At 43.4% G+C, this 70,311-nt stretch overlaps 5 protein-coding genes, 1 long non-coding RNA gene and 1 other non-coding gene across 7 annotated transcripts; 2 read left to right on the forward strand and 5 right to left on the reverse strand.

The window, feature by feature from the left end:
- Positions 1 to 342: 342 nt before the first annotated feature.
- On the reverse strand, positions 343 to 5,134 carry LOC139389644 (zinc finger protein 37 homolog). The gene is made up of 2 exons (XM_071136513.1): positions 4,876 to 5,134; positions 343 to 2,287 (listed from the first exon to the last, which is right to left on the reverse strand). Exons 1-2 carry the CDS (start codon positions 5,069 to 5,071, stop codon positions 1,269 to 1,271), a joined length of 1,215 nt encoding a protein of 404 aa, XP_070992614.1. The 5' UTR covers positions 5,072 to 5,134; the 3' UTR covers positions 343 to 1,268.
- Positions 5,135 to 5,758: 624 nt separating this feature from the next.
- Positions 5,759 to 7,780, reverse strand: LOC139405772 (zinc finger protein 239-like). Its single transcript, XM_071148194.1, has 2 exons — positions 7,554 to 7,780; positions 5,759 to 7,370 (listed from the first exon to the last, which is right to left on the reverse strand). Exons 1-2 carry the CDS (start codon positions 7,747 to 7,749, stop codon positions 6,226 to 6,228), a joined length of 1,341 nt encoding a protein of 446 aa, XP_071004295.1. The 5' UTR covers positions 7,750 to 7,780; the 3' UTR covers positions 5,759 to 6,225.
- A 2,455-nt stretch (positions 7,781 to 10,235) lies between these two features.
- Positions 10,236 to 11,903, reverse strand: LOC139384942 (zinc finger protein 501-like). The gene is made up of 2 exons (XM_071129868.1): positions 11,670 to 11,903; positions 10,236 to 11,464 (listed from the first exon to the last, which is right to left on the reverse strand). Exons 1-2 carry the CDS (start codon positions 11,839 to 11,841, stop codon positions 10,236 to 10,238), a joined length of 1,401 nt encoding a protein of 466 aa, XP_070985969.1. The 5' UTR covers positions 11,842 to 11,903.
- A 5,371-nt stretch (positions 11,904 to 17,274) lies between these two features.
- LOC139389652 (DNA-binding death effector domain-containing protein 2-like) lies at positions 17,275 to 30,960 on the forward strand. Its single transcript, XM_071136524.1, has 6 exons — positions 17,275 to 17,814; positions 18,503 to 19,041; positions 19,206 to 19,334; positions 19,469 to 19,615; positions 28,176 to 28,563; positions 29,003 to 30,960. Exons 2-6 carry the CDS (start codon positions 18,555 to 18,557, stop codon positions 29,007 to 29,009), a joined length of 1,158 nt encoding a protein of 385 aa, XP_070992625.1. The 5' UTR covers positions 17,275 to 17,814; positions 18,503 to 18,554; the 3' UTR covers positions 29,010 to 30,960.
- Positions 20,801 to 25,675, forward strand: LOC139389659 (uncharacterized). The gene is made up of 2 exons (XR_011629417.1): positions 20,801 to 23,065; positions 24,366 to 25,675. It is a non-coding gene; the product is annotated as an uncharacterized lncRNA (long non-coding RNA).
- Positions 30,961 to 32,550: 1,590 nt separating the features above from the next.
- On the reverse strand, positions 32,551 to 36,195 carry LOC139384943 (proteoglycan 4-like). Its single transcript, XM_071129884.1, has 6 exons — positions 36,119 to 36,195; positions 33,966 to 34,112; positions 33,822 to 33,863; positions 33,556 to 33,738; positions 33,314 to 33,421; positions 32,551 to 33,166 (listed from the first exon to the last, which is right to left on the reverse strand). Exons 1-6 carry the CDS (start codon positions 36,175 to 36,177, stop codon positions 32,551 to 32,553), a joined length of 1,155 nt encoding a protein of 384 aa, XP_070985985.1. The 5' UTR covers positions 36,178 to 36,195.
- Positions 36,196 to 50,922: 14,727 nt separating this feature from the next.
- Positions 50,923 to 50,998, reverse strand: trnav-uac (transfer RNA valine (anticodon UAC)). The gene has a single exon. It is a non-coding gene; the product is annotated as a tRNA-Val (tRNA).
- Between the last annotated feature and the right edge of the window lie 19,313 nt (positions 50,999 to 70,311).

A 70,311-nucleotide genomic window follows, 5' to 3' on the forward strand; every position in this document is an offset into this window, starting at 1 on the left:
TCACAATCCCACTTTTGCGCAGCTGAGGCTGGCAATTTAATTAGTAATTAAAGGGGAAGCATCCTATTGGAAGGAGAAGCACTGAGACGGTTCAGACAAATTCAGGGCCGTCACAGCCTGAGCTAAGGAGTGTGATTATGTCAATGAGATTTCTGTATTTCATTATCAATACATTTCTAAAAATATGTTTTCACTTTGTCATTATGGGGTATTGTGTGTAGATGGGTGTGAAAAAATGAATCAATTTTGAGTACAGGCAGTAACACAACAAAATGTGTAATAAGTCCAGGGGTATGAATACTTTCTGAAGGCACTGTATTTTATAGAAATAAAGCCAGTAGATTGAGAGAATGACATGTTTTAATGCACCTCTTGTACTGTCTGAAACACTCTCCTTACACAGGGGACAACTGCCATGTTGTCAGGAGGATTTTCATCAGGTTGTTATTATGGTTTCTCCCTCTTGTGAATGTTCTCAGACCTTCTAGGGGACTTCATCCATTTGAAGCATTTAGCAGCAATCAAATCAAATCAAATGTATTTTTGTGACATGCTTTGTAAGCAACAGGTGTAGACTAACAGTGAAACATAATTGCATTGTCTTACCCAGAGTGACTTACAGTCAGTGGATTCAAAACAGGTAAAACAACCACATATTAACAGTCACTGCATGTAAAAACTTTCCTCAATAAAGCGGCTGAGTGAAACATGTATCACAAACAAGGTCTACAGTCAGTATTTTCTACACTAAAGTATTCTGTGCATTGTCATTATGCCTTCCCAAACTTCCAGTCTATGCAAAGCCTTTGCCAGCCTTCTCTTCCATGTGAAATCTCATGCCAGGTTGACCGTGTCACGATCGTCGTCAGGGGAAATGACCGGACCAAGGTGAGCATACATTTATTTTTATTAAGAATGTCTCCAACAAAAACGACCATAAAGCTGACTTGGGCTATACAGGCCACTAACAAAGACAACTACCCACAACTAATGTGGCAAAAGAGGCTGCCTAAGTATGATTCCCAATCAGAGACAATAATAGACAGCTGTCCCTGATTGAGAACCATACCCGGCCAAAACATAGAAACAGAAAACATAGAAATAAAGAAAATAGAATGCCCACCCTAGTCACACCCTTGCCTAACCAAAATAGAGAATAAAAGCCTAGCACCCAGGGTGTGACAGACTGGGTCACGCCCTAGACTGGGTGCTAGTGCTGAAATACATGTCACAAAGATGGCAATGATATGGTTTTCCCAAGTGGATCTTCATGTGTAGTTTCCGGTGATAATTCTGCTTGAATCCTTGGCCACAATACTGCCCTTATATGGTTCCACTCCTGTATGAGTCCTGATGTGCACTGTAAGATCAGGGTTTCTGCTGAAACATTTGCCACAAACAGGGCAGCGATGTGGTTTCTCCCCAGAGTGGCTCTTCATATGCACAGCCAGGTTTCCACTCTGACTGAATCCTTTGCCACAATGATGACAGCGAAACGGCTTCTCCCCTGTATGACTCCTCAAATGCCTTTTCAGGAAAGCATCCCAAGCAAAATATTTACCGCAAACATGACAACACTTTGCTCCAATGTGAGTTTGTAGGTGATCCATCATACTTTCTGTGGACTGACAGAATTTTCCACACACACCACAAAGATGTTCTTTATCCTGTGTGTGCGCTTGCACATGATTTAATAAAGACGCCATGGAGTCAAATTGCTTTCCACATACCTTACAACTAGGAGCAGCATCCCAGCTTACACTGGGTCTCGAGTGTGATTTTAGATGGTTCAATTTCCTGTCCTTAACACTATGAGAACTTTGTCCTTTTACTGTCTTTGTTCTCTTTGATTTGAGAGGCTTTAACATTAGACCTGACAGAGGTCCTCCACACTCCATCCTGTCAATATGTCCTCTGTTTTCACTCTGAGCTGCAGAACACTCCGTATCTACTGCAGAGAAGGGCTGGGGCTCTCTGATTGGTTCTGATACACCATAGTCTTCTACATAAGGTTCTGTTTTGATCTGTTCAGTTGATGTGCTGGGTAGAGAGTATCTCTCTCCATGTGAGGACTGAGTTGGGTCCTGATAATAGCTACTTGATACACAGCCGTAAGAATTGATAAACTCATTGAAATGATTATCTTCCTCCTGACTGGTCCTTGGTTCATCCTGTTCATCTTTCATCCGTGTGGGTTCTGGGTCCTTCTGCCCCAGACTGGGGATCCACTCCTGCTGCTCAGGGGAAACCACCTCATCAGACACAGTGACAGGGAGCTGCTGGAGGTCTGGAGAGAGGGATGAAATAGAAAACTCAATAGCTAACTTGACATACGCAGCTAACAACAAATGTTCCCACAACTTTATTTTGAATATTTACTTAAGTGTCTCATTCAGTCATTAACTAACGTTTTCATAGGAATGTTTTCGGGATGTACAAGGCATGTTTCCAAGAGACCATTCCCATAATGTCAAATAGAAAGTCATATAAATGTCATAGACATGTTTCATGGGAATGTTGCAAGAACATTCATGTCTCCAGTTTTTGCTGGTTAGGAGAATATTCCATCAACATCCCACCAAACATACACAGACCATGGTTGCCATGTTCTCAGAACATGAAATATGAATGCTCGAGACATGTTTAATAGGAACGTTGCAAAAACATTTGTGTCCACAAAATACAATTTTCACACATCACGTCTTGTTACTGTTGCCCAGCCAATTAAGGCCCTGATTGGTGAACCACTGATTGATTGACAACTCTTTGGCTGTTGGCAAGGTTAGGGATACTCACACACACACAATGCTTTTAACATACTGTGTTTTCAACTTCCACATTTGGCATACATGATTATATTGTGCATGTTCAATTAATCAGTAATTATTATTCAACATGTCCACACCTGGGATTTGAACTCTCAACCCCTCCAATCTTCCTGCTACACCATCATGTCTGTGTAAAGTAGGCTGTCAGTTAATCTGATTAGTCTCTTATCTTTGATTTTTTATTTACTTATTCCAGCAATTTAAGGGCTTTCTCTATAGTTGTTGAATATTGATGGGTCATATTATCCTGTTTTAATGATACTTCTGAATCACTATGATCAATAAAATATTTTCTTGGGTGTAATTTTAACAGAGATTTACTTCAAAAACTGGTGTGTTGTAACTGTTGCCAAATAATGACTAACATATTGCTAAGAATGTGAGAGTAGGTTGCCTCTTCCTGCGGGTCTCAAACCAAGGCCACTAGCACCAATGAGGAACAACCTAACGACTGTCCCAATGAGGGTTATTTCTAGGACAGGGCTCTCCAACCCTGTTCCTGGAGAGCTACCCTCCTGTAGGTTCACTCCAACCCCAGTTGTCACCAGCCTGATTCAGTGTATCCACCAGCCAATTAGGATAAGTCGGTGTGCTAGATTAGGGTTACAGGATGGTAGCTCTCCAGGAAGAGTTGGACAGCCCTGCTCTAGGGTATGTGCTCATTGGGAAAGGGAGATAGTCAGTTATACAACTGAATGCCTTCAACTGAAATGTGTCTTCCGCGTTTAACCCAATCCCTCTGAGCAGAGAGGTGCGGGGAGCTGCCTTAATCGACATCCACGTCTTCGGCGCCCGAGGAACAGTGGGTTAACTGCCTTGCTCAGGGGCAGAGCCACAGATTTTTACCTTGTCAGCTGGAGATTCGATCCAGCAACCTTTTGGTTACTGGCCCAACACAAACCAATAGTTAGGCCCTGTCAAGAAGAAACCCCAACCCTCCTCCCTAGACACTTGTGTAGACCTGAAACAACATGATATGTGTAAGCAATAGGGTGAATTAACTTTTAAGTAACTCTCAGTTCTGTTAAAAGTACTCAAGAAAAACATATTGATCCTAGTGATTGAGGAGTATCATTAAAACAGGTTAATATGCCCCACCAACATTACATAACAATATAGAAAGCCATTCAATTGTTGAAATAAGTCAATCAAATCAATGAGAGAATAGTCCAATTAACTGATAACTGACACAGGCATGGTGGTGTAGCAGGAAGATCTGATTGCCGTGAACCAAGAGGTTGTGAATTAAAATTCCAGGTGAGGAAATGTTGCATAATAATTGCTGTATAAATCAACATGCACAATGTAATGATGTACGTCAAATGTGGTAGTTGAAAACAGTGTTTTAAAAGCACTGTGGGTGTGTGAGTAACCCTAACTTTGCCAACAGACAAAGAGCTGTGAATGGATTACGAATCAGGGCCTTGATGGGTTTGGCAACAGAAACGTGATGTGCAATGATTTTTGGGGGAAGAATGTTTCTTTCTGAACAAATCAGGCGACTGCTGACAACTGATACACAGAAATGTTATTGCAATGTTCCCATGAAACGTGTCTAGAACACGAATATCTTACATTCCGAGAACTTGGCAACCATGTCCTGTGTAGAATTTGTGGGACTTTGTTAGAATATCCCCCTATCCCTCAGAAAACTGGACACATAAATGTTTTTGCAACGTCCCATATAGCGCGTCTAGAGCATGAATGTTATATATTCTGATAACATTGTAGCCACGTTCTTGATAAGATCTGTGACATTAAAAAGGTAATGTTCTAACTTTAACATCAAAACATGCTAACGGGTTCTCAAAATGGTTTTGCTAACATAGATATAATGTTTCCATAACTAACGGAAAACTGGACAAACAAACGTGGGACGATTACGGGTAACATCAAAATATATATAATTCCTCACCCTATAATTGTTAGCCGGGTTTAAGATTGAGTAATCTTTTTACAGACATTTGAACTATCTACACTCTCAACATTTTATTACATTGATAGCTTATCGTGTCTCATATTAAATTAATGTTGAAAATAAACACACCTTCTTGTCTATGTAACTTGTTATCTGGTTTAGTAAGGATATCAAGCGTGATCAGTAGACGCCTGTTCTCCTCCTTTGTGCGAGAAACCTCTTCCTGGTACTCTGCTATCGTTTCTTCAACGACACCAAATATCTCATCAGCTGCCGCTATCAATCTCTGGTTTAGAAATACTCTCAATAACTCTATTTTAGACATTTGTACAGAATGAACGTTTGCTAGATAGCTACTAAGTCGAAAAAATAAAGAGCGCTGATGCGAAGCCAGAGGGTTTCACTCTCCCCTAACTCTGTCCGAAACTAGGCCAACGCGTTTATATGGGCTTATTTTTGACCCAAGGTTGTCGCCTACCTTCCCACTGTAAGGGCGGAGACATGAGCATCTCTTCATTATGTAGTCTTTGTGCGTGCACGACATAATACATTTTGCTCTATCGCCACCTGCTGGAGCGGAAAGCGCAGGTCGTGAAGCTCCTGCAGTTTGCACCAGAGTTGATTCTAATTTTAAGAAGGACACTGATTACTGGGCAAAATGAATTATTCTCTTGTCATTGATCAGATTGATTAAGTATTTCCCAATCTATTCTCCAGTGTCTGTATATTGTTATTCTAGCCCAGCACATAGACCTACATGTAGTAGACTGCAGGGCTACTGGTGCAAATCTGAAGTTTAGATCAATCATTGCCTCCCTAGATCACTAAAGTGCACCAAAAATATAATACACTATACTGCTATCACTAATCCAACATTCTCATGTCTGCAATTAATTAAAGGAAGAGGAGAGGAGTGATGTATTTCAGAGGAATAAAGAACTTGGAGAACTACATGTTTAATGCACTTCTTATATTGTCTGAAAGACTCTCTCTACACAGGGGACAACTGCCATGTTGTCAGGAGGATTTTCATCAGGTTGTTATTATGGTTTCTCCCTCTTGTGAATGTTCTCAGACCTTCTAGGGGACTTCATCCATTTGAATAACACAAGTATATGGCTTCTCTCCTGTGTTTAATTGGACTGTTGAGTACTGTTCTTGTATTTACATTTTGGTCATTTAGTTGACACTCTTGCCCAGAGCAACTTACAGTCAGTACATTCAAAACAGGTAAAACAACCACATATTAACAGTCACTGCATGTAAAAACTTTCCTCAATAAAGCGGCTGAGTGAAACATGTATCACAAACAAGGTCTACAGTCAGTATTTTCTACACTAAAGTATTCTGTGCATTGTCATTATATGTCCTCCCAAACTTCCATACTATGCAAAGCCTCTGCCAGTCACTGCAGTGAAGTCTTCTCTTCCATGTGAAATCTCATGCCAGGTTGACTGGGTGCTAGTGCTGAAATACATGTCACAAAGATGGCAATGATATGGTTTTTCCCATGTGGATCTTCATGTGTAGTTTCAGGTTATAATTCTGCTTGAATTCTTGGCCACAATACTGGCACTTATATGGTTTCACCCCTGTATGAGTCCTGATGTGGACTTTCAGATCAGGGTTTCTGCTGAAACATTTGCCACAAACAGGGCAGCAATGTGGTTTCTCCCCAGAGTGGCTCTTCATATGCACCGCCAGGTTTCCACTCTGACTGAATCCTTTGCCACAATCCTGGCATTGATGTGGTTTCTCCCCTGTGTGGCTCCTCATATGTAAGTTTAGGTGTCCACGCTGAGTAAATCCTTTGCCACAATCTTGACAGTGAAACGGCTTCTCCCCTGTATGACTCCTTAAATGCCTTTTCAGGAAAGTATCCCAAGCAAAATATTTACCACAAATATGACAACACTTTGCTCCAATGTGAGTTTGTAGGTGATCCATCATACTTTCTGTGGACTGACAGAATTTTCCACACACACCACAAAGTTGTTCTTTATCCTGTGTGTGCGCTTGCACATGATTTAATAAAGACGCCATGGAGTCAAATTGCTTTCCACATACCTTACAACTAGGAGCAGCATCCCAGCTTACACTGGGTCTCGAGTGTGATTTTAGATGGTTCAATTTCCTGTCCTTAACACTATGAGAACTTTGTCCTTTTACTGTCTTTGTTCTCTTTGATTTGAGAGGCTTTAACATTAGACCTGACAGAGGTCCTCCACACTCCATCCTGTCAATATGTCCTCTGTTTTCACTCTGAGCTGCAGAACACTCCGTATCTACTGCAGAGAAGGGCTGGGGCTCTCTGATTGGTTCTGATACACCATAGTCTTCTACATAAGGTTCTGTTTTGATCTGTTCAGTTGATGTGCTGGGTAGAGAGTATCTCTCTCCATGTGAGGACTGAGTTGGGTCCTGATAATAGCCACTTGATACACAGCCGTAAGAATTGATAAACTCATTGAAATTATTCTCATCCTCCTGACTGGTCCTCGGTTCATCCTGTTCATCTTTCATCCGTGTGGGTTCTGGGTCCTTCTGCCCCAGGCTGGGGCTCCACTCCTGCTGCTCAGGGGAAACCACCTCATCAGACACGGTGACAGGGAGCTGCTGGAGGTCTGGAGAGAAGGATGAAATAGAAAACTCATGAGCTGACTTGACGTAGTTAGCGAGGCTTACAATAATAATCGTATTACAGACACTGGTTTTGTAACTAGCTAGCTACACTCTCAAAAAGTAAATGCACATTGATAGCTTAAAATGTCTCATATTAAATGAATGTTGAAAAAACAAACACACACCTGCTCGTCTATGTAACTTGATCTGTGGCTTAGAACGAATATCCAGCATGCTCCGTAGACGCCTGTTCTCCTCCTTTGTGTGCGAAACCTCTTCCTGGTACTCTGCTATCGTTTCTTCAACGACACCAAATATCTCCTCAGCTGCCGCTATCAATTTCTGGTTGAGAAACACTCTCAAGTACTCTATTTTAGACATGTTTTTATAGGGAACGTTGTCTAACTAGCTAAGTTAGCCAGCTAGCTACCAACGTAAACTAAGTCAAGACAAAGAGCGCTGTCAGTCTCTGCGTGTACGGCATAATACGTGTTGCACTGTCGCCCCCTGCTGGAGCGGAAGACGCGGGTCGTGGCGTTCCTGCAGGTGGCGCCAGAGTCTGCTGCTTTTGAGAAGAAGACTGATTACTGGGCAAAATTCATTCATATCTCGTCCTTCATACTACTAATTACTGATCAGATTGAATAAGTATTTCCCAATCGATTCTCCAGTGTCTGTATATTTTTATATATCGTCCTTCATACTACTAATTACTGATCAGATTGAATAAGTATTTCCCAATCGATTCTCCAGTGTCTGTATATTTTTATATATTTCCTAGAAATAAAGAATGACAGTAGATTTAGGGAATGATATGTTTTAATGCACTTCTTGTATTGTCTGAAAGATTCTCCCTACTGTCACGTTGTCATGAGTTTTTTTTCCGGGTTGTCATTATGTTTTCTCCCTCTTGTGAATGTTCTTCTCGTATCTCCTAGGGGAGTTCATCCATTTTAAGCATTTAGCAGCAAGGTCCTAAACGATATCTTAACCGCCATCGATAAGAAACATTACTATGCAGCCGTATTCATTGATCTGGCCAAGGCTTTCAACTCTGTCAATCACCACATCCTCATCGGCAGACTCGACAGCCTTGGTTTCTCAAATGATTGCCTCGCCTGGTTCACCAACTACTTCTCTGATAGAGTTCAGTGTGTCAAATCGGAGGGTCTGCTGTCCGGACCTCTGGCAGTCTCTATGGGGGTGCCACAGGGTTCAATTCTTGGTCCGACTCTCTTCTCTGTATACATCAATGAGGTCGCTCTTGATGCTGGTGAGTCTCTGATCCACCTCTACGCAGACGACACCATTCTGTATACTTCCGGCCCTTCTATGGAGACTGTGTTAACAACCCTCCAGGCAAGCTTCCATGCCATACAACTCTCCTTCCGTGGCCTCCAATTGCTCTTAAATACAAGTAAAACTAAATGCATGCTCTTCAACCGATCGCTACCTGCACCTACCCGCCTGTCCAACATCACTACTCTGGACGGCTCTAACTTAGAATACGTGGACAACTACAAATACTTAGGTGTCTGGTTAGACTGTAAACTCTCCTTCCAGACCCATATCAAACATCTCCAATCCAAAGTTAAATCTAGAATTGGCTTCCTATTTCGCAACAAAGCATCCTTCACTCATGCTGCCAAACATACCCTTGTAAAACTGACCATCCTACCAATCCTCGACTTTGGCGATGTCATTTACAAAATAGCCTCCAAAACCCTACTCAACAAATTGGATGCAGTCTATCACAGTGCAATCCGTTTTGTCACCAAAGCCCCATATACTACCCACCATTGCGACCTGTACGCTCTCGTTGGCTGACCCTCGCTTCATACTCGTCGCCAAACCCACTGGCTCCATGTCATCTACAAGACCCTGCTTGGTAAAGTCCCCCCTTATCTCAGCTCGCTGGTCACCATAGCATCTCCCACCTGTAGCACACGCTCCAGCAGGTATATCTCTCTAGTCACCCCAAAACCAATTCTTTCTTTGGCCGCCTCTCCTTCCAGTTCTCTGCTGCCAATGACTGGAACGAACTACAAAAAATTAAGCACCAACTGTCAGAGCAGCTCACAGATTACTGCACCTGTACATAGCCCACCTATAATTTAGCCCAAACAACTACCTCTTTCCCAACTGTATTTAATTTATTTATTTTGCTCCTTTGCACCCCATTATTTTTTATTTCTACTTTGCACATTCTTCCATTGCAAAACTACCATTCCAGTGTTTTACTTGCTATATTGTATTTACTTTGCCACCATGGCCTTTTTTGCCTTTACCTCCCTTCTCACCTCATTTGCTCACATTGTATATATACTTGTTTATACTGTATTATTTATTGACTGTATGTTTGTTTTACTCCATGTGTAACTCTGTGTCGTTGTATCTGTCGAACTGCTTTGCTTTATCTTGGCCAGGTCGCAATTGTAAATGAGAACTTGTTCTCAACTTGCCTACCTGGTTAAATAAAGGTAAAATAAAATAAAAATGTAGGTTTTTTATAAAACAATGACACAGTTTCTCTCCTGTGTCAATTTAATTTATTGCATTTACATTTTGGTCATTTAGTTGACACTCTTGCCCAGAGCAACTTACAGTCAGTACATTCAAAACAGGTAAAACAACCACATATTAACAGTCACTGCATGTAAAAACTTTCCTCAATAAAGCGGCTGAGTGAAACATGTATCACAAACCAGGTCAACAGTCAGTATTTTCTACACTAAAGTATTCTGTGCATTGTCATTATATGTCCTCCCAAACTTCCATACTATGCAAAGCCTCTGCCAGTCACTGCAGTGAAGTCTTCTCTTCCATGTGAAATCTCATGCCAGGTTTGCCAGGTGCTGAAATACATGTCACAAAGATGGCAATGATATGGTTTTTCCCATGTGGATCTTCATGTGTAGTTTCCGGTGATAATTCTGTTTGAAGCCTTGGCCACAATACTGGCACTTATATGGTTTCACCCCTGTATGAGTCCTCATGTGGACTGTCAGATCAGGGTTTCTTATGAAACATTTTCCGCATAAACGACAGCAAAATGGCCTCTCCCCTGTGTGAATCTTCATGTGTGTGTTCATATAAGATTTACTGCTGAAACATTTCCCACAAACAGGGCAGCAATGCGGTTTCTCCCCAGAGTGGCTCTTCATATGCACAGCCAGGTTTCCACTCTGACTGAATCCTTTGCCACAAAACTGGCAGCGGTACGGTCTCTCCCCTGTATGAATCCTCTTGTGCGCTGTGAGATCTGGATTTTTTCTGAAACACTTGCCACAATCAGGACAGCGAAACGATTTCTCCCCTGGGTGAACCTTCATATGATCATTCAGCTCAGCACTCCCAGGGAAAAATGTACCACAAACATGACAAACTCTAGCTCCAACGTGGGTTTCTAGATGATCTAACATACTTTCTGTGGACTCTAAGTGTATTCCACACACACCACATAGACATTCTTTGTCCTGTGCATGCTTTCTTGCATGATTCACTAAAGAAGCTAAGTAAGAGAAATACATTCCACAAAATTTACAGTGGATATAGGCACTTTGTTTTCTTACTGTCTGTGATCTCTTTGATTTCAGTGGCTTTGAATCTGACAGAGGTCTACTCTCTACCCCTTTGACACATTTCATGTTTTTACTCTGAGCTGCAGAAGACTCTGTATCTTCCGCAAAGAGGGGCTGAGACTCACAGGATGGTTCTGATACTCCATTGTCTTCTGCATTAAGTTCTGGTTTGATCTGTATCATGTTCTGTTCAGTGGAGGTGCTGGGTAGAGAGTAGTTCCTCTGTGCAGTTAAGGTGCTGTGTAGAGTGTAGTTCCTCTGTGCAGTTGAGGTGCTGGGAAGACAGTACGTCTCTTCGTAGTCTTCACTTTGGGTTTCATAAAGAAGTGAGGACTGAGTCAGGTCCTGGTGGTTGGAGTCATTTTTCAAAGATGACTCTAGTTCCTCCGGTTCCTCTTTTATCTGTATGTAATGTGGGTCTTCCTGCCCCAGACTGGGGCTCCACTCCTGCTCACAGTGTTGCTGCTCAGGGAGAACCTCCTGTTCAGATACAGGGTGAGTGGGCTGTTGGATGTCTGGAGGGAAGGATAGAGAATTAAATAAAACATCTAAAACGTTACATGAATAGTATTCTAGTTAGATAGCTAGCTATTTCGATAGATACTAACATAGCTAGCTAGCTACATTGTCATTGGTTTTGGTTGATACATCATGACATTGACCACTTGACACATGCAAAGAACGTTTAAAATATAACAGCTAGCAGCCTCAGTCACACACCTATTCTGTGTAATAGTATATCTGGTTTAATAACTACATCGAGCATGCTACGCAGACGGCTGTTCTCTTCCTGGTACTCTGCTATCGTTTCTTCAACGACGCCAAATATCTCCTCAGCTGCCATTGTCAATCTCTGGTTGAGAAACACTCTCAATAACTCTATTTTGGACATTTTTAGATGAGAAAAGTTGTGTCAGCTTGCTAGCGGATAATCACAGGTACATTTACAACAACATAGCGTAGACACCGTATGCGTTAAACAAAGGAGGACGTTCCTTTGAGCACAGCGGCAAACACATTTTGCACTATCGCCACCTGCTGGAACGGAATGCGACTTCGGTCTTTCAAATTCTTGTATTTTTTTCTCGTCCAAAAAGCATATTTGGAGAGGGGAAACATAGTCAGGGGGTCAATTTCACGTGGTCAATTTCACGCCATATGTATTGATTCTAAATAAAATAAAACATGAACATTTAAAATAAAGTTGAGAATGTAAACATTATATTTTCGAGGACGGGTGAAATAATGGATGTTGAAATCAAAAACCAAACAATTGAAAGCTAAATGTATAGAATTATAAACACAAATAAGACATCGAAAGCAAAACCCCAAAACTTGTAGGTGTAGTAACTGGTTCGCCAAACACCTACACCGAAAGTTGTCCAACAGGTAAGCCTGTCTGTCATGTTCATTGATTAGGTTAAAACGAACCGTCGCTCCAAAACTAGCGGACCAATGGAGACTCATTGTCTAGGCCTCCCTCTAAACCACGCCCTTCAGGGAAAAATAATGCCAAAACTCGCAATCGAAAAGACTGGCAGTGAAAGCAAAGAAACAGACATCGAAAGCAAATATACGAGTAGCGCAACCAAAAGGTAGGCAAGAGCGTAGGCAAAATGGATTCAATAGGGTTGGTTGCTGGGAAAGTTGAACCGAAAACGATTTTTTCATTCGTTTTCAAATATATATATTTTTTAATCATTTGTCATAGAGTTTTGCTCTCGCTTAAAAATGATTTGCTTACACGTTTTTGGGTTTTGCTTTTGATGTTTATTTTTAAAAAGAATTCTATACATTTTGCTTTCAATTGTTTGGTTTTTGATTTCACCCGTCCTCGAAAATATAATGTCAAATTCTCAACTTTATTTTTCATGTTCACGATTTATTTTATTTTGAATTCAATACATATGGCGTGAAATTGACCCCATACAGTTGCACATTTGAATGCATTGAACCGAAATGTGTCTTCCCCATTTAAACCAACCCCTCTGAATAAGAGAGGTGCGAGGGGCTGCCTTAATCGACATCCACGTCATCGACACCCGGCCCTTACGAAAAAAAAGATTGCAGTGTACTGCAAATACTGCGTCCACAATAACATCTTTTTTTTTTTTTACTGCAGAAATGTTGCCTGTAATTGCAGTTAGAGTGCTGTATAACTACAGTCATTCTGCATCCAAAATACCACAATGAATTGCAGTTACTGCACTTTCAAAACTGCAATAATTTTTTGTAAGTGGGGAGCAGTTGTTGGGGGTTAATTGCCCTTCTCAAGGGCAGAACAGCATATTTTTCCACCTTTCCGGCTCAAGGATTCAAACCAGCAACCTTTTTGGGTACTGGACCAACTGCTTAACAGCTAGGCTACCTTGTTTTTTAAATCAATGAGCTGTATAATGCTTCTTATTTTAATAGGTCTGTGTTGCCCCTGGATACTGCATTATTCCTTTTTTTAAATGTACACCCTTTTTCTCCCCAATTTCGTGATATCCAATTGCGATCTTGTCTCATCGCTGCAACTCCCCAACTGGCCTAGGAGAGGCGTAGATCGAGTCATGTATCCTCCGAAACATGACCTGCCAAACCGGGCTTTATAACACCCGCCCGCTTAACCTGGAAGCCACCCGCACCAATGTGTCGGAGGAAACACCGTTCAACTGACGACCGAAGTCAGCCTACAGGCGCCCAGCCCGCCACAAGGAGTTGCTAGAGCACGATGAGCCAAGTAAAGCCCAGTCAAACCCTCTCCCAACCCGGACGACACTGGGGCAATTGTGCGCCACTCTATGGGATTCCCGATCGAACCCGGGTCTGTAGTGACGCCTCAAGCCCCTAGATACTGCTATCAATCCTAACCATCTCAGGTCTATGATTACAGGAGGACACAATAGGCATATTCTTCATCACATCCTTATGGGCCTTGGCCATTCCAGAGCCATGTATTTAGAATATCTAAATACATGGCTCTGGGCCTCACTATAACCGTAAAAGGCAGCATATACTAAAACAATCTGCTGTACACTAATTGTTAACACTCACACTTTGTGTCCATCTCACCAGATTACACAGCTTCTATCAGTTTCACCTTACTGGCGGCACAATTTCAGCTTCTGAGGGACAACTACGACGCCGTCCTCACAGCCAAGAACCAGATCTGGATCCAAAATTATGCTTTGACTTCAACTCAAGCTGAGCTACAGAAAATTAACAGCTATGAAGGCTGTGGTTAAGGACCAACTGGAGAGAGACTACATGTAACTTGTCGCGTCCAAGTACCAGTCAGAGAGGCAACACAGAGACCTTGCTGCTTCTCATAACCAATTAGAAAGAGAGTATGAAGGCCTACTGACATCCAACAACAAATTGCAAAACAACTATAGACCTGACAGCATCTAAAAACAACTACAGAGAGATAAAAGATCTCACATGAACCAGGGAACGGTCACAGAGACAACACCTGAACATCAGTGCAGCTTAACGCCTCGATCACACCAACGCGTCATTGCATTTTGGTACACCAGAAGTACATTCATTTCCAATGGAATGCTGTGTTTGCCTTCCAGCATTGTAGAGGCAGTTGTAGTGCGTTTTGTGGGGTGCATACGGTGGATTTATCCAATACATGCATCAAACTGTATGCCTAGACGGTTCGACAGAAATGGTAGCAGAAGGTAAATGTTGAACTTTTGTTGCAAACATATCCAGATGATGCTGCGTACCATTTTGCACAAACACACTGTTGGTGTGATCAAAGCGTTATGACCAGTTGAGGTGAGAGCATGTGAGGGTCGCAGAGACTAAAAACTAACTTCAGTTAGATCTCATAAGTTTCTCTGAAACTGAGGCGATTTTGAACAGAGACTTTGTTGTCACGGTGAGGGATAGGGATCCCCTTCAGAAGATGCCTACAGAGCTGGTCAACTTCCTGCCTGTGGACCGACACTCAGAGACCAGCTCACCCAAGGTCAGCAGTGTCTTGATTTATCTGTCCTTCTTCTATATCTATGCACTATATACTGTGTGTTTGTGCAATGTGCATGAATATGTTCTTGTGCATGTGTGTTTCTGTATGTTTGAGCATGTGGGTGTGCAATGTGCATGAATGTGTTTTTATGTGTGTGTGTCTGTGCGGGTGTGTAAGTGTTTGTGTACATCATCGCCTCACACACCTTGTGTTAAGGGCTGGAAGATTCTCTCCTCCAGGTGTTACTTCTTCTCCACTGAGAGGAGGAGCTGAAGCAGCGGTCGGGTCGACTGTGTTCAACAGGGCGGAGACCTGGTGGTCATTAGTCCAGAGGAACAGGTGAGAGACATTGTATTGGAGATGCGCAGAGGTGGGTTAGATCTATGGTGCAAGGTGGTTGGGCCCCAAGACAATCTTTACTCTAGTATTAATACAGGATATAATACACATAGATTATGGGCATTGGATGTGTAGAAAATCAGTGTATCTCTGTGGAATCCCCCAGGTAGAAATAGTGCTGTGAGTGTGAGGGGAGAGAGTGTGTGCCTCCACCCTCAGAGAGACCAACCCTTCTCGGAGCTGGAGAGAAGAGACCTGCAGCATCATGTCTGGATGGATCTGTGAGAGCCCAGCGCTCATACGGTCAGAATTTTTATATGTTTATTTTACCTTTATTTAACCAGGTAGGCCAGTTGAGAACAAGTTGTCATTTACAACTGCGACCTGGCCAAGATAAAGCAAAGCAGTGCGACACAAACAACACAGAGTTACACATAAACAAACGTACAGTCAATGACACAATAGAAAAAAAATCTATATACAATGTGCAAATTAGGTCAAATTAGGGAGGTAAGGCAATAAATAGTCCATTGTGGCGAAGTAATTACAATTTAGCAATTAAACACTGGAGTGATAGATGTGCAGAAGATGAATGTGCAAGTAGAGATACTGGGGTGCAAAGGAGCAAAAAAAAAAAAAAATACAATATGGGGATGAGGTAGATTGGATGGGCTATTTACAGATGGGCTATCTACAGGTGCAATGATCTGTGAGCTGCTCTGACAGCTGATGCTTAAAGTTAGTGAAGGAGATATGAGTCCCCAGCTTTAGTGATTTTTGCAATTCGTTCCAGTCATTGGCAGCAGAGAACTGGAAGGAAAGGTGGCCAAAAGAGGAATAGGCTTTGGGGGGTGACCAGTGAAATATACCTGCTGGAGCGTGTGCTACGGATGGGTGCTGCTATGGTGACCAGTGAGCTGAGATAAGGCGGGGCTTTACCTAGCAGAGACTTGTAGATGACCTGGAGCCAGTGGGTTTGATGGCGAGTATGAAGCGAGGGCCAGCCAACTAGAGCATACAGGTTGCAGTGGTGGGTAGTATAGTGGGCTTTGGTGACAAAACGGATGGCACTGTAATAGACTGCATCCAATTTGCTGAGTAGAGTGTTGGAGGCTATGTTACAAATGACATCGCAGAAGTCAAGGATCGGTGGGATAGTCATGAGTGAAGGATGCTTTGTTGCAAAATAGGAAGCCGATTCTAGATTTAATTTTGGATTGGAGATGCTTAATGTGAGTCTGGAAGGAGTGTTTATAGTCTAACCAGACACCTAGGTATTTGTAGTTGTCCACATATTCTAAGTCAGAACCATCCAGAGTAGTGATGCTGGATGGGCGGGCAGGTGCGGGCAGCGATCGGTTGAAGAGCATGCATTTAGTTTTACTGGCATTTAAGAGCAGTTGGAGGCCACAGAAGGAGAGTTGTATGGCAGGTTAGTTAGTTAGGAGGTTAGTTAACACAGTGTCCAAAGAAGGGCCAGAAGTATACAGAATGGTGTCGTCTGGGTAGAGGTGGAGCAGAGAATCACCAGCAGCAAGAGCGACATCATTGATGTATACAGAGAAAAGAGTCACCCTGAGAATTGAACCCTGTGGCACCCTCATAGAGACTGTCAGAGGTCCGGACAACAGGCCCTCCGATTTGATACACTGAACTCTATCTGAGAAGTAGTTGGTGAACCAGGCGAGGCAGTCATTTGAGAAACCAAGGCTGTTGAGTCTGCCGATAAGAATGTGGTGATTGACCGAGTCGAAAGCCTTGGCCAGGTCGATGAATACGGCTGCACAGTATTGTCTCTTATCTATGGCAGTTATGATATTTTTTAGGCCCTTGAGCGTGGCTGAGGTGCACCCATGACCAGCTCGGAAACCACATTGCATAGCTGAGAAGGTACGGTGGGATTTTAAATGGTTGGTGATCTGTTTGTTAAGTTGGCGTTCGAAGACCTTAGAAAGACAGGGTAGGATAAATAAATAAAATAAAAAAATAAAACATTAATTCTCGATGGGACGTGATTTCTTGTGGTAATAGCATAGCGGTGCTGATCATAGTACAAAGTGAAAGCAACAGGATATTTATTAGATATTCCGGGAAAATTATCTGATAGGTCACTATACTGTCATCAGCAATACTGCCTCATTCACATTCTTCATGTATAAAATGAGTAGGTCTGACAACAGCATCTTCGTCTCTTCGCTACCTACCCACTGTTGTCCTCCTCATCATGGCGGTAGATCACTGCCAACATGTCTTTAAAAAAGTAAGTGCAGTGATTGGTTACTGCCTGTTGTTGTTCGACTGCCAACTCTGCGTGCGAGACGAGGCGTATTCATTAGTGGATTCAGTTGCAAAACGTTTTGCAACGAAAACGAGTTTCTATTGGATACATTTAAGCAGGTCCCTCCCCGCTTCGTTCCTGTTCCATTTTTTATGTTTGCTTCCGTTTGGTTCCTAGAGCAAACGGTTTCCGTTTTGCAACAGACAACACGTTTTAGAACCAAATCTGACTAATGAATACACCCCAGCTGTGTTGACAACATTGACCATTTTCGAACAACGAAGGCGAGTTTCACAAAATAACACATTATTTAGCTTGTTGCAACGATTAACAATATTATATTGACAATGAATTACCGCCTTTAGTCTTTACATGTATTTGAACGTCTTGATTCATCTTCATGGTATAGTCAGCTGTTGTCGTTGCTAGCTAGCGATAATTTCGTAGCTAACGATAGCTATCTAGCTACCCAAATGGTTCTTCCAGCTGCAACTAATTATTTTGATGTTTCCATCTAGCTTACTATCAAATCGAGAAATGTAGCTATGTATGAGGGACCATCTCTACTTTGGACCGTTTTCAAGGGCTGTCAATCTAAATGTAAAGTGCAGTTTTTTTTCTTCTAGCAGTGGAACGTCTGTTACGTAACGTAATTTGTTGCACTGTCAACACAGTTTGAACTTGCAAGGTATGGTGGCTCGGCGAGATCTCGAGCTCTCCAACGTAGCTACAACGAAAACGAAGTAGCTTTGTGGTTCACACCTCCACTTCGGTTATTATTAGACATTTACTTGCATTTTCAAGCCTGTAACTGTCCATGTCAATAACGTAATTCGCGTTGTGGCTGCTATCTGGCTTGTTATTTGATAACCTGATAAACCTAGCCAGTCCTCCTGTTGTTTAGTTTGACATTTTGAGTCATTACTTCATTGCTACTCACGTTGTCTAATTAACTTTATTCTTATCACATAGAAACGTCTGGCCAAGGTGCATTGGGAAAGGATAGCCAGCTAGCTTGTTAACAATGGCAACCATGCGTCGTCCAAGGTACTCTCTCCGAGACTCTCTGTATTGGGATGAGACTGAGTGCCTGGCGTACTATGGGATGCTCTCTCTACACGAGATGTTTGAAGTTGTCGGTTCTCAACTGACTGAAACAGACGTTGAGGTGCTGTCGTTCCTCTTGGATGAGACCTATCCGGCTGGAGGGCACCCCTTGGACCCAGCTGGCTGGACCAGCGAGCCCGGTGAGGAAGACCCTGAGGCCAGTAAAGGAGTCTCCCCCAGCCCAGTGCTCCTGGAGGCCTGGCGGCGGTTACAGCCCAAGGTTCCTGCCTTGGCCTGCCCTACCGCTGCCCGCCACAAGCCCAAGAGTGGGCTAGAACTGCTGCTGGAGCTGGAGAGACGTGGGTATCTCAGTGAGGGTAACTTGGAGCCCCTGTTGCAGCTGCTGCGAGTCCTGACACGACACGACCTCCTGCCTTTGGTGTCCCGCAAGAAAAGGAGGACAGGTAAGGGACTGTAACAGAGTGCTGTTCATAACTGGAAGCCAACATGCAGTAATAGAGACAGTGTTGTCATAATCACCTGTAGGCCTACTCCTCCCAGCTGTGTGTTATCTGCCTGTCTGTCTACACTCTGCTGTGTCAGTGTCTGACCTTAATCTACCTCTCAGTATCACCAGAACGTTTCAGAGTGGACTATGGGACAGAGGACAAAAGACAGGTGTGCACATCTGGACTGACTGACCCCTGTGCACAGACAGAATCACATGACGAACATGCCACCCAGCAATGGAGGGGGGGTAAGCTACACGCCGGTACAATCTGTGCATGCCTGAACTTGTCTCTAAGAAATGTCAGTGACTGTTTCTGAAATTGTCTGGATTTGCACCAGTTAAGCATTGCTGATTGACTGTTTTTTGTGTCTGTCTAATAGGTGTTGACTCTGCCAGGCCAACGCCTGCCCCCCTACGGAAGAAGAGGGGTAAAGGCCGCCGTTGGACCAGCAAGCCCACCTCCCACAGGAGAAGAACGGGAATCCCTGAAACTCCTCCCCCACCTATACCTGAGAAAGTGACCTGCGGTGAGACCCGCCTCCATGTCTTTCTCTTTCTCTCTAGTTTCCCTTCCATTTCTCTTTCTCTATTTTCTTTCCATCTCTCTCTTTAACCCACTTGCTCATTCACCACACTCTCTCTGGGTTCCTCTCTTGCCATTATACATTTGTCTGAGTCTCTCTCTCTCTGGCTTACATCCATTTTCTATCTCACTTCTAATGAGAAGCTGTAAGCACCATCTCCCCAACAGCCCTTAATAACAGTGATGATACTAAAAATCTCTGCCATATCAGAATGTCCCAGTCACCACCTTGTCTCACCAGTAAGTTTAAACTTAATGTCCATATCAAGCAACCTTGAATCCATGTCAGTCAGAGCCGTGTTCATGTCCTCACATAAGATAACGGCTTCAGTTTGCTCCCTCTGCTCAGCTTATACCCTGACCATAAGTTGACCGTCCCACCCTTGCTGGTTTGAGAATGGTTTGCATGGGCCTCCTGGGAGATCAATACTATCCTGCAGGCATGTTGGACTGAGTGGGCTGTGCTGTAACAATACTGTGAGAGCAGAGCATGTGTGAATGAGTGACCGCTCATCAGTAAATACAACCCATACTGACTGGCTGTGTTTGACCTGACTTAACCCCTCAACCTGGTCATCATATGCTCTCTGTGGTGGTCAAACTGTCTCACACTCAAACATTATCACCAGGGTTTCAGACAGCGTTTTACACACTCCCGGGGTCTTTGATTGTGTGCCCCCTGCTACACTAACAAAAATAACCAGAAACTGAATGAAATGAAATCTATCTGGTCTGTTATTTCGTGATGACCGTAGCACAGAGGGGAATTGGGTTGGCTTGCCTACAACTCCCATCTATTAAATATACTATGCCTATGTCAGCCATTGTCTTCACCATTACCCACTAGTGTCTCAAACTAAATAAGCATCCAGCCTTAATACTTGGCCTTTACCTATCCTGGCCATTCAGATAATGGGGAGGAAACAATGGAAGGAAGCCTCTTTAGACTATTGAGATGCACCCTGAGAGGAATTCACACACCCAATGCACAGCAGTGTGAGTCGGAGTTTCTGTCTGAGCTCCGCACAGCACAGCAGTGTGAGTCAGCGTTTCTGTCTGAGCTCCGCACAGCAGTGTGAGTCAGCGTTTCTGTCTGAGCTCCGCACAGCACAACAGTGCGAGTCAGCGTTTCTGTCTGAGCTCCGCACAGCACAGCAGGCTTAGTGTAGTAGTAGGACATGGCATTTCAATGTGGCATTCAACCTTAGATTCACAAGCGTGTTATGTTTCAATGGGACATTTCGGCATCAACCCACAAGCTCCTTAAACGGAACAATTTAGTCTGTTCTGTGCAGACCAAAATAATGTGAGAGCTGCCTTGCTCTTTTGTGACAATACTTGTGGGAAAAATGTATGATTTCGACCTACATACTATAGCTGCCACACATGGTTGGAATGCTGCCTCGTAATAACTAGCCTGTGGTCCAGACTGAGGCCCAGGGGAAGGACAGTTAGACAGTAAACCACCTGTCTTTCACTTATACGTCTGCTATACACTTGTCACCCGAGCTTGTCTTTCTTCTTCATATAGCATAACTACTAGCCTGGTCCCAGATCTGCTTGTGTGATCATGCCACTGCTTGTCACTCATTTGGCATGACAAGGAGTGGAATGATATCTCAAACCGACTGGTACCCAGGCTACATAACTACTGCTTGTGCTATCCCTTTCTCCATTTTTCTTCTCTTACTTTTCATCACCCCCGACATATCTCCCTCTCTCTCACTTACCCAGTTTTTTTCAGCTCCTGTTCTTAAGAACCCTGCCTGGTAGGTCTCCTGTCTCTTTTATGTTGGTAGTACTATCTGTCTTATCCTATCCCTAACAAATTTTAGAGAAAGTCCCACTGAATTTCTGAATGTGTACTGAACATAAGTTGAATTGATAGCCTCTCACTTGCTGACATCTTCCCAGACCAGGGTCCGGTTTCCCAAAAGCATCTTAAAGCTAAGTTTGTTAGAACCTTTGTAGGACCATTATTAAATCTCAGAGCTGTTTCCCAAAACCTTTGTTATTAACATTACACTTGTAATCTAACGCCTGTCTCAGACCACTCATAGAACCGCTAAGTGGGTCGTTAGATGCTTTTTTTGCCCTCCCGCGTCACTTTACACACAGAAGAGCTCTGCTAAACATAGAATCACCTGGTCTATCTGCATCTGTGACCGCTGAAAACTTCCCAACAAAGTGGACAACAAATACAAAATTGACAATGTCTTTGCAATTGATACAAACAAGCAGCTTGGTATAAAATATAAATATATCATCACAATAATTTATGGAGTTCTATTTTGCTACTTGTACTTTTGTCTGTATATATTTCATGCCTAATATGTGCAATGATGTGCCAAATCTTGATTATCACATGTTTTATATAACTAGGCAAGTCATTTAAGAACAAATTCCTATTTACAATGACGGCCTTGTTCAGGCACAGAACGACATTTGTCATCTCTGGGATTCGATCCAGCAACCTTTCAGTTACTGGCCCAACGCTCTAACCACTAGGCTACCTGCCGCCCCTAATGTTAAGTTAAGATTTGAATGGAGAAAGCTGATCCGAGAGCAGCGTTGTCTTTCTTTCAATACTATCAGTATGGACACAAGCCTCAACGACACAAGAACGTTCTCTCTGCGCTGTGTTTTTGGAAACATGTTACATCTTTGGCCGTTATAGGAAAGATGCATCGTTAAAACACTCGTAAGCCTAAGTTCAATCGCTATCAGGAAACCGGGCCCAGGTCAATAGGCCCTTAGCCCTTCCAGTTCTGTTGCTGTACCTAGCCTACCTGACAGCCAACTAACCCCTCGTACTGTGGCTATCCCAGACACAGCCGCTCCCACAGCCTGACACGTACTAATGAACAATACTGCTTATTTATCAACATGATCTGATTTCAACAACTTTTCACAATACATGAAATCTCTTCTTCAGGGAGACAAAGATGCTTATGATTTTCCACTGGCTTCATAGCGCTCAAACATAACACTGCAACCCTTTCAAATGTGCCATTTTGTCCCCATCGATCAGAACAGCCTTCTCTAAATCAACTGCACTAAGTGCCCAGTGATCAAACCTTAAACAATCTACCGAGGGATACCTGCCCCTTGCCCTCTGCAGTAGCCTTGCCCTCACAGTCCCAGCCATGTACCATACACAGTGTTGTTGCTTTGCCTCTGAACATGTTGCTGTCTTGACTCCGCATTTGATCCCCACCAGGTTGACTCAGGATTGTGACTCAGATCGAGTAACCTAGAGAGCGGACCTAGAGAGCGGAGAGAAAGGCTGGACAAAAAAAAAAGTCTGGTCTGGCCTTTCACTCTGTCCGTACGATCTGCAGTGTGTGCTCACCTCAGTCGCTCTCTCTCTCGTCAGTCTGGCCCGATGCCCAAGGTAAAGAGGCCCTCCCCCCTCAGAACGAGGGGGGGCTGCCACTCTGCTCTGTGTTCAATGCCTGTGTATTATTCTAGCTATCCTGTTCCTCCTTATCCCATTCAGAAAAAACAGAATGCTCCCCACAAAGTGTTCTGGAATGTTCCATGATTTGTCTTATTACTCTAAAGAGGGGTGTTGGCCTCAGTGTTTCACAGAACTGACCAAAGAGTCCTTGGAAATATGCGTAGAATATTCCAGAAGTTTCTTAAACACCGTAATGCGACCTTGAACCTGACCCCTCTTCTGAATACCATGCTCGGACTCTCCAAATGACTCAAAGCTCAAACTGACCTGAAAAAAATGTTTTTAAAGGGGTAGTTCACGTCAAAGCTAAAGTTTGACAGATGTTTTCCTCAAAAGTGATAACTGAGTGCATATTCCACACTGTCTAGTCTGGTGTATATCCCACTACATGCATACTGAAAACATCTGATTAACTTTAGTTTGGGGGTAAACTACTCTTCTAAAGCAGCCATCAAAATGGAGCCTTTTAACTGAGTCCCAGTGGTTCTTGTGGCATCAACTTCAGTAGATACCTCTGGTCAGTGATCACAAATACCTTTCTCAGAATTCAAACAACCCAACTGATTCTGGTTTACTAAAACAAAAAGAGTCTAAACCCATTCTGGAATCTCAATTAAAAAAATGTCAAACTGGTCTCAGAGATCCATTGATCTCAGTCCTCTTGTCAGTCTGAACTCGAATTCTATCTTTATATGAACATAACATGGCCGCCGACAGCTTCTCTGGAACCTTTGCTCGAGCAGTTCTGAGGAAAATGACCCAACAGTGTTGTGTTAAGGACTGTGTAACCGCATGCTGTATCTCATCTCTGACCCCTGAATGAGCTCCCAGTGTGGGGAGCAGAGATAGATGGGACAGTCCAGTCCAATGCTGCCTCACAGCATTCAGACCAAACCCATTACTACCTCTACTATCTTACCAGTCAGTTTGTTTTCACATCAGTTCCTTTTCTCAGTTCAAGCGTTTCAGTTACAGTATTTCAGTTATTTGTGGTTACAATTTCTTATGCCAAACTGTAACCTACGATTAGAATCGACGTAAAACTGTCCACCTAAACCGTAATGTTAAACAGTGGACTTGGAGACATCAAAAACAATTCAAACTCCAAGTGATTGCCTTTGAACCAGTGTTAAGCTTGCCTGCTTGATCTTGAGAAACAACCAAATTGACAGATATCCAATCCAACTGTGCTTGTCTCTTTCTCTCTCTTTCTCTCCTTTCTCTATGTTCGCAGTTCAAAACAGACCGACTCGTGTGTCAGGAAAAAACATCCTCTCACACACACTGAGAGGGAGCGAACGAACACTAAACGCTCAAACCACACAAACCAAAAAAAGAGAGCTTTGGTCAAAGGGGAATAGAGAGAGGTCTCTCTACCTGTCTCTCTCTACCCCTCCCTCTCTCCCTCCCTCCCTCTCTTGGTCTGTCGTTCAGCAGAAAAACGGATCGATAAAGAGTTGAAGCTCTTCGCACCAAGTGACTCCTCGTAAATGGGTACTTTTCTGTGGGGTGAATGGAGAATCTAACCAACTCCTTGTTTTAAAGGGAGAAAATGAAAGTTGTGCCTCCTAATGTTCTGTCTAAATGGATCTATCTGTCTCTGAAGTGTAAAGGACTCTGTAACCTTAACAAAATCACTATGTTCCCATTGTTTTTAAGGGCCTTCCTTTCCTGGTGCTCTCAGCAAGTCCATTTTTCACAAGTAGGTAGGAAGGAGCAGTCATTTAGAAGTATGGGGACATTGTGTAGTAGGTGTTGACGTCACAGTCCCCACACAGTATATGACCCATGTCACTAGACTTGTACATTGCAAAAGTGCACAATTGTTCCAGTTTTACTAAGTTTATTATTTATCTGACATGTTTTACCATATCGACAATTGACAGGGGTATTATGCAGTCCTGGTAACTTTCAGATGTTCTTAGCTTGAAGCTGACTTTCAGTTTCCTCTCAGAGCAGTACTGTGCCTTGTCAGCTGCACATCCTGTTTTAGCTGATTTGACACCCTGCTGGCAGGGAGAGATAAATGTATCCCCTAGAGCAGGGTTTCCCAAACTGGGTCCTGGGGCCCCCCCTGGGTGCACATTTAGGTTTTTGCCCTAGTGCTACACAGCTGACTCAAATAATCAGCTAATCATCCAGTTTTGATTATTTGTATCAGCTGTATAGTGCTTGGTCAAAAACCAAAACGTGCACCCCTTAGGGTCCCCTGGATCGAGTTTGGAAACACTGCCTTAGGGACAAACCATGTATTTTCTGATACGAAATGCCCCCAAATTGACAATGTATTTCCTGAAATGGTCCATGATTTTACATGCAGAAACATCTGCCCAGAGTAACAATGTGGAGATGTTGGTGAGACATTGGAGTAGTGATGAGAGAAGGCAACTCTTCAATTATTTTTCACATGTCAGATTATGTGTCTTACTGTTCTCTATCAACCTCATTGACAAATGTCCTAAGAGCTGCTGTATCAATAGAGACAGAAATGTTCCTTGTACCATAACTTTGCCTCCTGGAAGAAAAAATAATAATTCCAAACACCTTCTGTATCCGATTTCTTTGTGTGCAAACTAACAGTTGACCTTCATGAAATATGATCATGATTATCATATTTGGCCTGATGTGATATAACACATATTTTAGCTATCTACAAATCTACTTGCAGTTGATCTTAAGATCCATTTTTGATAAATCAGAGCATGTTTTCAATGTTGGCAGTACATGTAGGAGATCTGTCTAACCTGAGGATGTCTAACCTCCCCGATGGTCCAAGTAGTACGTGTTTGTATTGCCTCCTCATTGCAACCTTATAAAGCAAAGAAAGAAGGAACCAGTGTTTGGTTTTCTCTCTTACAAATGTTAAGAAATTCATAATCAATTCAACATTTGCATTTCTAATGTTGGCATTTTCCAAAGCTGCCCCCTCCAGAGGCTGTCCCCCATGGGCCTGAACAATAATGTGGATGGAGACAAAGAACTCAAATGAATCACATATGCTAAGGCACAGTCGTGTCCCTGGTTCATTTGGTACAACATTCTAGTTTAAATTGTCTGGTTCTATTTCTTGTGTCCTCGTTAGAGGAAGCAACTATTTGTCAGTGTCTCCTTTAACCAAACCTGTCTCGGTGTCTTCAGAGACCAAGGTATGTGTAGGTACCCGGTTCCCTGTGTATGGTACTACACATAGCTTTCCCTCTTATTCACATCCACAGGTGTTTTGAGAGAGAAGACTGTGGTCTAATTTTCAATGTGAGTTTTTGGACCTCTGGTCCCCCCATCCTTTCTGCCCTTTCCGTTTCATATTCCTTCTCTCTCTCTTTTTAAATCCAGTTCTTCTCTTTATCGTTCCTCCATTTTCTGTTACATGAAGTTGGGGAGGGCAAGGTGGGTGGGGTAAATCCAGATACACCATTTGACAAACTATCCTCCCATGTTGGCAACAAACATTCTTTGACAAGAATATTCTAATTTGAATAATTGTTTTCTTGGAATGTTTGGTGCTAACATGTTTCCGTGAAAGTAGTCTCAAACAAAGTTTGCCAATCTATTTACATCTCTGGTGGGGTAGTGTGGGACTGGGAAGGTTTGGATTTTTTGTTGCAGCAAAGTCGGAAGGATGCTGGTTCTGCTGGGCGCTTGGTGAATAATGGCAGTAGAGGAGGATGAGACAGAGGTCTGCTTGCCTTTGCTCAGTACAGTATGTATCTCCTGACCCTTCTCACTGTGCTGTTGCTACATGACCGCTAATTATCCTGTTGCTGAAACAGGACAAAAACATGTCACTGAAAGGTTGCTATCCATCCCAAGGGCTGTTTACAGTGTTAGTGACCTAACAAAATCCTACAACCCTCACAACAAGTAGCATTTTATTTATGCCTGTTTTGTGCCACCTATAACTAATTATTACTGTAAGTACAGTGTAACAAGCTTTGTAATTGCTCAGAAATGGATTACGTAGTTATAGCTCTAGCTTTCAGTGTGTAGAGGTTTTGTGTAGATTACAGTGCCTGGCTGAAATCTCCTGGGTGAATAATGATGGGGGTGGACTATTAGAACTGTACAGAGTGGTGTGGTGGTGTTCTTCCCTGATGAATATGCTTGTTATCCATCCTCTGATTTCAGTACTACAACAACAGCTTTTGGTAGTGGGTGTTGTGAAAAATAGATCTGTTTAGTCATACAGTAAATCCTGAGTGATGCTCTTCTGGACCCGAACAGGTCATATTTGTTCCCACTGTCAGGTTAGTGATGGTAGACGGACGGCCTGGTTGGTATTACATTCACCTCTGTGCTCCACAGCTGTCTTCTGCCTCACCTGTATCACTCTTAAAGACAGACTTTTGTTATCAACTGTAGTTAATAACACAGCAGTGTCCTACACCAAATCAAGCTTTATGTGTCACATGTACCAAATACAACAAGTGTAGACTTTACCATGAAATGCTTACTTACAAAACCGTAACCAACAGTGCAGTTCAAGAAGAGTTAAGAAAATATAATACCAGTAAGTATTTCTATGTGGTATCCTACTGTAATCACTAGTTTGTCAGATACAGTCCTGTTGAATGTAGTATGCTCCCCTTAAATATTCTTTACTTTGGCACTTGTCTATCAACCCTCACATAGCCTGTTCTTGACAAATGTTCAGATAATATTCTGTGATTACGGCTTTATTTGAAAAGTTTTCTTATCATTTTCTTTTGTTTTTGTCTCTCTCTTCCTTTTGTTCTGACTCTGATCCCACCCTCCTTCTCATATTTGATTTTCACTCTCACGTGTACATGATATATCTCACCCGCTCAATCTCCTGCTTCTACCATTTCCCTCTGTCCCTTTTTGAATATGTCTGATCTCTTTGCACCCTAAAAATCACCTCTCCTGTCCCTCCTCTACATCTACCCCTCCTCTTCTCTCCTCCCCTATACATTCCCCTCCACCACTCTCCCTCCCTCTTCTACCCATTCCTCCCCTCTCTCTCTCCTTTCCTGCCTTCACTCTTCCCCTACCTCCCTCCATCTCCTCACCCTCCCCCTCCTTGCAGACATTCGTCTGCGTGTGCGAGCAGAATACTGGGAGCATGAGTCGGCTCTGCGCGGCGGCGTCTCCTCGGACAAGCAGCAGCCCCTGGAGCGGCAGTTTGAGCTGTTCAGTCGTGCCACCTCCGTGCTGCGTGCCCGCGACCTGGGCTCCATCATCTGCGACATCAAGTTCTCTGAGCTGGACAACCTGGAGGCCTTCTGGGGGGACTATCTGAGTGGAGCGCTGCTAGAGGCCCTGAAGGGGGTGTTCATCACAGACTCTCTGCGGAGGGCGGCGGGGAGTGAGGGGGTCCGGCTGCTGATCAGTGTGGACCAGGATGACTACGAGGAGGGTCGCAGACTGCTGCTGGATGCACAGGAACAACAGGCCGGCTGCTGGGGACGAAACAGGTGAGCCTCACTGCTCTCTCCATTCTGGTTCTGTTATACTGTGTTAGTAAGCTGGTTGATTAAAGTACTTATCTACACTGTGGTATGTATTGGGGCCATGGTGACCGCTACAGGGGGTGGGGGTCATAGATGTGGACTTGACTGGTGTTCGTGAATTGGAATAGCTATGTAATGTCACCAATAACCACTAGATGGCAAACTTTGCCCACAGGCATCAGAGCCATATACACTACCTGGTCTCACGTTGTCATACTCCCTAGACCCAACCTGAGAAAGCTGGTTATGGACGTTCGGCTCTGACAGACAGACAGGCAGCTGTGCGAGGTTGTGTTAATCATTTCCGGCTCACGTCAGTTCACACAACAGTTCTAGAATCCTCAGAGACAATGAATAATAGTTGTAATTCTAACCACCGTCCTCCACCATGTTCCCTCTGCAGGTCATGAGTCCAAGGATAGAGGAATGAAAAGGAGAATAAAATATGAAGAGGAACATTTTTCTTTTTTCTCTCCTTTTTAAGTCTCTCATGCTGAGAATAGAGGATACAGCCACTCCTAGGTCAGGGGAATGAATAGTCCCCAGGGAAAACAGCCAAACTTGAAGTGAAGGCAAACTGGACTAAAAGACTTGACACACTGTTCTGTTTGGAATTGATAACACAAGTTGCACTGAGCTTAGATGCCCTCACGGCACTGAGGAAGAGACTGCCTCTGAGACACACACACACACACACACACACACACACACACAGAGAAACTAAACTTCCGCTGTAACACACACAAACTACCACTGTATCTAACATACACGCTCTGTAAAATCATCCACACGATGAACCATCAGCGCTGCCTGTAAGACTCATTGAAGCCAAGAGACATTTCTTGCTAACAGTGACAGCCCAGATACCAACTAGACTGCGCTAATGCTGAGCATCTCTGGTTATGTTTGAGGAGTGTGTGAGATGCCCTGCAAGGCGAACTTCACCCGCCTAAATATTAGTTTGCGTTTCCATTGAAATGTATGATTTTGAAAAGATGACCGAGACTGCAGCTCTCAGACACTGAGGGAGAGATGATGGGGAAATTACTAAAGCATGAGATTATGTTTTGACCTTTTGGGAGAGAATTTGAAATAGATGGCGAAGTGAAGACTACCTGAGGACAGTGTAGTGGACAAATCGCTGGTCCTTCGAGAACTCCAGTCCACACACACACATCATGATCACAAGCCACTGGTAGTCCAATCACTGCCATGCTAACCCAGGGCCTGATAGCTGTGGTCAGGGGCCATCTCATCTCAGATGATTGGAGTGATTACCTCTCATCCTCAGCCAACCATGGAGAACTCATCACCACAAGTTGTTGAACAGCAGCTGGGATAACACACTAGGCTGTGCTCACCCCGGCTTCCAGCAAGGCAAGGCCACTGCCTTTCCCATTGGAACTGAAGCACAAGACAGTGCTTCAGTCAATAAAACTGATGTGGAGGAGATCAAAATCAGAAGGATGCATCCTAGTTCCACTCAGCCCTGACTTGTAGGCCCCACTAGTGGCTCACAGAGCGCTGTCTGTCTCTAGTCTAGTCACCCTGGTGGAACTAATGCCTGAACTCCTCTGAGTGGGATCAATAACCCCCTCTGTCACTCCATCACCACCATGGGAGGAGAAGGAGTAAGGGGGAAAGGGGAGAGGTAGGAGAAGGGGAAAGAGAGGAAGAGGGAGAAGGATCCCCACTTCCATCCCGCCTTTCAGCTCCTGGACAGCCGCCTCATCCTCTGGAGGATAAGTCCCCTGATACAACCATGCTGCCTGGTCTGCTACAGCACTGTGTCTGGTTCACACAGCCCTATGGGACCAGGGATGGAGGACTAGGGAGGCACTCAGGAAAACCTTAGTAGTGTTTTTCTTTTTCCGTGTTTTGGTACATGGATTCGTTAGTGTAGCTTTGTATGGTTCATAAGAGAAAATAACAAAAATACTGTGTGTTCTAGTTCATTAATTTAGGGTGAACTTTTGTTTAAGTATCTGGATATTTTTATTTAGGCACTGCAAAAGTGCTGTATATTAGTTTAATATATCAGTGGAAAGTTGGAATTATTTCAAATAAAATAAATGATTTATCAAAGGTTTATTGCGTCTATGATGTACCCATGCCTTCAGAACATATTCACACCCCTTGACTTTTTCCATATTTTGTTGTTACAACCTGAATTTTACATGTATTAAATTGAGATGTGTCACTGGCCTACACACAATACCCCATAATGTCAAAGTGGGATAATGTTTTTACAAATGTATTAAAAATTAAGCGGAAATGTCTTGTCCACAAGTAATCAACCCCTTTTATTATGGCAGAGTTCAGGAGTTAAACAATAAAAAATAATTATGCAATTGAACATGTTTAACATGACTTTTGAATGACTACCTACCTCATCTCTGCACCACACACATACAATTATCTGTAAGGTTCCTCAGTCGAGCAGAGATCAACCACAAAGACCAGGGAGGTTTTCCAATTGGTAGATGGGTTAAAATAAAAGGCAGACATTGAATATCCCTTTGAGCATGATGAAGTTATTAATTACACTTTGGACGGTGTATCAATACACCCAGTCACTACAAAGATACGTGTCCTTCCTAACTCAGTTGCCAGAGAGGAAGGTAACTGCTCAGGGATTTCACCATGAGGCCAATGGTGACATTAAAACAGTTACAGAGTTTAATTGCTGTGATAGGAGAACTGGGAATTGCTCAACAACATTGTAGTTGCTTCACAATACTAACCTAAATTGCAGAGGGTAAAGAAGGAAGCCTGTACAGAATACAAATATTCCAAAACATGCATCCTGTTTGCAATAAGGGACTAAAGTAAAAATGGCAACAAAATTAACTTTGTCCTGAACAGAAAGTGTTATGTTTGGGGCAAATCCAACACATCACAGAGTAGCATTTATCATATTTTCAAGCATGGTGGTGGCTGCATCATGTTATGGGTATGCTTTTCATCAGGAAGAGCTAGCAAGTTTTACTTATAAAAATAAACTGAATAGAGCGAAGCACATGCAAAATGAGAGAGGAAAACCTGGTTCGGTCTGCTTTCCAACAGACACTGTGAGACAAATTCACCTTTCAGTAGGACAATAACTTTAAACACCAGGCCAAATATACACTGGAGTTGCTTACCAAGACGACATTGAATAATCCTGAGTGGCCTAGTTAGTTTGAACTTAAATCAGCTTGAAAATCTATGGCAAGATTGAAATGGCTGTCTAGCCATGATCAACAATCAACCTAACAGAGCTTGAATAATTTAATTTAAAGAATAATGTGCAAATATTGTACAATCCACATGTCCAAAGCTCTTAGACTTACCCAGAATGTCTCACAGCTGTAATCGCTGGCAAAGGTGATTCTAACATGTATTGACTCAGGTGTGAATACTTACCGGTATATACATTTATTTAACCAGGCAAGTCCGTTAAGAACAACATTTCCCCTTCGTCATTATGGGGCATTGTGTGTAGATGGGTGAGAAAAATAGATTTTTATACGTTTTGAATTCAGGCTGTAACAAAATGTGAAATAAGTCAAGGGCTATAAATACTTAAGGCACTGTGCATGGTTGTTTTATGAGTTCATCTGTCTTTGTAGCATTGAAAGATACTGTTTGGACCCCGGTTAGTTGTAAGAACAAGAACTGTAAAGTAATGTACAAAGTGCACACATTTGAAAGAGGCATATTTGTTTTTTTAACAATGTATTTAATATGTCAACTTAAACAACATGAGGAAAAGGGCTTTTAAGAAAATGTAGCAAACTTTTCAACTTCCTTTTTTTGCAAAAACACCCACAAAGGAAATATTTCTTATTTAATGCATGTATGCCTGAATTATACTAAAACCATATGAACTAGGAACTGAAAGTGGGCTTTTTTGACCACAAACCATTAATATATCATGCTGAGGCTCCAGACCCACATATTTGACAACATTTAAGAAAACAGACTGAAGATGACTTCCTCGTTCCACTTGTGAGTCTTGTGCCAGGCCCTGAAGCAGTTTCTGCCCGGTATGAGACAGAGGGCCACCTGACAGGCCTCACACTGCCAGATGGTCTTCATCCACTCTTTCTCCTGTTTACACCACACACAGGTCTTCCTGCCCTGGGTGGCCCTCTGCGACTGACAGACAGACAAGGGGTTGTTCAGCGGGACAGGGCAGCACCTCGCCCTCTTCTTCATCTTCCTCTCAGGGGGGGTGGGAACGGCCGCACCACTGCACCTGGCCCTCTTCCTGTTCTTCTTCCTCTCAGGGGATGTGGAAAAGGCTTCACCGCTAGATGGGGATGTGACTACACCTGACTTCAAGGTAGGGCCTGTCGCTACCTTCGATCTCAAGGTAAACGTAGTTACACCTATCTCACAGGTAGGAGGTCTGGCTGTAGGTGTCCTACGTCTAATCTCCACTAGGTTAGGGGTCCAGGGGCTGGGAGGACATCTGGATCTCTTCACTTGCTGACTGGCAGGTGGGCCAGGGATTATTTTCTTCTTCTTTGACTTGCTGGTGTCTGGAGGTTCAGAGAGAGGGGCTGGAGTTGGCTCCAACTTCCTGAGGTAGAACATGATAGAACAGACACAAATTAAACTGAAATCTTAGAACAAAAAAACTATGTGGACAATAGAATCTGAAAAAAAGAAATTGAGATTCAACTGACTACATAATAGTGTGACTATAATATGAGAACTAGAGAGTGACCTGGTCCTCTTCAGTCTCTTTGTGGCAGGTGGACCTGGGATCTCCATTTCCTTTGACTTCATGCTCTCTGGTGGCTCAGAGAAAAGGCCTGGGGCTGGCTCCAACTTTCTGAGGTAGAATTGACACAAAATAAAATCTTAGAACAGAAAACAATATTGACAATATGGAATTAGAAATTGGGATTCCACTAACTAATGGCGTGAATATAGTATGAAATAACTATGACTAAAGTGTAACCTGACCTGGTCCTCTTCAGTCGCTTTGTGGCAGGTGGGTTGAAGATTCCTGCCTTCTGCTGGGGCTCGCTGGTCTCTGCTGGATCAGAGAGAGGTACTGGGTCTGGCTCAGAGAGAGGGACTGGGTCTGACTCAGAGAGAGGGACTGGGTCTGGCTCAGAGAGAGGCACTGGGTCTGGCTCAGACATCCTGAAGGAGGTGGTAAAATGCGCAGTAACACTCACAAATCATGAATTGTTCATTTAATTTAATTGTGTAACTCTGTTACTCACAGGGTTGGGAAAAGGCACCTTCTCTTTGGGATGGTATTGGTGCTAAAACAATGGAAATTAGTTTAGATGCATGTCAGGTGAGTTAATTTGATTTTTTTTATAACAAAATACGAGAACTGAGCATTTAGAATGTTTGATACTTGCCTACTGGTGTTAGTTGGGCCATCATGAAACTTCTCTGCATCCTGTGTGACAGGTGGTCTGGGGAAAGTCTTCTTCTTCTTTGACATCCTGGTCTCTGGTGGTTCTCTGGTGGAGTCAGACACAGGGACCGGAGCTGCATCCTCCTCCCTGAGAGAGGAAATGTATTACAAAAACTGAGTTAAAGGTAGACTCTGCGATATGACGTAGATGCAGAAAGTAAACAGCATAGTAGGTCAATTTCCACAACAACTAAGCGTTGAAGCGCAAGGCTCAACTTCTTCTGCTGTTTTGGTCCCCTGGCTACCACGCTGTAACAGTGTGAAGCAAACCTATGCACATGCGCAGATACTGTGTGTGACTTTGTGAGTGTGAAGCCAAGTGCTCTGCTGGTCAGCTACTGCATAGCAACCTAGCGGTGCCAAAACCCCTGGTCTGCCTTAGAAAGCCTATATAAAGTATGATAGCTAGAATGGTTAAACATTTTTTTTTAAACAGCTGGTTTTGGCTCTAAAATTTGTTTACAATGATCAAGTTCGATCCCACAGTGAATTATTTTAAAATTCGCTACAAATCGATATATGAAATGAAATACTGATCCATTTAGACTACTAGTCCTCACTCTGGACCATGTTTAAATAAATAAACAATATTTAACTAGGCAAGTCAGTAAAGAACAAATTCTTATTTACAATGACGGCCTACCCCAGACAAATCTGAACAACGCTGTGCCAATTGTGCACCACCCTATGGGACACCCAATCACGGCCGGTTGTGATACAGCCTGGATTCAAACCAGGGTGTCTGTAGTGACGCCTCTAGCACTGAAATGCAGTGCATTAGACCGCTGCACCACTCGGGAGCCCGACACAGACCAGACCAATGTACTGACACAGACTAATCACAGGCCGGCAGGCTACGGAGAGGCGTGCGCCCTCATGCATGCTCTTTGCACGTGTCTCTCAGGCAGGATGAAAACGACTACATCGAACATGATCCTTTGCTAATTCTGGCCACTTTCTCGATGATCTTTAGCAATGTTGGTGCTGAGCGGCAGGTAGTCTAGTGGTTAGAGTGTTGGGCCAGTAACTGAAAGGTTGCTGGATTGAATCCCTGAGCTGACAAGGTAAAAGTCTGTCGTTCTGCACCTGAACAAGGCAGTTAACCCACTGTCCCCTGGTAGGCCGTCATTGTAAATAAGAATCTGTTCATAACTGACTTGCCTAGTTAAATAGAGGTAACATATAGGAAGGTCATGACTAGAAGGGATCCAGCTTTTGACAAATTAACATCAGAACAGACTTCGTAGAAGGTTAGGCAAAATTACAAAGCCGGTTAGGATAATTAACAGCTGGTTAGGATAATTAGGCTAAAGTAAGGTTAGGAAAAGGGTTAGAGTTATCTAAAATCCAAAAATATTCAACTTTTGATGTTAATTTGACAAAAGCTGGATACCATCTAGCCTTGACCCATTCAGCACTATGGGGCGTTTCAAATTCAAATATTTCCGATTTCATGAGCCATCGGGATTTTTCCATAGGGATACGAGGATGATGTCGGTGCTATCGAAGGGTTTTAATGTCTATGGGGAGGAAAGTCTGGCATCTGGCTCATCTCAATATCTGTGGTGCTGCTTGTGCCAAGGTCATTTCGCTTTTATATAGAAAACAGTACAGTACAGGCACGTGTAGCCTATTAATTCACACTTACAAGTCAAGAGGTGGGAAAAGCCAAATACACCTTTTCAGTCTTCTGGTGACTTTTGGACTAAAACAAAGTAAATAGATTTAGATACATGTGTAGAGTATACCTAAAGCTGAAGGTCTTTAATCATAACTAATTTAGTTAAAACAGAAACTATTTAGTGCCAAGGCATCCACTGTTTGATGAGATATCGTCAGAGGATCCAGAGCACTTGTGTCCAAACGTCTTCTTAAAAAACAAATGTGCTTAAAACATTAATGTTGGTTGCAATTTCCTACAAACTCGGCATTTTCTAAGTTCCAATTTCATACCCAACCTTTTGCTCTTTTGTTTAATCAGTTCTGGACATGTTTGGTCCGAGCCGAGACGCATGCAAATTTGAGCTAACAGGTTTACAATACATAAAAAAGGATAAGCTAAACATAAATGTATATGTATATTTCATAACTCACCTCTTGGATTTATTCTGTACATTATGCTTGGTCTGTCTACTCCGGTTCTCGCTTTTCATCTCCAGAAAGGACGTGGGCTTTTTCAGCCCGCGCTCACAATGGTTGGGGTCTAGGTTTTCAACTGGTGCCAGCAGGAATAATATCAGGTGTCCAACAACGATACAATTAATCCGCGCGGATTTACTGATGTTGGTCAATTAGTTCCACGGCGTTTCTAATGTTCAACATAGGCTACTATCTGAAGTTAGAAATACTAAAATAATATTGCAGCATTCTTAACTCAAAGTACTGAAATCTATATTATGCACTGTTCAAATATAAACAACCAAGGTTCAAATATAATCTACCCATCTCTTCCATGTGGGCCTGTGGTCATTGTGCGAGTGACTAGTGAATTTGAAAAGGTAGGAAGATCCATCCATTTTGTGTGTAAATTTACTGTACAAAATATATGTGGTGTAAATTTGGTTACATATAAATAGAGACCCAAAGCTCCTGATTTTGCCTAAAACCACCTTTCTATGTGCCTGTTCCAAAGTAGCATTTAGTTATAGTATGATGCTCCGAAAATAGCCTAGGCTACTACATTAACATTTATTCTGGCAATTTGGGTAACAGGTAGGCTATGTTGTGTGTGTTCTGCAGCGGTGAAAACATGAATTATTTTCCTATTCTCTCAATTTCCGCCATGACGGTATAAATCTTAGAACCGTGAAACACATTATTACGTTTTTCTCGGTTCACAGTTATGATGACTACCTTGTTTTAATGTGGATCACAACGTTGATGTAACAATGTTATGGGTAATAATGTTGAGTTCTGACCCACCCTTAATAAAGCCTAGGAATTTTCAAATGTCTTCATAGTTTGATCAGCAGACATGGAGAACAGCAAGGGGGACCAACCCCCAGAGAAAAATCTGATTGGGCCTTCACTGTCTTTCTCAGACTGCCAGAGGAATCCCTTGATGAGCAGAGAGATGTTTGGAGACCTGTCCTTCTCAACACCAAGCCGGGAACCAGGGACACCCAGGCTCATGCGCACCAACTCTGACTTCTGCAGAGAACTGGACGGTCAGCTGAAAGGCTGCTTCGATGGTCCAGCTCTGAGCTGTGACTTCCTCAATGAAGACCCTGTCTCTCTAAAAAACGATTTTTTCAAAGAGTTAGGGGATCTAGGCCTGGAGAACTCTGGGGCAACATGTTCAACCATGGAGGAGCCCCAGCCTGCTGTGACCAACACCATGCTCCTGGAGACCACCACCAATGGGCCTGACTCTCCAAGCCAACCGCCAACTGTCCCTGTGGACCTGGCCGCTGAGAATGCTCCTTCCCTTCATGAGCTCTTCCAGCCACAGATGTTCCCTGAAGTGTTCGGACCAGGCTGTGGTATAAGTAGCACTGACCTGCTGCCTACCAGCCTGTGGATCCACCCAGGGCGATGATGGACCCAATAGGGGCTCTATGAACAACCTCAGTCTGGACCCGAAGTCAGCCCCGACAACACCGCTACTATCCCAGCATGCCCTGCCACAGGTGGAACAGGCTCAGCGCTCTCAGCTCTGCAGTGACTCCATCTTTGAGCCAGGGTTTAGCCCATCCCACCCCTGGCCCCAGGTGGTGAAGTTTGATGCTACCCCCCAGGCTCCCACCACCGCGCATCTTTCTGACCCCATGGAACCCACTGACACCACCACTCTGCTCTCCCAGCCCAGCAGCCCTCTGCCAATGAGCACTAGGGACGCCGGCCAGATCCACATCCATGTCACCGGGGTCAATGAGGTGGTTGTCATGGTGACAGAGGTGGAAGGAGAGGAGGTGGAGGAGCTTCAGAGCCTGATGACCATAGCGCCCCAGTCATCGTGCTGCCAGCTGGTGATGGAACAGCCAGAGAATGCAGTGAGAGAGGAAGAGGGGGGTAATAAGAAGGAGAAGCCTGGACGCTGTTGGAGTGGAGGGTGCTGTTTCTTCTCTTGCATGTCGAGCAAAACAGAGCAATGAATAAAAAGCAGTATTCATTTTTTTAATTACATTTCTATCTGTTGTGTGTTTTTATACTGTATGATTTACACTGAGTGTATAGAACATTAGGAACACCTTCCTAATATTGAGTGGCACCCCCTTTTGCCCTCAGAACAGCCTCAATTCGTCAAGGCATGGACTCTACAAGGTGTCGAAAGCATTCCACAGGGATGCTGGCCCATGTTGACTCGAATGCTTGCCAAACTTGTGTCAAGTTGGCTAGATGTCCTTTGTGTGGTGGACTATTCTTGTTGCACACGGAAAACTGTTGAGCGGGAAAAACCCAGCAGCGTTGCAGTTGGTTACACAACCCGGTGCGTCTGGCACCTACTACCATACCGAGTTCAAAAGCACTTCAATATTTTGTCTTGCCATTCACCCTCTGAATGGCACACACACACAATCCATGTCTCAGTTGTCTGAAGGCTTAACAATTATTCTTTAATCTGTCACCTCCCCTTCATCTACACTGATTGAAGTGGATTTAACAGGTGACATCAATAAAGGATCATAGCTTTCACCTGGATTCACCTGGTCAGTCTATGTCATGGAAAGAGCAGTTCTTAATGTTTTGTATACTCAATGTACTGAGACAGTTGACTGTATACTGTATCTCCATGATCCATGGAGATCGAGTTAATTCTTAAAAATATTATTTAGTTATCAATTTTCTGTATTGTATTTGTTGACTCATTGGTAAATTGGTTTTAAAGAATTGTATTTTGTTTGTATAGACCTTTTATTGAATTGTGCAAGTTACAACCAATCACAAAAAGTCTGTTTGATGAGACATTGTCGGCATCATCAAAGGACCCAGAGCACCCGAGTCTAAACATTTTCATAAAAAGCAGACATGCTTAAAAACATGAATGTGGGCTACAATTTCCTAAAACTTGGCATTTTCGTAGTTCTATGTAATTTCATACGAGGCAACCTTGAACTGAAATGGAAGCATTGCTCTGTTCTTTCATCAGTTCTGGACATGTTTGGTCCGAGCCTAGATGCATGCAAATTGGAGCCAACAGGCCTGGTAGCTACCTCCACCTTAGGCTTACAATGCATAAAAAAGGATAAGCTCAACATAAACATACATTTATATGCATATTTCACAACTGACCTCTTGGTCTTATTCTGGACATTATGCTTGGTCTGTCCACCCTGGTCCCCGCTTTTCATCTCCGGAAAGGACAGGTGTGCTTTTTCACATTGCGCTCACAATTTTTGGGGGCTAGGTCTTCGACGGTCTAAAGATAATAGAGCTGGAGCTCTCTGGGGAAGGGATTACTGTATGTCCACCTGAAGCAGGCTAGGCTGTCTCCCATCCAGTTGGGGGGTCAATTCTGTTGTGTCTACTATGTTCATGCACACAGATGTCTACCATTATTATCAAGGAATATTTTACAAAAATAAGTAAATCCACCAAAAACAAGGTGCTCATTCATTCTTTTTTTCTGTTAAATAACGCTATTTCTGGCCTGCAGATGGCAGCATGAGGTGAATAGTCCATTTCAAGAGAGCTGCATAGAGAAAGCGCCATTGAATATCCAGAGTTAGGCCTATATGTCCGGTATTGGAACTGTGGATCTAACTTCTGTTCCAGGTCATTGCGTTTTAGGAATTGATGGACCATGAATATTGACAATTTAATGTTAATTGATTGCTAGGCTATTAATAGGCTATTGTCTATTAATTAATCAGCATTTAAGAGCCACTGGCCCTTCAAAATGATCTGCGACAACAAATGTGTCACCTCTCATAAGCGTGTTAGGACACCTTTTTCGTATACCTTTTATTTTATATGCCTTCTTTATACTGTATGAAATCATACTATTCTGCAGAATACAGAATACAGCCAACACTGATGATTTTACTGTGTGTTATTACAATATTATGAAATGTTCATTTTGAATTAGATTTCTTAGAAATTTCGAAATCTGTCCTCACACTCTCTTAAATGACAATCTCTGCCTCTCTCTCTCACACACACTATCCCTCTTGCTCTCCCGGTATCACATGCACGCGCCTCTTTCTCCTCAGCAGCAGCACCACAAACACCACGTCGCCATGGAAACCGCTGAGAGACGTCGAGAGTGAAAGATGGGAAGGGAACGCGAGCTGTGGAGAGAGAGGAGAGCAGAGGAGAGAGGGGAACACAATTAGGACAGCAAGGGAGACATGAAAGGTTAGGGTGTTACCTACCATACAGGGCGGGCGCGTGCTCCCAACCCCCGCACCCCAAAACCCAGCCTTCACCTCTAACCTACCCCCAATTTCTAATTCACAGCCCCCACCCCAGATTGTGTTCCCCTTATGCCCTTCCTTCTTCCCCTTTTCCCTGGCCACCCATACACACACCTCTCCCCATCTCTGCACTCCATCCCTCTCGTGTTCAGACAGGCAGCTCGCATGGCGGGGATAGAGACGTTCACCGATGGAAGCACTGGTAAATTTTCACCTCCAAAAAAAGATAAAGATTTCATATAAGGGCTCAACTTTGCATAGTGATAACTTATCTTCGCATTCTGCTTCCCATGTATCCCCCTGCCTCTTCCCATCCTCTCTAAACCCTCCACCTTCTTATCAAGTATATTGCTTTTCTGTTTCAATTCACAACCAGAAAGACTTTAGTCAAATTTCGAGGCCAACTTGCCTGTGTCATAGAGAGGGAGAGAGAGAAGGAGATGGACAGAGAAATAACGGCCTTAATGATTTCTTGCGCGGGCAGGGATTTTCTTTTTATTGATTAGAACATAAATAAATTCATGTGGGCAACCCTTTCTCTCTGTCCCTCTCATACCCCCGCTTTCCTTCTCTCGGTGGGCGAATCGCGCTGTCATTCACCTGCTCTGCATGCTGTATTTCTGGTTGTGAATCGCGCGAATATTTGATTTTGAATATGAGTTCGCTCTACATTATGTATGCAGGTGCATCATGCGTCAGTCTGCGCTTGCATTCGTTGAATGGGAACATTACACACAGAATGTTTCCTCTTATCGTTTATTGATATGATATGCTGTGTGCTGGGATTATAATGTCATATGTCTATTTACATAGCAAGAGTACCTGACTGGGGTTTGCGATGAGTCATTTGATTCAGATGTCTAGCCGGAACATCTGAAAGTCGTTTTTTAAATAGGCTACAACCCGAATTCAGTGGAATCCCTTGATGCCGCTATGAGCCTTTTGTTGTTTAATGTTTAATTGTGTATAGTCTTCAAATATCTGCCATGAGAGAAAAGCCTATATGTTCACCCACTCAGTGGACACGAATAGGCTATTATTTGCCCTTGACTGTGACAGTATAAAGACTATGTGTAATTTAGTGTTATTGGGTGGGATTGTTAATCAATTTGGTCGATATTTGTTCGGCAGTTTGCCCGTTCGCCGCAGATAATAGGCTACCTTCCACAATAACACGGCCCCTACACGGCCAGTAGTGCCGTTGTAGGGCAGATAGACCGCAGAAGGGAAATCGATGGACAGAGTGAGTTAATTATGAGAAAATCAATTAAGAGGAGGGGATTGGGCCTTTATAAGGCCGAGCACTGAGACAGAGCACCCGCAGAGGAGGAGAGCTGGGGACGGGCGGACACACTCAGCCTGCAGGGCTGGCGGAGGTTCATCCTCTGTCCGTCCGGGTCTTCCATCTCGCTCCTGACTCAAGCAAACTGAGCGTTCCATGTGATGTCATTGAACAAAGGCAATGTGATCTTATCTCTTTTAACCAAAATCTATTCATGAAATACTGTGTTGAAATGATGATTGTCACGTAGGCTAGTTGTGTTTTGTGTTTTTATGTAATGTAATATTAAGGATTGCATCATCCTGGGAATCGTTGTTATTTGAAACACAGTCTTCTCACACATAACAGCAACTGGGCAGCAGTGTGTCTACAACACATACCACACCTCTGCTGCCCAGTTGCTGTGTGTGTGTGTGTATGTGCAAGTGTCCATATATTACTGGTGTTGGGCGGCTAACATTCGGAGACCCTGTTGCCATTTAGAGGTCATTATGTGGCTCCACGTGCAGTGGTTGATTCAAGGACCACGAGCGGTGTAAATAGAAGGACCAAGAACTTGGAGCGACAGACAGACAGGCACGAGAAGAAAAGGCACAGGAAGACACGATACACAAAATATGCCCCCGAAGACACGATACACGAAAAATGCCCCCGGCAGCCCCCCAAACCGTAGTCCACTGGTTATTAATGAGCAACAGACACTGGTCATTGGTCTGATATAGATGTTTCAGACAGGGTTTGAGCTGAGACAGAGAGAATCATTAGAATAGGCCTAATTGTCAACCACGCATCCACACGTTTAATCAGATATTGGGTGATAGTTTGTTAGCTGGATAATAATGTTTAAATATGAACGATCTTGCTTCTATGGGCTATATTTCGGTAAAATCCACACAACACACAGGTGTACAGTCCAGTGTAGGCTATTTTAATATTATGGGCTTACATTTCATATTGCCTACACAGGCCTCCAATATTATCTAATAATGTGGTTTAAAATATATAGAATGTTCGTGTGTAGTGCCGTATTAGTTATTTGGTAAAAATTGAGAAAGAATTGTGTGCACCTAGAATATTCCAATGTGATTTAATACATTCCACATAAAGTAGGCCTATACTGTATAGCTCTCTCATTTTTTACATCTCAGAGTCGTGATGGTGATGAGTTTTAAAAGTATTCAGTTAGCCTGCAGATACATAGGCTATTTATTCAATAAGCAAATGAAGCAAGTCTGGTTAGCGTTTTCCCCCAATCTCTTTCAAGTTCGGTAAAAGGAAAGCCCACTCAGCTCTGTTCTTAATCCAGTCAATTGACTAACGATGATAATTCGAGGGTTGGTTGTTTGATTAGGCTATACATCTCTCTTTAACTAGTATGAATACAATATGTAAAGTTTAAACGTCAAGTGAAAAACGGTGGTGTGTGTGTGTGTGTGTGTGTGTGTGTGTGTGTGTGTGTGTGTGTGTGTGTGTGTGTGTGTGTGTGTGTGTGTGTGTGTTAAAGCACTTAAATATGTGCACCGGAATGCAAATAAACACGATTTGCTGAATATGGTTATGTAATAGCATATTCATATTTGCATTCAAAATTATATTCATATTTGCATTAAAAAAAAAAACGAAAGGAAAGTCTTACAATTGCACTACCCTATAATAATAATAATAATAATAATTGAATGCAGAATGTAATGCTCTTAATACGATAGGCCTGTTTGAACGCAAATGAGAGATAAGACAAGGAAAGTCATTGAATGTAATATAGTTTCAAGAACCCCCAGAAATTCCAGAGGTAATTTTCAGAATGTTCATATTATTGTGGTTTTAGGAAAGTCATAGGAACAAAGTAGGCCTCTCTAAAATGACGACCTAACCCTAAACCAGAGAACGTTAGGATTTCCTTATCATGCTTTTATAACAGGCTGTATTTCCTAATGCAGACATGTAAAATACCCATGTATCAGTGAATATGGAACGATATTGCGTTTTAAAAAGCCCTCCTTTTCCCTGGAACACTAAATGTTCCACATAGCATGTCTTCAAATGCTTAGGCAATGTGATTCAATTCCCTGATTCCAACCACAGTAGGGCTGTTCTGAGTTTCAGTATTTTTATGCCTATATCTGGAACATTTAAAAAACACGAAACAAGGCTTTAACGATGTTATTTCTGTCAGGTGAAAGATATATTCCTTAGCATTAGCTATGTAGGCCTATATTCGTTTTGTATATTTATATGTATGTCTTCTTGTGCACTGGGCTACATTACGTTTCATTCTGCTTATTCATTTGCGTTTTGTAACTTTGACACTATCTGCAAGGTGTTTTGCACCATGTGTTTGTTGGTGTGCGTTCTTTCGCACGCGTTCAAAGACATTGGACTTCTCTTAAAAAAGCAGATTGTTCACATAGGCTTCCCTATAATTATTACGTTTAGCCTGCATGACGTAAATTATTGCATGAAGCTCAGGTGCTGCAAAAAGCCCATAACGTGTGAAAAAGCCTGTAACATGTGAAAAAGCCTATAGCATATCGGAAGAAATCTGCATTAGTTTAGCATAATGACACAGGAGAGATATTTCAAAGAAAACATTTTTGGAGGATGAATGGAGAATTGTTCATACATAATATTCAAATCTACATATATATATATATTTTAAATGCTTTCATTTTATATTGCCCACTTGCAAATTCATGGGGATATTTACACAGGCTGTACTAATTTATTGTTGCTCGAATATAACGATATACACCATGGATAACGGGACAAAGTTTAACCACTTTGCAATGAAACTTGCATATAAAATGTAAAAAAATAAATAAAATAAAAACATTCAAGAAGGAATATCAGAGTCTTCATTCTCTTAGTCAATCGATCTAAACATAGTTTTAAATTAAACACAAACTCCATATACCTCAAATATTAACTCAAATGTGTTGATTCGTCGTTTACAATAGATGCTATCGGACCAAATGTCTTTGAACTTGAACTAATGATCAGAATTAAATAAACTACGATATTATAATTACAATAAACAAAAACTGTGTAGCCTACAAGTCTACTTCGCTATACATACCATACGACATTAAATATTCAATCAAACTGATGTAAAACAAACTGTTGTTAATCTATTTTCATGGCCTGTTCTTTTGTAAATATGTTCTCTAGGTTTACTGTATGTCAGAGAATACTTCGGCTACCTATCCAAGTATAGGGTAAACGTAGCCTGTTGTGTTAGAGGTTACACATGTTTTTATAACGGTCTTTCAATTGCTAAACGAAACCCTCAATTTATCTAAAATGGTGGTTTTGGTTGGTGAGTAGCCTAAAAGGATTGGGCTATGCAATGTGTAGCCTAATATCTGAAACCAAGTCCTAAATCGTTTCTTGGGACCTTGTTAGAGCTCAGTTGGCAGGTTCACAAATCCTCACAGGTTTATTGCACCAACTATTTTCAGTGTCTCAACTTTACAAGTCATAGGCTAAGATACCTTATAAAACGAGGATACATTGTCTATAGATTTTTCGTTATAGTTCCAATCATTATCAGCACCACAGGCCGTTTAAAATGAATCCATTTTCTGCGCACGATTCTCCCCCCAAATGGTGTTGGGTCTCTCCGCGGCCCGGAGCACAATGCAGTAATGACCCGCGGGTCAAAGGCCGCTTGGCCAGTCCCTCAATTAAAGCGGAAAAATTGCAATTGCACGTTGCAGCCTTTCTGCGACAAGAAGGGACCGTATTTCGGGATATGTGTCATTTTGCTATACGTTTTTTTCCACCATACTTCTCCACATTGTTCGACTTAAAAATGCATTATAACATGGGTTAAATCAATTCGTTTTGTTGGATTGTATTTAACATATAGAGCCCATATTTTACATTAAAGTAATTTAGCAATATAAAACGTCTGCAGTAGGCCTATTTAGAGAGGCATATATATATTTTAGAAGTTGTAGGCTATGCCTTTATAAAAGCTGCTACATACCCTAGTCAGTAGGCTATCGTTGTTTTTAGTTGGAAACATTTTTCGGGAAATATTAAATAGGTAAAGTGGATGAATGAATGACAGTGGAAATATTACGCACATGTTTGGGGGGAATGTAAGCTATATGCCTATTGTAATACATGTTAATGTAATTGCTCGTGGAGCTTTTGTTTTTGTGATAATTTGATGCTGCGGTTGTTTAAGATATCGCTTGTTATTTTTCCACTCCACACCACATGATAGAAATGTCATGAACCCTCCAGCGTCAGTGGCTATTGAATAGTATCCGATTCCTAGCAAATTCATAACTAAATCACGATCATTGCTCGATCGATTGGCTTGATTGGCTTGATAAATCCTTGTAATCACCCGAAATGTTCACATTGGCAAAAGCGTTGACTTTCTTGCCAAACGAGCTTTATCTGCCAATAGGTTTTCAGTAAGTGACAGGAAAGAAGTGATAAATTGATCAACAATGACCACAATGAAAAGGCTCTTGTGAGGACACACATGCCCTTTCTGTGAGTGTGTCTGTGGTCTGTGTGTGGTTAGAATATGATCAAGCCTGGGGTCAGAGTTCAGGATCATCCCAGACAGACAGGACCCTGGGAGACAGAGTGACCTCTGCGTTTAAACTGGGGTGGGGGAGGAGAGAGAGGACAACCGGGAAGGAGAGACGGACAGGGGAAGGGAGAGAGGAGAGAGGGGAAGAAGGAGTGAGTTAGGGACTGAAAGGTGGCGAGAGAGGGAGGAAGAAGTGAGATGGGGAGTTGAAGGGGAGAGGTGAGAGAGAGAGACAGATAGAGAGACAGACAGATCCACCCACAGGGATGATCATTGAATATAACTTGGTTTGACCATGTATGTTCCAGCAGCGGTCTGGTCTGGATGTGGTCCCGCCTGCTCCTGCTGCTAGATGCAGTGAATTAACACCTGACCCTGGATTCTGACCCCGCTCCCCTTCCCACTGCTACCCCCAGCAGCAGCAGCAAATGTGTGTTATCTAGCCTGGACACACACACACACACACACACACACACACACACACACACACACACACACACACACACACACACACACACACACACACACACACACACACACACACACACACACACACACACACACACACACACACTTACAAGCACACAGTGTAGTGAATTATATAGTGAATATATGAGGAAGTGGATTGAGAAGATGTTCTCTTTACACACAACCCCCCGATCCTGCCTTCTAATCCCACAGTCACAAACCCCTGATCCTGCCTTCTTATCCCACAGTCACAACCCCCTGATCCTGCCTTCTTGTCCCACAGTCACAACCCCCTGATCCTGCCTTCTTATCCCACAGTCACAACCCCCTGATCCTGCCTTCTTATCCCACAGTCACAACCCCCTGATCCTGCCTTCTTATCCCACAGTCACAACCCCCTGATCCTGCCTTCTTATCCCACAGTCACATCCGCCAGATTCTGTCTTCTAATCCCACAGTCACAACCCCCTGCTCCTACCTTCTAATCCCACAGTCACAGCCCCCAGATCCTGCCTTCTAATCCCACAGTCACAGCCCCCAGATCCTGCCTTCTAATCCCACAGTCACAGCCCCCAGATCCTGCCTTCTAATCCCACAGTCACAGCCCCCAGATCCTGCCTTCTAATCCCACAGTCACAACCCCCTGATCCTGCCTTCTAATCCCACAGTCACAACCCCCTGATCCTGCCTTCTAATCCCACAGTCACAATCCTGAGAGATCTCAGTGTCACTGCCTTAGATCATAATAATCATGAAATAATAGTCTTATCTCCACACAACTCCACCAAGTCCCGTTCCTTGCTCTAGCCCTGGGTCCAATATGCCCTTGCTCCAACCCCAGCCCCAGTCCAGTCTCCTAACCTCATTGTCTTCTGCTGGATGGATGGTTACACTGTGCGAGAAACGGTCCAATGGTCCCTCGGTCATTACAAAGTACAGTACCGGCCTCTGACCTGTGAGTGGCAGTAGAGAGCAGGTGGTCTGGCTCGTTTAGGTTTCCTAACGATCTTCCCAGTTAGACAGAGAAGGGAGTAAAGAGGTAGGGAGCAGCGCAGAGGAGAGGAAGGAAAATAGATGAAGCAGAAAAATACCTATTTTTATCCCTGCCCTCTCTGTCAAAGCTCTTTGTCTGCCTTTTCCTTCACTCCTCCTCTTACTTTGTCCTTCTCTCTCACTCCCCTAATCCTCGTCCTTTTCCACACACTTGTTCCTTAATCCCAAATATATCTCTCTCACCACCCCTCTCTCAATTGTTCTGATTCTGCCTCTCTCTACTGCTCCTCTATCACTCCCAAACATGCCACCTCTCAGTATAACCCCTTTTAAACACTTCAGTTATAGTGATACTGATGATTGGATAGTACAAGTAGTGCATATATGTTATTATGATGTTTTTTGTGTGGTAGTTGTACTAGTAGTGTAGCAGCAGTTAATGTTGCTGTGCTAAACTAATTAGTCTATTTTTTTTACATATTTCTTTATTTTTCTTTCTCTCTCTCTTCTACTGTCTACTCCTTTCAGTCTTTAATTTTCTTCTTTGTCATCATCCATCCATACTGTTTTGGTCTCTTCTCATCTGCTGCTTACCTCTCGTATTCTTCTGTTTCTCTACGTGTAGTTCATATTACTCTGTTAGGCTGTGACAAATTGCCACAATCACCATTGACTCTGTTGCTATTTAAGTGAATTAAATCATACCAAAACTAACATTTATAAATTATTATAGAGTTTGTTACCACAGTCTGAACCTCATTCTCTTCAGTGTACCTGCTAGGGGAGAGTGTTCTTATCTTGGCCTGGCAATATCGAGCTCACACCCATTTTAGATTCTGCAGCCATTTTGTAGAATGTGTTCAATTTTCTGTGAATTGGCTGCAGTCGTCAGTCTCTCCAGTTGGCCAGTGTTTCTTTCTATTGTGTTTGGATTCTGTTGTGGTACAAAGATACGTAACTATTGATATTACAGTGTTCTTACCTTTATATAATCAATTATGTGAACATAAGAGATGTATCATTGGGATTAAATATCTATACTCTTCTAAATGGCCACTTCAAAAGGGTTAGGGTTATGGTTAGTGCCAATACACTGTATTTAAACATATACCTCAGCTCTTTTTAAATTGATTCGGTGGGATCCGTGGCTCTGTCAGTCGGTTATCAAATCAAATGGAATGTTGTTTTTAAAATCTGTCAATGGTTTCAATAGTGCAGCATTTCATTGTGTAAAGCAAGCAATGAAAGACTCGAGACGAAAGAGCTTCGGAGAAAGACGCTTAAGGGGAAAATATCTCTGAGAGGGATGAGAGAGCCAAATACTGAGTCTGGATCATTTCCCATATCCTCCTACTTTGTATGGTGCAGATACTGGACCTAATGCGAGACATTTGGATTCCGTTTCCTTATAATGGCAACACGTGTCTGTCAGACTGAAATAGGTCTGTTATACGGAACAAATGCATCCAGACTACTCTACCCTTCTTCTCAGTAGGCCCTTTTTCCATCTCTCTCTTTCTCTCCATTTCTCTGCCTCCCCACCATTTCTCCCTCTCCCTCTCTCCCCTGCCTGTCTCCTTTCTCTCTCTCTCCTTCTTCCCTTTCCCCTGACGTCTCCTTCCCCATCATAGCCATGGCAGCGTAGAGGGAAGGGTTATGATTAGGCTGTAAAGCAGAATCATGTTTGTTATGCCCTAGCTGCATGCTGTCCATGATGGACCTATGCTGGATAGACAACACTGTGGAAGTATATCTGACTGGAAAATAAATCCAGTTCAATTCATACGCCTCTCACTTTCATTTTCCCTGTGTGTTAAACGTGTGAAAAGGGATTGGTGAAAAAGATGTCGGAAAGAAAGAGAGGGAAAGTTCTGTTGGGTGCTTTGCCTGAGCTGTCACAGTCCAATGTGTATGGATGATTATCTAATTCCAAACACATGCACGGATCCTATTGCATTTTTGAGATATCATGTTTTAACGTGATTTATGTTTGTCTTTATCATGAATATCAATATGATTTGACAGATCTGTAGAAAATCTATTTCCAAACATGCATGAATCCTACTTAGCTTTGAAGATATGATTTGTAGGATGTATTTAATGCAGTACATTGAAACTAATTCATAAATGAACCCTGTTTATCTGGAGATAGCTAGCCCTTTGAATACCATGCATATGAATATGATTGAGCTTTTTTAATTTAACGCTGATGAATATTGAGCGTTTTAAATATCATGTATATGAGTTTGATTTTGGGCTGTGCTGTTAGATGTAGCCTGTAACTGTCTGTCAGAGCGATCCCACTGATGTACTGCGGCTAGCTGCAGTGTTTGTTATGACTCATCCTGTTTTCAATCTTTCATTTTTTACACAAGGGGAAAATGAGGAAGAGAACAAAAGCAACATATGAAGACTAAAACATGACAGAGAGGAGAGAGAGAGAGAGAGAGAGAGGAGAGGAAGGAGAGGGAGGAGAGGGAGGAGAGGAAGGAGAGGAAGAGGAACAGAGGAAGGAGAGGCAATCTATAAAAACAACAGGGCTTTAAAAAGTAAAGGATGAAAGCTAGTCCGGCTGTTATTTTTGACAAATGATCCTTGTGTGGTGCAGCCCTAAAGAGACAGGTAGTGGTACATAATGTTTTGCTACTTGAGAAGACTGTGGCTAGTTTTGGCTGAAGACTGAATAACACAGTAGTAACAAATTTGAAACATGCTATTTTTCCAGTTTTGCAGAGCAATTTGTATGTCATGACCATCATTTCTATCAGTTTGATTAAACTATAGGTCTATGTGGTATGATGGTCAATGACAATTACATAATTATTGTCTAAATAATTATTTAAATGGTAAAAGTAGTCTATGTAAATGACTATTTATAGAGTTACTACCATAGAAATATAACCCATGGATATCTATTTATGAGAAGAAATTTACAGTCCACTCTCACTAATGCAGACCAGTGCACCAATCGGAGACACCTGCATTTGAGTGAAACTGCCATCTACTCACAGCCATTTTGAGTCCCTTTTCTGACCCCTCTCTGACCCTGCGGTCTAGCTCCAGAGGTAACATCCATGCTATCCTGTTTCTGACTAGAGAGACAATGAGGCCTGAAAACAGAGCACAGCTGTGTGTGGGGGGGTTGGAGACATACATTGGATTTACTTAAACATCTCAGTCATTTAGCAGACGCTCTTATCCAGAACAACGTGCAGTAGTGAGTGCATACATTTTCTTACTCCCCCCATACTGGTCCCCCGTGGGAATCAAACCCACAACACTGGTGTTGTAAACACCACGCTCTACCAACTGAGCCACATGGGACCTGTATTAAAGATGCACTCCAGCTATTTTGGAACTTTTCTTGTTGAAAAACAATATATCACGTGTAAATACAGAAATGTACACTCACCTAGGGGTGAAAATAGTGTTGAGCTAAGAAAGTGGTAACTTTATAGATTAGGCCATTCGAGGAGTTTGTCTGATGAAGCCCTCTGATGCCATCAGCCTCCCCCTTTCTTGAGGAATAATAGAGGAGCAATAGAGATCAAGAGAGGAAAGCCCCCCCCCCCCACACACTTGTACCATGTCATTACTTACCTGGACCACCTATTGAGATGTGCCTTTTGTTAATAAGAAGATCAGGTGTTAAATGAGCTGAAAAGGAGACTGGAGTGCCACTTTAAACTAAACGGTAGTATGAAGTTCTCTTACAGGGAGTCAGAGTCTGACAGAATGTCAATCTGTGGTGGAATGCGTGTGTCACTGTTGGCGCATCTGTGTATTTTCAACTGGTGTCTCCTGGCGTATCAATAGGTTAATAGCCGTGGTGTCAGTTTCACAGACTGCCTGATTAGTTGTGTGCTCACTAATCTAGACCCAGCCTGGGAACTATTGGCTTTCCTATTGATTTTAGCACGGTGAGCAGCCACAAGATAGAGGGAGGCCAGCTCTATTGATTGACCCCAAATTACCCCCCACCCCCCATCAACGTCTCCTCGCTCAATTCCTGCCTCCTTATTGGATGTCTGGTCTGAAAAACACTCAATCTGATTGGATGGGTCAGTGTCGTAGAGTTTCTTGGTTGGATCTTCCAGATTTGTAAAGAGTTAGTTGTTTTTAGAGGTGAGTCAGGTGTTGTTGATGGATCTTGTCATGGGGTTCAGTGTGTTGTTGTGTTGGATTAAAGACAGTGGGAATATCTGGATTTCCTGGAAGATTGACTCAACTGAATGAAGGTCAGAATTGTCTGTATGTCAGAATCCAACCAGTCGTGTGTGTTGTTGCCTTCTTCCACTCTGACTGTATTTGATGACTTGGGGGATCAGGTTGTGATCTGATTTAGGAATCAAACCATTTGATAAGAGAATGATCTCATTGATGACACTGTGGAGCACTGTGCTTGGTTCTCACTACACCACAGTTGTGGGTTTGTGTCTGACATTGACCACATACAGTAATATGGATATTTGATTTGGATAAAAGCATCAGCTTTTATGATCATATTTTTATTGTTTGGTTTCCTCTAGAATTACACTAGAATTAGAAAAAGCCAAGAAGATACATTTATCATGAATTCATGGTAAAAGACTGATTGATACTTGATGCATGCCAGAACCCAGTTGTCTTTAGTGTGACCACCTCATCTGTTCCCTGTTGACTTCTGTTTATTTCCATTCCCATCCCTCACTCCTCCCAGCCTCGCTCCACCCATCCCTCTCTCCTCTCTTCCCCCAGACTAAGCTTGGGGCTCTCCCTCCTGATCCTTTCCTTCCCATCTATCACTTCATCTCATCCCTCTCTTCCCTCCATCCCTCTCCTCCCTCCATCCCTCTCTTCCTTCCATCCCTCTCTTCCTTCCATCCCTCTCTTCCCTCCATCCCTCTCTTCCCTCCATCCCTCTCTGTCTGCCTCTGATATCCCCACCCCTCTCTTCCCTCCATCCCTATATTCCTGCCTCTGATATCCCCACCCCTCTCTTCCCTCCATCCCTATATTCCTGCCTCTGATATCCCCACCCCTCTCTTCCCTCCATCCCTATATTCCTGCCTCTGATATCCCCACCCCTCTCTCCATCCCTATATTCCTGCCTCTGATATCCCCACCCCTCTCTCTCCATCCCTATATTCCTGCCTCTGATATCCCCACCCCTCTCTTCCCTCCATCCTTCTCTTCCTGCCTCTGATATCCCCACCCCTCTCTTCCCTCCATCCCCCTCTTCCTGCCTCTGATATCCCCCTCCGTCTCTTCCCTCCATCCCTCTCTTCCTGCGTCTGATATCCCCATCCCTCTCTTCCTGCCTCTGTGTATAAGCAAGAGAGAGGAGGATGTTAAACATTTTTCTTCCCCCTAATTGTTTTGACTGCGCTGATTGGCATCCCGATTAGTCCCATTGATTTCCTGGCACTAAGTGCATTGATTTTTACATTTCTTATTGATCCCCGCTCTAAATCTCCCACACACTCACTCACACACAGCCTGGCTGCTCGCAGAGGGAACGAGGGAGTGAAGAAGAGAGGAGAGAGGGGAAGAGAGAGAGGGTTAGGTAAACACACTGGCCAGAGACACTACAGTGCATTAAAAGTGAGAGAAACAGAGAGAGAGAATATGAGGATGAACTGGGAAATGAGAGAGAATGAGAGAGATTCCATTTAACCTAGAGACCGACATTTCATGGGTGGGCACAACTATATGATAGATAGATAGATAGATAGATAGATAGATGTGCGTGTGTGTGTGTCTGCGAGTGTGTGCGCGTGTGTGTGTGTGTGTGTGTGCGTGCGTGTGTGTGTCTGCGTGTGTGTGTCTGCGTGTGTGTGCGTTTGTGTGTGTCTGCGTGTGTGTGCGTGTGTGTGCGTGTCTGCGTGTGTGTGTGTGTGTGTCTGCGTGTGTGTGCGTGTGTGTGTGTCTGCGTGTGTGTGTGTGTGTGTGTGTCTGCGTGTGTGTGTGCGTGTGTGTGCGTGTGTGTGTCTGCGTGTGTGTGCGTGTGTGTGTGTGCGTGTGTGTGCGTGTGTGTGTGTCTGCGTGTGTGTGTGTCTGCGTGTGTGTGTGTCTGCGTGTGTGTGTGTCTGCGTGTGTGTGCGTGTGTGTGTGTGTGTGCGTGTGTGTGCGTGTCTGCGTGTGTGTGCGTGTGTGTGCATGTGTGTGTGTGTCTGCGTGTGTGTGTGTGTGTGTGTGTGTGTGTGTCTGTGTGTGTGTGTGTGTGTGTCTGCATGTGTGTGCGTGTGTGTGTGTCTGCGTGTGTGTGCGTGTGTGTGTGTGTGTGTCTGCGTGTGTGACATTTGCTTGGCTTTTGGACCTGGGCACAAATCCTTCAGTTGATAGTTTCTTTATTTAGCTACAGTTACAGTACTAGACCAACATTGTGGTAACCTTTTTCTAAAGTAATTTGCTGCTTTTCACATGGTGAAGTCTGTCCTGCATGGACCTGAAAAACATGTATGGTATGGAAGCAGTCTGTCTTTGTGGTATGGAGTCCGTCTGTTTTTATGGCATGGCGTCAGTATGTCTTCTTGGCATGGAGTCAGTCTGTCTATATGGAGTCAGTCTTTCTTTGTGGTATGGAGTCAGTATGTCTTTGTGGTATGGAAGCAGTCTGTCTTTATGGCATTGTGTTGGTCTGTCTTTATGGCATGGAGTCAGTCTGTCTTTATGGTATGGAGTCAGTCTGTGTTTATGGCTTGGAGCCAGTCTGTCTTTATTGCATGGAGTCAGTATGTCTTCTTGGCATGGAGTCAGTCTGTCTATATGGAGTCAGTATGTCTTTGTGGCGTGGAGTCCGTCTTTCTTTATGACATGGAGTCAGTCTGTCTTTACTGCATGGAGTCAGTCTGTCTTTATGGAGTCAGTATGTCTTTGTGGTATGGAGTCAGTATGTCTTTGTGGTATGGAGTCAGTATGTCTTTGTGGTATGGAGTCAGTATGTCTTTGTGGTTTGGAGTCAGTATGTCTTTGTGGTATGGAGTCAGTATGTCTTCTTGGCATGGAGTCAGTATGTCTTTGTGGTATGTAGTCAGTCTGTCTTTATGGAGTCAGTCTGTCTTTGTGTTATGGAGTCAGTCTTTATTTGTGTTATGGAGTCAGTCTGTCTTTATGGAGTCAGCATGTCTTCTTGGCATGGAGTCAGTCTTTCTTTGGGGCATGGAGTCAGTCTGTCTTTATGACATGGAATCAGTCTTTCTTTGTAGCATGGGGTCAGTCTGTCTTCATGACATGGAATCAGTCTGTCTATATGGCATGGAGTCAGTCTGTCTTTATGACATGGAGTCAGTTTTTCTTTGTGGCATGGAGTCAGTCTTTCTTTGGGGCATGGAGTCAGTCTGTCTTTATGACATGGAGTCAGTCTGTCTTTGTGTTATGGAGTCAGTCTGTCTTTATGGCATGGCGTCAGTATGTCTTCTTGGCATGGAGTCAGTTTGTCTTTGTGGTATGGAGTCAGTATGTCTTTATGTAGTCAGTCTGTCTTTATGGCATGGAATCAGTATGCCTTCGTGGTATGGAGTCAGTATGTCTTTATGGAGTCGGTATGTCTTTGTGGCATGGAGTCAGTCTTTCTTTGTGGCATGGACTCAGTCTGTCTTTGTGGTATGGAGTCAGTATGTCTTTATGGAGTCAGTATGTCTTCTTGGCATGGAGTCAGTCTGTCTTTATGGCAGGAGTCAGTCTTTCTTTGGGGCATGGAGTCAGTCTGTCTTTATGGCATGGAATCAGTCTTTCTTTGTAGCATGGGGTCAGTCTGTCTTCATGACATGGAATCAGTCTGTCTATATGGCATGGAGTCAGTCTGTCTTTATGACATGGAGTCAGTCTTTCTTTGTGGCATGGAGTCAGTCTTTCTTTGGGGCATGGAGTCAGTCTGTCTTTATGACATGGAGTCATTCTGTCTTTGTGTTATGGAGTCAGTCTGTCTTTATGGCATGGCGTCAGTATGTCTTCTTGGCATGGAGTCAGTCTGTCTTTATCGTATGGAGTCAGTATGTCTTTATGACATGGAGTCAGTCTTTCTTTGTGGTTTGGAGTCAGTATGTCTTTATGGAGTCAGTCTGTCTTTATGGCATGGAGTCAGTATGCCTTTGTGGTATGGAGTCAGTATGTCTTTGTGGCATGGAGTCAGTCTTTCTTTGTGGCATGGAGTCAGTCTGTCTTTGTGGTATGGAGTCAGTATTTCTTTATGTAGTCAGTATGTCTTTGTGGTATGGAGTCAGTATGTCTTTGTGGTATGGAGTCAGTATGTCTTTGTGGTATGGAGTCAGTATGTCTTTGTGGTATGGAGTCAGTATGTCTTTGTGGTATGGAGTCAGTCTGTCTTTATGGCATGGCTTCAGTCTGTCTTTATGGCATGGATTCAGTCTGTCTTTATGGCATGGAGTCAGTCTCTCTTTTTGGCATGGAGTCAGTATGTCTTTATGACATGTAGTCAGTCTGTCTTTATGGCATGGAGTCAGTATGTCTTCTTGGAATGGAGTCTGTCTTTGTATACGGAATCAATCTGTCTTTATGGCATGGCGTCAGTATGTCTTCTTGGCATGGAGTCACTTTCTTTGTGGCATGGAGTCAGTCTTTCTTTGTGGCATGGGGTCAGTCTATCTTTATGACATGGAGTCAGTCTGTCTGTATGGCATGGAGTCACTCTGTCTTTATGACATGGAGTCAGTCTTTCTTTGTGGCATGGAGTCAGTCTGTTTTTAAGACATGGAGTCATTCTGTCTTTGTGTTATGGAGTCAGTCTGTCTTTATGGCATGGCGTCATTATGTCTTCTTGCATGGAGTCAGTCTGTCTTTATGGTATGGAGTCAGTCTGTCTTTATGGTATGGAGTCAGTATGTCTTTATGACATGGAGTCAGTCTTTCTTTGTGGTATGGAGTCAGTATGTCTTTGTGGTATGGAGTCAGTATGTCTTTATGTAGTCAGTCTGTCTTTGTGGCATGGAGTCAGTCTTTCTTTGTGGCATGGCGTCAGTCTGTCTTTGTGGTATGGAGTCAGTATGTCTTTATGGAGTCAGTATGTCTTTGTGGTATGGAGTCAGTATGTCTTTGTGGTATGGAGTCAATATGTCTTTGTGGTATGTAGTCAGTCTGTCTTTATGGCATGGAATCAGTATGCCTTTGTGGTATGGAGTCAGTATGTCTTTATGGAGTCGGTATGTCTTTATGGCATGGAGTCAGTCTTTCTTTGTGGCATGGAGTCAGTCTGTCTTTGTGGTATGGAGTCAGTATGTCTTTATGGAGTCAGTATGTCTTTGTGGTATGGAGTCAGTATGTCTTTGTGGTATGGAGTCAATATGTCTTTGTGGTATGGAGTCAGTATGTCTTTGTGGTATGGAGTCAGTATGTCTTTGTGTTATGGAGTCAGTCTGTCTTTATGGCATGGATTCAGTCTGTCTTTATGGCATGGATTCAGTCTGTCTTTATGGCATGGAGTCAGTCTGTCTTTATGGCATGGAGTCAGTATGCCTTTGTGGTATGGAGTCAGTATGTCTTTATGGAGTCAGTATGTCTTTGTGGCATGGAGTCAGTCTTTCGTTGTGGCATGGAGTCAGTCTGTCTTTGTGGTATGGAGTCAGTATTTCTTTATGGAGTCAGTATGTCTTTGTGGTATGGCGTCAGTATGTCTTTGTGGTATGGAGTCAGTATGTCTTTGTGGTATGGAGTCAGTATGTCTTTGTGGTATGGAGTCAGTATGTCTTTGTGGTATGGAGTCAGTATGTCTTTGTGGTATGGAGTCAGTATGTCTTTGTGGTATGGAGTCAGTATGTCTTTATGACATTGAGTCAGTATGTATTTGTTTTATGGAGTCAGTATGTCTTTGTGGCATGGAGTCAGTCTGTCTTTATGGCATGGATTCAGTCTGTCTTTATGGCATGGTTCAGTCTGTCTTTATGGCATGGAGTCAGTCTGTCTTTATGGCATGGATTCAGTCTGTCTTTATGGCATGGTTCAGTCTGTCTTTATGGCATGGAGTCAGTCTGTCTTTATGGCATGGAGTCAGTATGTCTTTATGACATGGAGTCAGTCTGTCTTTATGGCATGGATTCAGTATGTCTTCTTGGAATGGAGTCTGTCTGTCTATATGGAATCAATCTGTCTTCTTGGCATGGAGTCAATCTGTCTTTATGGCATGGATACAGTCTTTCTTTATGGCATGGAGTCACTTTCTTTGTGGCATGGCGTCAGTCTTTCTTTGTGGCATGGAGTCAGTCTGTCTTTATGACATGGAGTCAGTCTTTCTTTGTAGCATGGAGTCAGTCTGTCTTTATGACATGGAGTCAGTCTGTCTTTGTGTTATGGAGTCAGTCTGTCTTTATGGCATGGCGTCAGTATGTCTTCTTGGCATGGAGTCAGTCTGTATTTATGGTATGGAGTCAGAATGTCTTTATGACATGGAGTCAGTCTTTCTTTGTGGTATGGAGTCAGTATGTCTTTGTGGTATGGAGTCAGTATGTCTTTGTGGAGTCAGTATGTCTTTATGGAGTCAGTATGTCTTTGTGGTATGGAGTCAGTATGTCTTTGTGGTAACGGAGTCAGTATGTCTTTATGGAGTAAGTATGTCTTTGTGGCATGTAGTCAGTCTTTCTTTGTGGCATGGAGTCAGTCTGTCTTTATGGAGCCAGTCTGTCTTCATGACATGGAGTTAGTCTGTCTTTGTGTTATGGAGTCAGTCTGTCTTTATGGAGTCAGTCTGTCTTTGTGTTATGGAGTAAGTATGTCTTCTTGGCATGGAGTCAGTATGTCTTCTTGGCATGGAGTCAGTCTGTGTTTATGGCTGGAGCCAGTCTTTCTTTATGGCATGGAGTCACTTTCTTTGTGGCATGGAGTCAGTCTTTCTTTGTGACATGGAGTCAGTCTGTCTTTATGACATGGAGTCAGTCTTTCTTTGTAGCATGGAGTCAGTCTGTCTTTATGACATGGAGTCAGTCTGTCTATATGGCATGGAGTCAGTCTGTCTTTATGACATGGAGTCAGTCTTTCTTTGTGGCTTGGAGTCAGTCTGTCTTTATGACATGGAGTCAGTCTGTCTTTGTGTTATGGAGTCAGTCTGTCTTTATGGCATGGTGTCAGTATGTCTTCTTGGCATGGAGTCAGTCTGTCTTTATGGTATGGAGTCAGTATGTCTTTATGACATGGAGTCAGTCTTTCTTTGTGGTATGTAGTCAGTATGTCTTTGTGGCATGGAGTCAGTATGTCTTTATGGAGTCAGTATGTCTTTATGGAGTCAGTCTGTCTTTTTGGCATGGAATCAGTATGCCTTTGTGGTATGGAGTCAGTATGTCTTTATGGAGTCAGTATGTCTTTGTGGCATGGAGTCAGTCTTTCTTTGTGGCATGGAGTCAGTATGTCTTTATGGAGTCAGTATGTCTTTGTGGTATGGAGTCAGTATGTCTTTGTGACATGGAGTCAGTCTGTCTTTGTGTTATGGAGTCAGTCTGTCTTTATGGCATGGTGTCAGTATGTCTTCTTGGCATGGAGTCAGTCTGTCTTTATGGTATGGAGTCAGTATGTCTTTATGACATGGAGTCAGTCTTTCTTTGTGGTATGTAGTCAGTATGTCTTTGTGGCATGGAGTCAGTATGTCTTTATGGAGTCAGTATGTCTTTATGGAGTCAGTCTGTCTTTATGGCATGGAATCAGTATGCCTTTGTGGTATGGAGTCAGTATGTCTTTATGGAGTCAGTATGTCTTTGTGGTATGGAGTCAGTATTTCTTTGTGGTATGGAGTCAGTCTGTCTTTGTGGTAAGGTCTTTAGTCAGTATGTCTTTGTGGTATGGAGTCAGTATGTCTTTGTGTTATGGAGTCAGTCTGTTTTTATGGCATGGATTCAGTCTGTCTTTATGGCATGGATTCAGTCTGTCTTTATGTCATGGAGTCACTATGTCTTCTTGGCATGGAGTCTGTCTGTCTATATGGAACCAATCTGTCTTTATGGCATGGCGTCAGTATGTCTTCTTGGCATGGAGTCAGTCTGTCTTTATGGCATGGAGACAGTCTTTCTTTATGGCATGGAGTCACTTTCTTTGTGGCATGGAGTCAGTCTTTCTTTGTGGCATGGAGTCAGTCTGTCTTTATGACATGGAGTCAGTCTTTCTTTGTAGCATGGAGTCAGTCTGTCTTTATAACATGGAGTCAGTCTGTCTTTGTGTTATGGAGTTAGTCTGTCTTTATGGCATGGCGTCAGTATGTCTTCTTGGCATGGAGTCAGTCTGTATTTATGGTATGGAGTCAGTATGTCTTTATGACATGGAGTCAGTCTTTCTTTGTGGTATGGAGTCAGTATGTCTTTGTGGTATGGAGTCAGTATGTCTTTGTGGTGTGGAGTCAATATGTATTTTTGTTATGGAGTCAGTCTGTGTTTGTGGTATGGAGTCAATCTGTCTTTATGACATGGAGTCAGTCTGTATTCATGGCATGGAGTCAGTCTGTCTTTATGGCATGGAGTCAGTCTGTCTTTATGGCATGGAGTCAGTATGTCTTCTTGGCATGGAGTCAGTATGTCTTCTTGGCATGGAGTCTGTCTGTCTATATGGAATCAATCTGTCTTTATGACATGGAGTCAGTCTGTCTTTATGGCATGGAGTCAGTCTGTCTTTATGGCATGGAGTCAGTATGTCTTCTTGGCATGGAGTCTGTCTGTCTATATGGAATCAATATGTCTTCATGACATGGAGTCAGTCTGTCTTTATGGCATGGCGTCAGTATGTCTTCTTGGCATGGAGTCAGTCTGTCTTTATGGCTTGGAGTCAGTCTTTCTTTATGGCATGGAGTAACTTTCTTTGTGGCATGGAGTCAGTCTTTCTTTGTGGCATGGGGTCAGTCTGTCTATATGGCATGGAGTCAGTCTGTCTTTATGACATGGAGTCAGTCTTTCTTCGTGGCATTGAGTCAGTCTGTCTTTATGACATGGAGTCAGTCTGTCTTTGTGTTATGGAGTCAGCCTGTCTTTATGGCATGGAGTCAGTCTGTCTTTATGGTATGGAGTCAGTATGTCTTTATGGAGTCAGTATGTCTTTGTGGTATGGAGTCATTATGTCTTTGTGATATGGAGTCAGTATTTCTTTGTGGCATGGAGTCAGTCTTTCTTTGTAGCATGGAGTCAGTCTGTCTTTATGACATGGAGTCAGTCTGTCTATATGGCATGGAGTCAGTCTGTCTTTATGACATGAGTCAGTCTTTCTTTGTGGCATGGAGTCAGTCTGTCTTTATGACATGGAGTCAGTCTGTCTTTGTGTTATGGAGTCAGTCTGTCTTTATGGCATGGTGTCAGTATGTCTTCTTGGCATGGAGTCAGTCTGTCTTTATGGTATGGAGTCAGTATGTCTTTATGACATGGAGTCAGTCTTTCTTTGTGGTATGTAGTCAGTATGTCTTTGTGGTATGGAGTCAGTCTGTCTTTATGGAGTCAGTCTGTCTTTATGGCATGGAATCAGTATGCCTTTGTGGTATGGAGTCAGTATGTCTTTATGGAGTCAGTATGTCTTTGTGGCATGGAGTCAGTCTTTCTTTGTGGCATGGAGTCAGTCTGTCTTTGTGGCATGGAGTCAGTATGTCTTTATGGAGTCAGTATGTCTTTGTGGTATGGAGTCAGTATGTCTTTGTGGTATGGAGTCAATATGTCTTTGTGGTAAGGAGTCAGTATGTCTTTGTGGTATGGAGTCAGTATGTCTTTGTGTTATGGAGTCAGTCTGTCTTTATGGCATGGATTCAGTCTGTCTTTATGGCATGGATTCAGTCTGTCTTTATGTCATGGAGTCAGTATGTCTTCTTGGCATGGAGTCTGTCTGTCTATATGGAATCAATCTGTCTTTATGGCATGGCGTCAGTATGTCTTCTTGGCATGGAGTCAGTCTGTCTTTATGGCATGGAGACAGTCTTTCTTTATGGCATGGAGTCACTTTCTTTGTGGCATGGAGTCAGTCTTTCTTTGTGGCATGGAGTCAGTCTGTCTTTATGACATGGAGTCAGTCTTTCTTTGTAGCATGGAGTCAGTCTGTCTTTATAACATGGAGTCAGTCTGTCTTTGTGTTATGGAGTCAGTCTGTCTTTATGGCATGGCGTCAGTATGTCTTCTTGGCATGGAGTCAGTCTGTATTTATGGTATGGAGTCAGTATGTCTTTATGACATGGAGTCAGTCTTTCTTTGTGGTATGGAGCCAGTATGTCTTTGTGGTATGGAGTCAGTATGTCTTTGTGGTATGGAGTCAGTATGTCTTTGTGGTGTGGAGTCAATATGTATTTTTGGTATGGAGTCAGTCTGTGTTTGTGGTATGGAGTCAATCTGTCTTTATGACATGGAGTCAGTCTGTATTCATGGCATGGAGTCAGTCTGTCTTTATGGCATGGAGTCAGTCTGTCTTTATGGCATGGAGTCAGTATGTCTTCTTGGCATGGAGTCAGTATGTCTTCTTGGCATGGAGTCTGTCTGTCTATATGGAATCAATCTGTCTTTATGACATGGAGTCAGTCTGTCTTTATGGCATGGAGTCAGTCTGTCTTTATGGCATGGAGTCAGTATGTCTTCTTGGCATGGAGTCTGTCTGTCTATATGGAATCAATATGTCTTCATGACATGGAGTCAGTCTGTCTTTATGGCATGGCGTCAGTATGTCTTCTTGGCATGGCGTAAGTCTGTCTTTATGGCATGGAGTCAGTCTTTCTTTATGGCATGGAGTAACTTTCTTTGTGGCATGGAGTCAGTCTTTCTTTGTGGCATGGGGTCAGTCTGTCTATATGGCATGGAGTCAGTCTGTCTTTATGACATGGAGTCAGTCTTTCTTCGTGGCATTGAGTCAGTCTGTCTTTATGACATGGAGTCATTCTGTCTTTGTGTTATGGAGTCAGCCTGTCTTTATGGCATGGAGTCAGTCTGTCTTTATGGTATGGAGTCAGTATGTCTTTATGGAGTCAGTATGTCTTTGTGGTATGGAGTCATTATGTCTTTGTGGTATGGAGTCAGTATTTATTTGTGGCATGGAGTCAGTCTTTCTTTGTGGCATGGAGTCAGTATGTCTTTATGGAGTCAGTATGTCTTTGTGGTATGGAGTCAGTATGTATTTGTGGTATGGAGTCAGTATGTATTTGTGGTATGGAGTCAATATGTCTTTGTGGTATGGAGTCAGTATGTCTTTGTGGTATGGAGTCAGTATGTCTTTGTGTTATGGAGTCAGTCTGTCTTTATGGCATGGATTCAGTCTGTCTTTATGGCATGGATTCAGTCTGTCTTTATGGCATGGAGTCAGTCTGTCTTTATGTCATGGAGTCAGTATGTCTTCTTGGCATGGAGTCTGTCTGTCTATATGGAATCAATCTGTCTTTATGGCATGGCGTCAGTATGTCTTCTTGGCATGTAGTCAGTCTGTCTTTATGGCATGGAGACAGTCTTTCTTTATGGCATGGAGTCACTTTCTTTGTGTTATGGAGTCAGTCTTTCTTTGTGGCATGGAGTCAGTCTCTCTTTATGACATGGAGTCAGTCTTTCTTTGTAGCATGGAGTCAGTCTGTCTTTATGACATGGAGTCAGTCTGTCTTTGTGTTATGGAGTCAGTCTGTCTTTATGGCATGGCGTCAGTATGTCTTCTTGGCATGGAGTCAGTCTGTATTTATGGTATGGAGTCAGTATGTCTTTATGACATGGAGTCAGTCTTTATTTGTGGTATGGAGTCAGTATGTCTTTGTGGTATGGAGTCAGTATGTCTTTTTGGTATGGAGTCAGTATGTCTTTGTGGTGTGGAGTCAATATGTATTTTTGGTATGGAGTCAGTCTGTGTTTGTGGTATGGAGTCAATCTGTCTTTATGACATGGAGTCAGTCTGTATTCATGGCATGGATTCAGTCTGTCTTTATGGCATGGAGTCAGTCTGTCTTTATGGCATGGAGTCAGTATGTCTTCTTGGCATGGAGTCAGTATGTCTTCTTGGCATGGAGTCTGTCTGTCTATATGGAATCAATCTGTCTTTATGACATGTAGTCAGTCTGTCTTTATGGCATGGAGTCAGTCTGTCTTTATGGCATGGAGTCAGAATGTCTTCTTGGCATGGAGTCTGTCTGTCTATATGGAATCAATATGTCTTTATGACATGGAGTCAGTCTGTCTTTATGGCATGGCGTCAGTATGTCTTCTTGGCATGGAGTCAGTCTGTCTTTATGGCATGGAGTCAGTCTTTCTTTATGGCATGGAGTCACTTTCTTTGTGGCATGGAGTCAGTCTTTCTTTGTGGCATGGAGTCAGTCTGTCTTCATGACATGGAGTCAGTATTTCTTTGTGGAATGGGGTCAGTCTGTCTATATGGCATGGAGTCAGTCTGTCTTTATGACATGGAGTCAGTCTTTCTTCGTGGCATTGAGTCAGTCTGTCTTTATGACATGGAGTCAGTCTGTCTTTGTGTTATGGAGTCAGTCTGTCTTTATGGCATGGAGTCAGTCTGTCTTTATGGTATGGAGTCAGTATGTCTTTATGGAGTCAGTATGTCTTTGTGGTATGGAGTCAGAATGTCTTTGTGGTATGGAGTCAGTACGTCTTTGTGGTATGGAGTCAGTATGTCTTCTTGTCATGGAGTCACTATTTCTTTGTGGCATGGAGTCAGTATGTCTTTATGGAGTCAGTCTTTCTTTGTGGCATGGACTCAGTCTGTCTTTATGACATGGAGTCAGTCTGTCTTTATAGCATTGTGTTGGTCTGTCTTTATGGCATGGAGTCAGTCTGTCTTTATGGTATGGAGTCAGTCTGTGTTTATGGCTTGGAGCCAGTCTGTCTTTATGGAGTCAGTCTTTCTTTGTGGCATGGAGTCAGTCTGTCTTTATGACATGGAGTCAGTCTGTCTTTATGGCATTGTGTTGGTCTGTCTTTATGGAATGGAGTCAGTCTGTCTTTATGGTATGGAGTCAGTCTGTGTTTATGGCTTGGAGCCAGTCTGTCTTCATGGAGTCAGTCTGTCTTTATGGCATGGAGTCAGTCTGTCTTTATGGTGTCAGTCTGTGTTTGTGGTATGGAGTCAATCTGTCTTTATGACATGGAGTCAATCTGTATTCATGGCATGGAGTCAGTCTGTATTCATGGCATGGAGTCAGTCTGTCTTTATGGCATGGAGTCAGTCTGTCTTTATGGAGTCAGTCTGTCTTTGTGGTATGGAGTCAGTCTGTCTTTATGGCATGGAGTCAGTCTGTCTTTATGGAGTCAGTCTGTCTTTATGGCATGGAGTCAGTCTGTCTTTATGGCATGGAGTCAGTCTGTCTTTGTGGAGTCAGTCGGTCTTTGTGGTATGGAGTCAGTATGTCTTTATGGAGTCATTCTGTCTTTATGGAGTCATTCTGTCTTTATGGAGTCAGTCTGTTTTTGTGGTATGGAGTCAGTCTGTCTTCATGGCATGGACTCAGTCTTTCTTTATGGCATTTATATTATCAGAGGTGTGTAGAATGCTGTTGCTGCTTTTTACATTGTGGTGATGGTGACAGGACTTCTGTTTGTTCTGCTGCCAAGATTGCAACACACACACACACACACACACACACACACACACACACACACACACACACACACACACACACACACACACACACATTTTAACAGCCTCAAAATACAAACACACTAATAAAGACACTCATAGTAATATACCTGTCTTTGCATATATGCACTTACATGCAGCACAATACGTTTTCATTCTGTGTAATTAAGTAATAAGGCATCTCTGGGGTTTGAAGTATATGGCCGATATACCATGGTTATGGGCTGTTCTTATGCAGGACGCAACGTGGAGTGCCTGGGTACAGCCCTTAGCTGCGGTATTCTGGCCATATACCACAAATCCCTGAGATGCCTTATTGCTATTATAAACTGGTTACAAATATAATTAGAACAGTAAAAATACATGTTTTATTATTCCTGTGGTATACGGTCTCATATACCATGTCTTTCAGCCAATCAGCATTCAGGGCTCAAACCAGCCAGTTTATAATTATGTGTATACAACTGCAAGACAAACAGTTACACATTTCCCAAGACAAATCTGTCACCCTGAACTCTAGTGTCGCATTCTGATAATTTCCACAATTTCTCCTGCAACCCGGGGCAGATTTTTTATTTTGTTGCTTCTGATTGTTTCTATCCCTGTAAAACGCTGGTTGCTTTGCTGAAATACTGCAGTTTTTATTATGGCTCCCCCTCTCTCCTCCTCTCTCCTCTCTCCCCCTCGTCTCTCACCCATTTTGTGTCCTCTCTTCCCACATCTCTCTCTTTTTTCCCCTCTCTCCCCCTCTCGATTTTGTCCAACAACACTGCCCTCTCCTCTCCCATCTCCTCCTCCTCCCTCTCCCATTCCCTGGTTCCCGTGTGGATAGGTTAGGTTAGGGGGGGCTGGCTGGCTGGAGCAGCAGCCTGGACCAATGACGTGGTGCGACATGTAACCATGGCGCTGGAGAGGAAATCAATAACTGAAACGATGAGGGGCGCTGGGCTGGGCTGGATTAACGTCAGGGGGCCAAGCAGGCCAGGGGGGTTTGGGGGGGATGGGAGGGGGGGTGCTTTGGGGGCCTTGGACTGGAGATTTGAGGTTGGGCGACCTAAGGTATGGGGAGGGGGGAGACAAATTGGGCAAGATGTACAGTCCTCAGCCTCGAGTCCTCAGACCAGGTCCCATTGTACACCGTTCCTCTCTCTGTCTTTCCTTTAGTTGTTCAAATGTGTATCGCTTCCAGGACCAACGACACAGATGAACTGCTGGTCCCAAATAGGCCAATATAGAAGTGTTAAAGAAAAATGCCTCTGTATATGGTTGGATAGAAACAGCTAGTGAACTACTAATATCTCCCTGCCTTCTCTGTCTAACTTTGCCCCAGAGAGGTGTGTGTGGAGTCTGAGAGGAGAGATTGTGTTGAGTGAGAGAGGAGAGATTGTGTGTAGTGTCTGAGAGGAGAATGTGTGTGGAGTCAGAGAGGAGGGAGAGTGTGTGGAGTCAGAGAGGAAAATGTGTACGGAGTCAGAGAGGAGAGTGTGTGTAGAGCCTGAGAGAGAGTGTGTGTGTGTGTGTGGAGTCAGAGAGGAGAGTGTGTGTGGAGTCAGAGAGGAGAATGTGTGTGGAGTCAGAGAGGAGAGTGTGTGGAGTCAGAGAGGAGAGTGTGTGGAGTCAGAGAGGAGAGTGTGTGTGGAGTCAGAGAGGAGAGTGTGGGGAGTCAGATAGGAGAGTGTGTGGAGTCAGAGAGGAGAGTGTGTGGAGTCAGAGAGGAGAGTGTGTGGAGTCAGAGAGGAGAGTGTGGGGAGTCAGAGAGGAGAGTGTGTGGAGTCAGAGAGGAGAGTGTGTGGAGTCAGAGAGCAGAGAGTGTGTGGAGTCAGAGAGCAGAGAGTGTGTGGAGTCAGAGAGCAGAGAGTGTGTGGAATCAGAGAGGAGAGAGTGTGTGGAGTCAGAGAGGAGAGTGTGTGTGTGTAGTCAGAGGAGAGTGTGTGTGTGGAGTCAGAGAGGAGAGAGTGTGTGGAGTCAGAGAGGAGAGTGTGTGGAGTCAGAGAGGAGAGTGTGTGTGTGGAGTCAGATAGGAAAGAGTGTGTGGAGTCAGAGAGGAGAGAGTGTGTGTGGAGTCAGAGAGGAGAGTGTGTGGAGTCAGAGAAGAGAGTGTGTGGAGTCAGAGAGGGGAGTGTGTAGAGTCAGAGAGGAGAGAGTGTGTGGAGTCAGAGAGGAGAGTGTGTAGAGTCTGAGAGAGAGTGTATGTGTGTGTGGAGTCAGAGAGGAGAGTGTGTGTGGAGTCAGAGAGGAGAATGTGTGTGGAGTCAGAGAGGAGAGTGTGTGGAGTCAGAGAGGAGAGAGTGTGTGGAGTCAGAGAGGAGAGTGTGTAGAGTCTGAGAGAGAGTGTGTGTGTGGAGTCAGAGAGGAGAGAGTGTGTGGAGTCAGAGAGGAGAGTGTGTAGAGTCTGAGAGAGAGTGTGCGTGTGGAGTCAGAGAGGAGAGAGTGTGTGGAGTCAGAGAGGAGAGTGTGTAGAGTCTGAGAGAGAGAGTGTGTGTGGAGTCAGGAGAGTGTGTGGAGTCAGAGAGGAGAGTGTGTAGAGTCTGAGGAGAGTGTGTGTGTGTGTGGAGTCAGAGAGGAGAGTGTGTGTGGATTCAGAGAGTGTGTGGAGTCATAGAGGAGAGTGTGTGGAGCAGAGAGTGTGTGGAGTCAGAGAGGAGAGTGTGTGGAGTGTGTGTGGAGTCAGATAGCAGAGAGTGTGTGGAATCAGAGAGGAGAGAGTGTGTGGAGTCAGAGAGGAGTGTGTGGAGAGTGTGTGTGTGGAGTCAGAGAGGAGAGAGTGTGTGGAGTCAGAGAGGAGAGTGTGTGGAGTCAGAGAGGAGAGTGTGTGGAGTCAGAGAGGAGAGAGTGTGTGGAGTCAGAGAGGAGAGTGTGTAGAGTCTGAGAGAGAGTGTGTGTGTGGAGTCAGAGAGGAGAGAGTGTGTGGAGTCAGAGAGGAGAGTGTGTAGAGTCTGAGAGAGAGAGTGTGTGTGGAGTCAGAGAGGAGAAAGTGTGTGGAGTCAGAGAGAGTGTGTAGAGTCTGAGAGAGAGTGTGTGTGTGTGTGGAGTCAGAGAGGAGAGTGTGTGTGGATTCAGAGAGGAGAGTGTGTGGAGTCATAGAGGAGAGTGTGTGGAGTCAGAGAGGAGAGTGTGTGGAGTCAGAGAGCAGAGAGTGTGTGGAATCAGAGAGGAGAGGGTGTGTGGAGTCAGAGAGAAGAGTGTGTGGAGTCAGAGAGGAGAGTGTGTGTGTGGAGTCAGAGAGGAGAGAGTGTGTGGAGTCAGAGAGGAGAGTGTGTGGAGTCAGAGAGGAGAGTGTGTGTGTGGAGTCAGAGAGGAGCGAGTGTGTGTGTGGAGTCAGAGAGGAGAGTGTGTGTGTGTGTGTGGAGTCAGAGAGGAGAGAGTGTGGAGTCAGAGAGGATAGTGTGTGGAGTCAGAGAGGAGAGTGTGTGTAGAGTCTGAGAGAGAGTGTGTGTGTGGAGTCAGAGAGGAGTGTGTGTGTGGAGTCAGAGAGGAGAGTGTGTGGAGTCAGAGAGGAGAGTGTGTGGAGTCAGAGAGGAGAGAGTGTGTGGAGTCAGAGAGGAGAGTGTGTGTGTGGAGTCAGAGAGGAGAGAGTGTGTGGAGTCAGAGAGGAGAGTGTGTGTGTGGAGTCAGAGAGGAGAGAGTGTGGAGTCAGAGAGGATAGTGTGTGGAGTCAGAGAGGAGAGTGTGTGTGTGTGTGTGGAGTCAGAGAGGAGAGAGTGTGGAGTCAGAGAGGAGAGAGTGTGTGGAGTCAGAGAGGAGAGAGTGTGTGGAGTCAGAGAGGAGAGAGTGTGGAGTCAGAGAGGATAGTGTGTGGAGTCAGAGAGGAGAGAGTGTGTGGAGTCAGAGAGGGTAGTGTGTGGAGTCAGAGAGGAGAGAGTGTGAGTATGTAAGTCAGCAGCAGGGTGTGGCCCTCAGTACTGTCAAGATCCAGATAATAAATATCCGTAATAAATATCATTATTATTGGGCCAATCTCACCCAATAACGCAGCCTCAGTGAAAGATGACACTGGGGACTCGGCTGGATATTGGCAATATATCAGCATTGATTATTGAAAGTGCTGACAGAGAGGGGGAGGCAAAGTTAATAAAAACTAATAAAAAAAGACAAGAAATACAGGAAGAACAAGGTCTTAAGATGGACTGGCTGCTTATTCACTATAGAAGGAGGAGGGGAGACAGAGATGGGGATCAGGTGTGTGTGTGTGTGTGTGTGTGTGTGTGTGTGTGTGTGTGTGTGTGTGTGTGTGTGTGTGTGTGTGTGTGTGTGTGTGTGTGTCTACATGGAGTATGTAAGTCTGCTGTATGCTCACACATGATTTATTTCCCAGTGTTTGCTTTGTGTCTTCAGATCTGCATAGTACACTAACGCTAGATACTGTAGATAAACACATGGACTCCACCTACACACACACACACACACACACACACAACATAACACCATCCATCATGTCCAATTTATCTTGATAAATCTATACATCAGGTCAGCATATGGATTTGTGTGAATTTTGCATCTTCTCTCTGTTATTATTATTAATAATAATACGCGTAACAATAACAACAATATTTTAGTTCTCAGTGTTTATTATGATTTTAGTGGCAAAGCAGAATAAAGATCTCAATATGAGGTAAACTCCCAGCAGCCCCCAAGTCCAATGGGTATATCCTCTGGCGTGTTGATGTTCTCCGTATCCGTACATACTGTACATACATATTCTCCGTACATACCAAGATGGCATAGCAGTCAGACAGGCATCCTTTGTCCTGGTCTTGTCGTGTCCCATGGATATATATATATATTTACATCTTTCTTCGCATATATTTTATTTTTCAAAAACTCAACTTCAGAACACTCTCCTGCAACCCGCCTCACCAATAAAAAAAGAAGTATTATTTACCTCAAATCTCTTCTGGTTAGCCAGAAGCTAACCAGAAGCTAGCCAGAGGCTAACCAGAAGCTAGCCAGAAGCTAGCCAGAAGCTAACCAGAAGCTAGCCAGAAGCTCGAAAAGCTATCACCAGTTTTGGACGGAGCGACTCAGACCAGAACATACCGGACCTATTTTTCTCTCCATATCCCCGGATTTCAACCGCAAACTCTGGACATTTACACCTGGATCTCGCAGCTAGCTAGCTGCTATCTGTGTGACTATTGGCTTGCGC

This window comes from Oncorhynchus clarkii, chromosome 3 (genome assembly GCF_045791955.1).
Source record: "Oncorhynchus clarkii lewisi isolate Uvic-CL-2024 chromosome 3, UVic_Ocla_1.0, whole genome shotgun sequence".
Classification (NCBI taxonomy): Eukaryota; Metazoa; Chordata; class Actinopteri; order Salmoniformes; family Salmonidae; genus Oncorhynchus; species Oncorhynchus clarkii.

Bases quoted from the DNA above. Each gene is read 5' to 3' on its own strand.
- LOC139384943 (XM_071129884.1), bottom strand. From the start codon at position 36,177: ATGAAAAGCGAGAACCGGAGTAGACAGACCAAGCATAATGTACAGAAT. The intron at 34,113-36,118 runs GTGAGTTATGAA...TTCCTCTCTCAG, and splicing joins GTACAGAATAAATCCAAGAG to GGAGGAGGATGCAGCTCCGG. The intron at 33,167-33,313 runs GTCACTCTCTAG...GTTCTACCTCAG, and splicing joins AAGAGACTGAAGAGGACCAG to GAAGTTGGAGCCAACTCCAG.
- LOC139389644 (XM_071136513.1), bottom strand. From the start codon at position 5,071: ATGTCTAAAATAGAGTTATTGAGAGTATTTCTAAACCAGAGATTGATA. The intron at 2,288-4,875 runs GTGTGTTTATTT...CCCTCTCTCCAG, and splicing joins CAAGTTACATAGACAAGAAG to ACCTCCAGCAGCTCCCTGTC.
- LOC139405772 (XM_071148194.1), bottom strand. From the start codon at position 7,749: ATGTCTAAAATAGAGTACTTGAGAGTGTTTCTCAACCAGAAATTGATA. The intron at 7,371-7,553 runs GTGTGTGTTTGT...CCTTCTCTCCAG, and splicing joins CAAGTTACATAGACGAGCAG to ACCTCCAGCAGCTCCCTGTC.
- LOC139389652 (XM_071136524.1), top strand. From the start codon at position 18,555: ATGGCAACCATGCGTCGTCCAAGGTACTCTCTCCGAGACTCTCTGTAT. The intron at 19,042-19,205 runs GTAAGGGACTGT...TCTACCTCTCAG, and splicing joins CCGCAAGAAAAGGAGGACAG to TATCACCAGAACGTTTCAGA. The intron at 19,335-19,468 runs GTAAGCTACACG...TCTGTCTAATAG, and splicing joins CACCCAGCAATGGAGGGGGG to GTGTTGACTCTGCCAGGCCA.
- LOC139384942 (XM_071129868.1), bottom strand. From the start codon at position 11,841: ATGTCCAAAATAGAGTTATTGAGAGTGTTTCTCAACCAGAGATTGACA. The intron at 11,465-11,669 runs GTGTGTGACTGA...CCTTCCCTCCAG, and splicing joins TATACTATTACACAGAATAG to ACATCCAACAGCCCACTCAC.